The 72,089-nt window shown below is 45.9% G+C and overlaps 1 long non-coding RNA gene across 2 annotated transcripts; it reads right to left on the reverse strand.

The window, feature by feature from the left end:
- Positions 1 to 25,210: 25,210 nt before the first annotated feature.
- LOC125946852 (uncharacterized) lies at positions 25,211 to 44,754 on the reverse strand. 2 transcript variants are annotated; one of them, XR_007467926.1, is made up of 4 exons: positions 44,511 to 44,754; positions 42,325 to 42,507; positions 36,329 to 36,517; positions 25,211 to 25,309 (listed from the first exon to the last, which is right to left on the reverse strand). It is a non-coding gene; the product is annotated as an uncharacterized LOC125946852 (long non-coding RNA). The 2 variants fall into 2 exon arrangements; XR_007467927.1 differs by lacking the exon at positions 36,329 to 36,517 and having other exon boundaries at positions 25,216 to 25,309.
- Positions 44,755 to 72,089: the final 27,335 nt, after the last annotated feature.

Below are 72,089 nucleotides of genomic sequence, written 5' to 3' on the forward strand. Positions count from 1 at the left end.
TGCTCTAGGTACCACTCCAGTCGCGTTAGAACCATCCGTTTCATTACTTTGCCTACACAACTTGCAAGCGCGATCGGACGGTATGACGAAATGTCCAAAGGCGACTTGCCAGCTTTGAGGAGCGGAATCAGGCGACTTGATTTCCATTCCTGGGGAACGGTGCCGGTCTGCCACGAGTCGTTGTACAGGATCAAGAGTGCCATTCGAGCTCGTTCACCAAGGAGCAATGATCACATTAGCGTAATGGAAAAATAAGAGCATAAAATGTAAAGGCTGTACCAATGACATCTCTCAGCAATGGACATTTATCCAAAAGCATGGATGTGACCACAATATAAAACTCAGAATATAAAATCTGCAATGTAGTTGTGCATTACACTTCAGAAGCATCGCAGCAGAAGGCTTCATGGGAGAAGACACAATAAGACTGTAAGGTTCAAGGCATGAGAAAATAATTTTTAATGCAACATTTATACACTACGAGACGAAGAGCACTATTGTAGAGAGAGAGTGCACAAGAGACGAAAATGAAGAAACCCCCAACTGCATTCTCACCTGCCCTGCATTACACTAGCAAAGCAGTACATGCATCCAGCCCAACAATGTCCAACTCTCCACTGCAGTCTATAAGGCCTTCTCTGTATACTTAATTATTTTTATTTATTGTGGTGTATTTCTTTACAGACTGAGTAAGAATCAGTGTTTCAAACGTCCTGTCAAATATTTTTTGCCCTTGTTCCAATGTTTTAGCTCGGCAATACGCTGACAAGTACTATTACCTTATTTATACTTACAATCCTTCTTGATGCTCCAAATTTCTACTTCATGCTCTGAACAGTGACGCACGTCGTTCTACTCAGTTTATGTTGGCTTCCTACAATTTACGTGGTCCTCAACTAGAGCCTAAAATTTCTGCTGTCTCCTAAAGCACCATCTTTATTGGATAGCATATCCTACGTTTCCCCCTCATTGTGGGGGAGTTTATTTAGGTGCTGACCTATTTACTAGAATGCAGTGCCACAACAATTTCTCATCCTGTGTTGCCACTACATGCATGAGTCACAACGGCTGCAAATTGGCTCCCCGCCCCACCCTCTCTGGTTCAAGGTCACTCTCGCTCCTAATTGTACATTTTGCCACCTGGAGAATACCCAAAAGCATTGCATCCACGTGAAAAGTGCTCCTGTTAATAATTTTTTTTTTCTCTTCTCCTGTAACGGCTGTGTTAAATCAAACATTCTCACAAATTTCATGAGCAGCTTAGTAAGCGAATTAGGCCATGGTTTGCTGAAAAAAGTTTTTAACTACCATAAGAAACCATGGTTTCTTGCAATTTCTTGAATTCCCTTGCAGTCTAGAGAGCAATCAAGCACATTTTGATTTTGATACTGTTTTCAAAACAATAAGAACAGCCGAAATTTTGAGGCTGTGATAGTTATGTGACAATTAAAGGTAGCCTATAGGAATTTGATGCAATGAGCAAATAAGAAGCGCGTTGCAGAGGGTAAACAATACTCTTTTCCCGCAAATATATTGGTAGGAGGAGGGTAACTTGAAATGAGCACTGAATGCACAATACAGAATATGTTGCTGAAATGCCCCAATCGCTGAATATCCTTGCACAAAAGAAAAACTTCGTTATGAAAGGCAATGATGAAATTGCAAGTATATACTTCGGAGTCATCATATCTGCAATGTGCACTGTACCATCGGCAATATGTAAAAACTGCACACACACAACAGCACAAAACATCAACCTAACGCTACCAAAGGAGCCTCACAGTATTAAATGGAAACTTCGTTTAGAATATTAGACTATACACCTACATCTATACTTACCATGTTGTCTGAAGGCAAACATAAGTGGCTTACCCCTGATAGGTTTCTGATGGAGAGCACAAAGGCTGGGAATTGTGAGGTTGTCATCTGGATGACCTGCAAGAAATGACATTTTAAGTTCCACATAAACAAATGCTACCAGAACAAGAGACAAGATCACTGGCATTAAAGCTGATTTTGGTTGGCAAGAGAAAAATAAAAGTATGGACTCGGTACAGCTTACTGAGAAAAAAAAGCAAGCCTCATACCACAAATGTTGCAGTGAAAGTTCATTGCACTGAAATTTCCACAAATATATACGCTTGCCTGCTCATACACTGTTGCCGGTGCTGTGCCAGCGGTATTTACATTGTTTAATATTTCTTTTATTGCTCTCTAAGTTTATTAGCAGCTATGAAAGTGGCTAAGTTGAATGTAATGACTAATATTAGTGCCACATTGCAAATCTATACTCGATCGCACTAGTGACTTGCGCTATACTATGCTGGCTATAAATAGTTTGAATGAAACAAATTTGACTAATTATTGTGTTTCCTTGCCAATTCTGGCCAAACAGCACCAGTGAGTCATACAATTCAGTGGGAACTCCGTGGTAAATGCAAGAGGAATGCGTTAGAATGTCGCAACTCCTTGCAGGTCTCAAGTACATTATTTAAACCATGTTCACCACATTGCAAAGTGTTGGTCAACAAGTAACTTTACTCAAGTCCTGCCCTTTCGAGGAGCGAAGTCTTACACACACACGCACACCTGCACCACATGACTTGCTTTCAACAATTTACACACACATGCACTTTTTTTTCACACTTTGACACTCCTACTGATAAAGAACTTTTAAAGAATCCCATAAAAACTTTTATGGGACTCACTGCAACCTTCTCAATCTAAACCTTCAGCTCAATGAAACACATTCTCGAGTGGGAGAGCATGCCTTAAAAATTCCATGTTTACGAATTATAATTGGGCTATTGGGGACAATTTTCGAAGGGCATGCGAACCACCCAGAGCGACCTAAAGCATAGCACTTCATATCTTCAAATAATTAAAAGCTGCTGAAACCAATTGCTATATACGCGGAACATCGTAAATAACCAGCTATTTACAATTTAAGCAGCTGTCTCCTTGAATTCGGGAGTGTTACGTGTCAAAACAACAATTTGATTAAGGGGCACGCGATAGCGGGTGACTGGATTGATTCTGACCCCCAGGGGCTTTTCAACGTTCCCCCAATGCACGGGGCACGGGCGTTTTTGCATTTGTGGGCAAAACATTTTTTGTGCGGGCGAAAAGCGGCGTCAACATTTCGCCCGCCGCCGCCTCCATAAGCAGTTGCCTATTTCAAGGAAATGTGGGCTAACCCAAGGTACACGTTTCACAATCAAAATTAGTGTAATCGTGAAACACACATTCCAGATTTCTGATTCATGTATTTATGCTGTTGATGAAACGCTTATTTCACAATACCAATCAAGGAAGTGTATTCATCAGGGTAGAGGAGGGAAAAAGGAGGAAACTTACACCTTCCACTGGTCCTCCGGCGCCTCCATATATCCCAGGGCGGCTCGACACCAAACTTGGTTTTCAGGGCGGGGACAGCCGCTGCACCAATTTTGAAGAGGTTTATTGCGTGTAAAACTACCGACCTTAGGCAATACACTCTCAGACACAAGCACGCGCGCCCACGCAAAAAGCTCACAAAACACGTACGCGCGCGCGCACGCACGCACACAGACAAAACGCTCACAAATTACGCACGCACGTACGCACGCGCGCGCACAGAGACCCGCATACAACACGCGCGCACTCGCAAAGCGCTCGCAAAATACGTACGCGCGCGCGCTCGCACACACCCAAAGTACTCACAAAACACGCACGCACGCAAATACATAGCACTCACAAAACACGCACGAACGCACGCACGCGCAAGCACATAGAGACTCGCATACAATCACGCGCGCACACGCAAAATGCTCGCAAAACAGCAACGCGCGCGCGCCCGCACACATACAAAACACTCAAAAAACATGCACGCACGCACATACAAAGCGCTCAGCAAAAACGCACCGGACGCACGCACGCACACGTAAAGCGCTTACAAAACACGTACGCGCACGCTCACACACACACAAACGGATAGAGAAAGATAGCCCAAAACACGCTGAAGTAAGGCGTCCGGCAAGCAGCAGCAGAAGTACGCGAGCGCGCCAGGGAGAGCCAATATTTCGCCGGTACTTTCGAAAGGCGAAGCCAGTCGTCACTTCTTTTTCTACGCGATACAAAACGGACTACCGTGCTATAAGCCGCGCTGAACTCGAAAGAACACCACATTTCCGATAGTTCAAGCGCTCAGAAACAAAGCGGGATTATGCAGGCGCACCACGCCCGACGTGGTCATAGAAACGTTAGTCACACGGGGGCAATAGAGGTAGCCATCTTGCGGTAGTACTGCGTGCAACTGCTTTTGCGCTTACATTAGTGAATTATGCTGTGCGATCACAATGAGATACTTCTACAGCCAACAATAACACGTAATCAAATAAAGAAACACCAAATGAACGGACACTTGCCTGAAACTTTCCATACTGACAGTAGTATATCTACCGTCGACATCGGGCACGTTGCAACTGCTCGTATCTGCCTTCCGTGGATACATCTTCCAGAGCGTGCCAATGCTTTGGGTTGAGGTGGGGCACGATTAATACAGAACGCACGGACCACGTCTCTGATTAGACCGCACATAAAACCAATCACACGTTTAAAATTATTTCCCAGAGCGCGAGACGCGGACAAAGAGAAAAAAGAGACAATGCATCTTTTGAAGCAAGAGCCAACTGAGGTGACGACGCAGCTTCCGCCTTCCCACCTTACCGCGCGCCGGGTTGTCTGGGCAACGGTACAGCGTCGTAGCGTCAGTTCCGGTCGCTGTTCACTCGGGAGGGCGCAGCCACGTAAATCGCGCGGCGCCGAAGTCAGTCGAACTGCGTATAAATATTATCTGCCACTGCCCGTTTATTCTCACACATTTGCTTGTTGGCGTGGCCGCCTGCTTGCTGCCACTTCGTTGTGGTCTCTAGCTGTACAGGTGTGCTGGGAGCTGCGAATACGTTTCGTGTCAAGCGTTACGTTGTTTTTTTTTTTGTGACGGTGTCTGGGCTGCATGACTGAGTGCAGCGCACAAATCGTGACCGTGAGCTAGCCGGCTCGATCAGCACGCTTCTACAGGTATGATCAAAATACCGGCTGCGTCCGATCAAGGAGATCTTGCCCAGTCACAGCATAAAGTTTCAGCGAGATCGTGGCTCGATAAGAGCGCTACATTATTGGTCGTGGCACGTGTGAAGCGCAAGCATTCACATCACTCGTGGGCATCTGCCAAAGGAGTGACAGTTGTGCTCTTCCGCAGTACATGTTTCGGTTTCCCATATTTCCATAGTCCGGAATTCATTACACTGAAGCAATAATCGGCATCACTTCTTGGCATTCAAAGAACCATTTATGAACTATATCGATGATGGGCTTCAATTAAGTAAGCAGAATCGTCCGAGTTCGTTGGTTGACAAGTGAATTAGCCTAATATTTATGCCTGCGTGTCTAATTACTACCTGGAATCGTTTAAAAGACATCTCACCGGGGTTCACTACTTTTTATTCGGCTGTTAAGGGCACCGCTAAATTCCTGCAAAATTTGGCAAGTTGCTTGTGTGTTTTCATTCAACTACTGCAGTTTGTATTAAAAGTGTCAAATTGCACTGTAGTATCACAGTGAGCACTAAATCTAATTATATTTAATGAAATTGCAAGTGAATGTGTGTACTTTTCTAGGTAATACGTTTTGGAGTGCCCGTCATACTAGTAGGATCAGTATCTTAGAAAAAGATGCTATACGTAGACACATGGCTCATTGCGCGGACGTATACGCGTTCTAATGGCCAGATTTTTGCATGCATCCTTTTGTTTAACACCCTTCACACGTCGATTTAACACCCTTCTTTGAGCATATTCACACCTTATGGGTGGTATACACCCTTATGATAGGGTGTTTTAAACAAAATGGGTGCTAAAAGGATGTGAATGGGGGTGTAAATTCGGAAAACACCCATTTTACTACCCTTAAGGGTGTGAAAATGTTTAGTGTGTAGCGCCGTTTCATTAAGAACTTTACACGGCTGGCTCATCCGCTCACGTCACTCCTTCACAAGGACTCACTGTTTCACAAGGACTACTGAATGTTAGTGCATTCTGCAAACTAAAATTTCTAATCACCTCAGCTCCAATTTTGCGTCTCTTCGACCCAGAGGCCCCAACTGAGCTTCACACCGATGCTAGTGGTCTGGGTGTTGGAGCTGTACTCGTACAGATACATAGCGGACGCCAATAAGTTATCGCCTACGCAAGCCGTACTCTTACCAAGGCTGAGCGGAATTACACCGCAACAGAAATGGAATGCCTCGCGGTAGTCTTCGCCACCTACAAGTTTCGACCATATTTGTACTGGCGCCACTTCACGATAGTAACAGACCGCTATTCTCTTTGCTGGTCGGTTTTTCTATCACAGTGGTCGCTGTCACACCGATGCTGACTGTTTATCTCGCCTTCCGTCAGCAAGCACGCGAGATACGGACGATGACTTAGATGAATACCTCCTTGCCATCTCCACCGAGTTCCCTGATGCCACCGCCTTCAAGCGTGAGCAACAGCATGACCCTTCTATTCGAGCTATTCTTGACGCCGCTCGGTCACCTGCACGCGGATCACCTTTCATTATTTTTGAAGATATATTGTATCAGAAGAATTATTCTGCTGAAGGCGCTCCACTTCTGCTCGTGGTTCCCCATACGTTGAGGCCTATGATACTTCACGCCATGCACGATGACAACACGTCAGGCCACCTTGGCTTTGCTTGGACACTTCACCGACTGCGCCAGGGTTTCTATTGACCCAAGCTCTGGACGGCGGTGAAGCAGTACGTTTCCAACTGTGCCATTTGCCAACGCCATAAGCAGCCAACGACGCCTCCTGCGGGTGCCTTGCACACCAGTTAAACCGTGGACCGTGCCATTTGAAAAAGTTGGTGTCGACTTGCTGGGTCCCTTCCCCCAGTCTACTTCCGGTCGTCGCTGGATTATTGTGTGTGTGGACTATTTGACCAGGTACACTGAGACAGCGGCACTCGCTTCGGCTACAGCAGCAGGCATTTCATCGTTCCTGCTGTACTCCGTCATTCTCTGCCATGATGCTCCACGCGTTGTGATTAGTGATCGTGGACGGCAGTTTACTAAGGACGTTGTTGAAGAACTACTAGGTCTCTGTGGATCTGGTTACCGGCATTCGACTCCTTAACATCCGCAAACAAATGGACTCACTGAGCGCACGAATCGTACGCTACCAACATGCTTGCCATGTATGTCTCCACCAATCACAAAAACGGGGATTCAATCTTACCATTTCTTACGTGCGCTTACGATCCTGCCAAGCACGAAGTCACCAGCTATGCGCCTTTCTTTCTTCTCTATGCTCGCAAGCCCCAAAGCTTTATCGACACCATAATTCCCTGGTCCCCACATGATGACTACTCATTAGGCCAGACTTTATGCCGTGCCGAAGAAGCGCGTCGATTGGCCCGCCTCGGGACTCTCTCCTCTCAAGATCGTGCCGAGACTCGTTATGACGCTCGACATGTGCTCGTCGCATATGCTCCTGGGGACTTTGTTTGACCTTGGACACCTGTGCGGAAAAAGGGGCTGTGCACGATACACTGTCTCTCTCGATACACTGGCCCATACGTCATACTGAAACAACTGAGTGACGTGACCTACGTCATCGCAAGAGTGACTTCGCACAACCGGCGGTCACGTAACACGCAAGTCGTGCACGTCGTCCGACTCAAGCTGTACCACCATCGGGCTAACTCGCTCGGAGAACTTCATCTGCCCCCGGAGAAATTGTCACGCTGCACTGCGCTGCTGAAGGAAGAGGAAGTAGAAGGGTGCGCGAGGAGCTGGCCGCTGCCTGACGGGCTTGGGTGACCGTCCTGTCCCTTCTGCTACGCTAACCATCCATCATTCTTGTAAATAAATCCATCCCATTCGTTACAATATATATATATATATATATATATATATATATATATATATATTCTACACGTATTCAACACAGCTACACGTAACAAAATATATACAGGGCGATCAATGTTGACAGTTTGTTTTATTTAGGCGCTGAGACGTACCTGTGGACCACCTCTACAGTAGGTTTATGTGGCGAGTGGGAACACAAAATGAGCTGATAATTAGCCGTGCAATTAACAACAATTGAATAATTAACTTTTCACTGACTGTAGTAAGCAGGCACGTTTGTATTGGAAAGTTAGATGCAGTCGTGTTTCTACAGAGTTCCACTTGGCAGAATTCTTCTATCGTATCCGTGCTTTGAAATATCGAATTGCGAAGTTTAATTGCTGTTTGTATAATTTCGCATGCAAGACAATGAGAACCGGCGCAAATCTCCTCCGCGTGACGCTGAAGTACGGCGTTTAGTCTGACAAATGGGAAGGAGGCATAGGCAAAAGTGATAACGGCCCCTCTTTCACTCGCAAAGCGCAAAAGTCGGAACCGCTATCAAAACACGCAAGCGCGCAGCCTGTAACGATGGTAGCTTCTGTTATACCGAGATAAGAGAGGAGCTTTGCGCCGGTCGTCACTGTCTTGCATGCGTAATCATGCGAACGGCAATTAAACTTCGCAGTTTTATTTCTCAAAACACGGATACGCTAGCAGAATTCTGCCAAATGGAACTCTGTAGAAACACAACAGGCTCTAGCTTTTGAATACAAACTTGCCTGCTTACTGCAGCCCGTCAAAAGTTTAGTTCTGAAGATTGCGTCTATTTCTTTCCTAAAAGCTTTTACGTTCCGCTACGTACTCAAGACTTCCCAATCTCAACATTCTTGTTTAAAAAATCTCAACATTTTTGTTTAAAAATGCGAGCTAAAGTAACACTTTTTTAGGGTAATCAATTTTGTAATTATTCTCATGAGGACGTAGATAACCTACTCTCAAATCCGTGACTTTAAAAAGTCAGTTTCTCCCGAAAGGCGAAGCATTGATTGCGATAGCAAATGTTGAACAGCTGTACGAAGTAAGGTTAGCCCTTTTATAAGCTGCATAAACTACTGCAAGCATTTGCTTACTAACTGAAATAAGAAGCTCCTTATCCCGCGCTCACAGACAAACACCAACACACCTCACTCGATGACCGCGCACCGCTTGCGTGATGGAGAGAGGCACTTGCGGCGAGCGTATTCCCCTTCGCGTGACCTGTCGCTTGAACTCGTACTTGGCGCACGAGAACATAGTGCATACGAAGCATTCAGGTAAGTTAATATTGCAACCTAGTGCAGATTGCCTCTAAAACAGGACCGCGGGGTCGCGCTTAGCCGCCGCAGCTGGAATAAAAGAGGAGATGCGCATTAACATTCCTCCTCCGCCACCACCCCCTCAGCCCCCCCCCCCCCCCCCGCCCCCGCTTGCGCGCGCACATCTCCCCGCTCCCTCTCTTGCATGCCTGAGAAGACGGCATGCACCCCAATCACCCGCCTTCCTCTCTTGTGAGCGCGAGTAGACACCACTGCTGCTTCAAGCCACCAACCTTCTCGACTTATCCTCACAAGCGTTCGCTCACACCTCCCGCGTACGGCGGGAGGTGTGAGCGACTATCGCACGTGGACTTTATATGCAAAATCACGGCGAAAGGGTGAACGCACTTGGACTGACCATATAATTTATTTCTTTATTATACAAACAATTGCCCATCAAAACAAGTGCAACTCAAAGCACAGCGATCACGGAGACCACAGTAGGCTATCGCCGAAATCTGGTCTGTAGATCTAGCGCGTCTGCTTTTATATATGACTCGGCGCAGGTGCTAGCGTAATCGCTGGGGCCCGTGAACCTTCCAAAAAGAACTACAATATTCAGATGGCGCATAGAATGAGATTACATAAGGTCCGCCGACGGCAGACAACGAATAGAACCAGCTATAACATTCGAGAAATTTAAGATACAGAAAGGCGCGTTTTAAGCTGAGCGATAACTTTTCATATTTGTTAGCTGGTTACACGTGGTCGCTAGTAAATAAGAACTAGGCGTGTCAATGCCCCCCCTCTTAAGAAACCTCGATCCCGATGCTAAAACATTACACAAGAGCGAAAAACAACAGCACACGCAGTAAAGAAACATAACAAGTTTGTTAGCACTGGTATACAATGGCGTAAGGCGTACAACATGGAATACTTTAGGTTGTGAGCGGCGCCGCTGTTGCGTAATGCTCTCTGGCATCACCTCATATAACAGTGCGCCATTGCGTAGGATCTCGGATCTTGTGGGGTCCGAAATAGCGTCTCAAAAGCTTTTCACTGAGCCCTCGTCAGCGTATCGTCGTCGAAATCAAAACACGGTCGACGGGTTGGTATCGTTGTTGGTACCTTGCGTCGCTAACAGTTCTGGCATGTCTTGACATAATAGGCGACGTCAGTGGTGAGGCACGGCCAGTCGTACCTTTCTTGTATGGTCGCAGGCGTACGATAGCATAGGAGTGATTAGGGTATAACCAGAAGGTAGTTGGGGCGGGCTGGGGAGAACTACTTTACGAGTCACTCGTTTTGCAGTGAAAACAAAGAAAATCCACGCCTAAATACCCTACGGCTGAATTTGGTCTTTTAATCTATGTACTCCACCAGACTATCTATATCCGGGTGCCTTCGTTGCTGTTCAGTGGAGTCGTCTGAGCTTATTTTTCCTTTGAAGGTGTCTTCGTCTTGGTCACGGTGCGGCGGCGGTTAAACTTTGGCATCAGACAAGGAGTCCGCATCAGGCTGTTTTCTCCCTGATTATTAAGTCACGGTGTTGTCGAAACTCTTGCAGACTGAGGCCGCACCTTACGAGGCGGTGATATGCGTGCTTAAAATTTCCCAGCCACCACAAGGCGTGGCCCACTGTCGCTGACTTTGAATGGCCGACCGTACACGTAGGGTAGAATTTTGCTGTAGCACAAATGGCAGCAAGGCACTCTTTTTGCCTCATAGAATAGGCTGCTGATTTCGAAAGCAACCGGCTAGCGTAAGCTACGACACTTCGAGGCCGTGTTCTCTCTGGTCAAGCACGGTGCGGAGTCCTAGGGTACTTGCGTCGGAGAGGATTTCAGTAATGGCATCCTCGTCGAAGTGGGCGAGTGCTAGTGATGATTGCAAGCGTATTTTCATGCCTTGGAACGCTTTATAATGCGACATTTACCACTTAAACTCGACGTCTGATTTTGTAACATGGGTAAGTGGCTCTGCAGTGCGCGGAATATCCCTCACAAAGTACTGGCATAGGCACACACGCCACGGAATCTGCGCACTGCTTTCTTGTCCGCGGGCTGTGGGAGCTTTGCGTTGACAGCTGTCCTTCGTGGATTGGGATGGCCTCCACACTTTCTTGCCACGTGGCCGAGGAGAAAAAGTTCTTCGTACACGAAGTGGCACTTTTCAGGTTTTAGGGTGATTCCTGATGACCTGACTGCCTCTTGTATTTTCATAGCCGCCTCAAGTGATCGGCAAAATTCGCGGCGAAGACAACAACGTCATCCATGTTTAATGAGACAAGTTTGCACCTTCAGGCCTATCAAGACTGTGTTCACCACACGCTGGACCGTGGCAGGACCATGCAGGTCCGAACGGCACCACAATAAACTCGAACAGGCCAACCTGCATGAAAAAGGCGGGCTTTGCCCGATTTCTGTCGTCGACTGGGATTTGCCACTAGCCTGTCTTCAGATCCATGGATGAAAATTAATTTACATTACAGAGACGGTCCAAGGCGTCGTCTATCAGTGGAAGAAGCTATACGTACTTATTCAAGATTTTGTTCAGGCGACAGTAATCGACGCAGAGACGCTGAGTTCCAACCTTTTTCATCACCAGGACTACAGGAAACAGCCACAGGCTTTTCGTCGGCTGGATGATGTCGTCGCGCAGCATTTGATTGTATTCTCGCCTTGTAGCTTCACATTCTCAGGTCAAAACTTTGTAAAGGCTCTGGCGGAGTGGTAGAGCACATTATTTGCTTATTATGCGGTGCTTATCAACTGGCGTTTATTGAATCCTTGATGACGACGAGAAGCAGACCTTGTATTGCTGGACCAGACTCGTGCCTTCTGAATGGGAGCGTACCTTAACTACGTTGTCAAGATGGTTCCGGCAGCGTCGGCAGAGGAGGATATTCTGCCTTTCGACTAACAGCAGCCGCACCTCCATCGGTTGCTACATTTAGTTTTCCGCGTATGAGTCAACGGATGAGCCACTTGTTGTGCCAGTGTACTGCCGGTGCTGTGGTGAGCGGTAGGGTCCTGGTGACGGGGAACTTGGTGGTCGTCAGGGGCTCCACTCAGGTGCTGCCTTGCAGTCGGCGATGCCTAGTGTCGTTCTCATTTGTCCCGGGCCAAAGGGCACGGCAGTAGATGTGGCCAGCTTCTCGGAAAAAGATAGCAGAGCTGGCCGTGGTTGAGGGCACTCGAAACGTCTGTCTTCCGTGGAAAGCTCCGTGGGACGACGGGCGCGCATGCTGGCTGCCGAGGCGGCTGGCGGCGGAATTGCAGCGCTTTGTTTCCTTTTTGTCGGCTCGGCAGATAGTTGTGACAACGGGTGACGGCGGCGAAACTCTGCACTTACGGCTGGCTCTGTGGTGGTTCGGGAACCAACGAGACTGCTGTAACTCTTGCCATATGTCGTCTGCGATTGAATCCACTCGTGGCTGCGACGAAAGGAGCAACTCCCGTAACTCCTCTGTCACGATCTTTTTGATTCTCTCGCACAGATCGTTGGTATCTAGAATGTCAAGGTCGGGGTACTTTGTCGACAGCGGTCGGCAATTCTAATCCCCATTCTGCATCTCTAATGTCTAATGCGTAGGGTACATAACCGTGGCATAATTACAGTTTCACAGTGGATGTCATTGGAAGGAAAGCGCAGTCGAGGATAGAAGAAAGTTAGGTAGGCTGATGGAATGAGGAAATTTTAAGGCGCAAGTTGAGATCAGGTAGCCCAAAGCAAGGGTAACTGCAAATCGCTGCGAGAGGCCATCGTCCAGCAGTGGCACTAAACATAGGCTAATGATTATGATGATGACGATGAATGATTTCCCTTTGCTTGCGCCTGCAAGCTGCCTTATACCTGCGTGTATGTTGTCCGTTGAGGTTTTAGGACCAGCGATGGAATAGTAGATAAGATTTGTCTAATACGCAGGCTTAGGTGACAGCTTTGGCGCTTGCAAAACGTACTCGGTTCTGTATAGCCTTCAGCTAGTATCTTAGGACGTAACCCTGTAACTGAAACGGTATGACATGTGTTTGAGTTAACCTGCCTCTCAAGTTGCGGGCTTTTGCATCATTTTGTAGTTGCCTGTGTAAGTACAGCTTACGAGCATCAATTGTTTTGGCTAAGTGGTCCTGAGCCGAAAAAACAGCTATCGAGGTTCTGTTTGTCCCAGTTTAATTGCCTTAGTTCGCCAAGTTGCATCAACCTGCACTGATGGCCTGATATAACCCCAGTCGCCTGTACCAAGTAGTGCAAACATACACCACACAGCCAATTCCTTGAAGTTCCAAATACTTTTTTTCCTTCACAGTTGCTTGTAGGACCGATTTGAAAAAATAAAGGGTTTGTTATAAGTTCCTTTTGCCACTGACCGGCATTCTTCGGTAATTACATATTCAGCATTAGGTCTGGATGGAAATTTCTTTTAAGAACAACGATAAGGTAAGAGCTTTTTTTCAAATACGGCCCTAGTTTGTAGATTCAAGATAGGTATTGTGTCTCTCAATATTTCCCCTTCATTGCACATTAAGCAATTAAACGTCCCACGAGATCCCAAGAGGAACCGTAAAAAATATGCGTTTCAATACCTTTGATTCATTGCGCGTACTTGTAGTGTGCCGGTAGCTCTGAAGACTACGTACACAAGTGAGATAAATAAAGGTCCACAGACTTTTCCGATACCTTCGCTGCAGCAACTTCGTGGCTTAAAAGGCAGCCTTGGCTGTACAAAAAAAATTTAAAAAGCTCTGTCATTGTCAGAACCTCGTTGACGTTAATTGAGGGTATATGAGTCTGTCCGTTGGCATGAGAATCCATTTCTGACCACGGGAAGCTTAGAGTATTTTCCAAGGCCACTTTAACGTGCTTTAACCGCTTTAACGTGCGCTGGCAGAGTCGGCTACGATATGGTCTTCTGCTTCTTGGGGTCTTCTGAACCATTTGCCAAACCACTTCGGAATGCTTCGCTCTGTGGGTCATCGTTCAGGTAGGGTTCCGAACTGGCGGAAATATAAAGGTTCACTTCCAGTTGAGCTGAAAATCACGACTCAGCTTTCGTGTTGTGTTTTGTCTCGGTTCGTTTCCATATCCTGGTGTGCAGAACAGCGTTTTCAAGCACTTTTGTAGGTAGCTGCCTATTCAGAATCATTGGCAATTTTGCACGGTTTTGCTTGTTAGACTCCACAGGTTCACGTAAGATATGTCATGGTGCATGAGGCGGAAAGTTGTGTGTGTGTGTCTCCAGCAGTAAGGTGAAGTTGACGGCGAAGAAACTGGTTCTGACAATCATACGTTGTTAATTTTTTTACAGCCAAGGCTGTCTTTTATGCCAACAAAAATGTGGGGGCTTCGCGCTTGCTCACAGCATTTGCTATTAAGTAAACGCATATTCACATTTGCGGAGAAATAAATGCTTATAACTCCATCCTAATATTAAACTACTAGGTAAAGTAATGTTTTTATGACACACAATTAGTGTATGGTTCTCGAAGTAGCGATTATTTGAGCTTTATTGTACAATAAAAATAATATAAAACAATTGGGAGATAACGACTCCTATTGTAGCTGGAATGCTATTAAAAAAAAACGTTCAACTACGATGTTAGGCAAGCTTCTTGCGACATTACCTGTGACGAAGGAGAAGGAGAAGCACCACTTTTAACCTACAAGACGCCTAAGTGGTCGAGAACGAAATATCGACCCTATTGATCCCCAGAGAAGCATTAATCGATGTGAAAACAAGAGCAAACTTCGACAACTTGTCTGTTTTTCCTAGATGTAACGGCCCCAACCCATTACTTGCTCTGTTGTAATTTACAAGGTAGTTTCTACTAACCACTATGGCACGTGTGCTGCTTTATATTACGTTCATTATATATTCCCCGATGAACTGTGCAAGGTTGAGTAACGCAAACTGTAAAAACACCAACGACAAAAACAAAAAATGAAAAAAAAAAGCATGAAACACGCATTCTGTGTTTGTATGGTGTTCCTATGGCAACGTAAGTGATTGTGATGTGAGAACGGCTGCACCAAAGTGCCAAGAGTCTTATATAGAAGATTTGGTGTTTTCTAAGCGCTTTCTAACGTAGTGGAATGTAAAAAATTCGAATTTTGCTGACGTTAAACCACATTAATAATCTTCGCTCTTGAGCCACACTGATGGATCTTCTGAAATCGCGAAAGGCATCTTTCTGAATTGATGTTCACAACTCAAATTGGCTACATGAAATGTATCCTAAATATTTGCTTAAATAGCCTAGCGAGGCCACAGTACCCACCATTTATATATGTCCCAGGAGATGAAAATCTGTTTACAATCTTCTTGAAATAATTTTATGATGCACAAATCTCCTAAATACGATTGTAATAAATATATTTACAACTCCTTGACCAGAATTCGTAATAACGCACGACATCATACAAGAGTTTTTAATAACTCTCGATAGATTGTTGTCAAACTCAACATTATTGTTCGCGTAAGTAGCCTCGCGTGGGAACAAGGCGGCCATAACTGCGAGAGTGTACCAATTTTTTCCCTTTCTTGCCTCATGTCAGCTGGCGCTCTCAGAGTCAGTGTTCGACTGCACCACCTCCAGCATTGCTCCACATATCGTAGGCCGTTCCTCGTAGCCAATATGTGCTACACAGACGGCGTGCGAATTATACCACCTTTAGGATGGTCGAAAGTCTAAATACAACAAATTGTTATGCTTCTATGTCAGAGTACGAAGCGTTAGTATCCCCGTCGCAATCATGCTAGCGTTTAGGCCGTCAAAGTCACCTTCCTGCTGTGGACCCACATGTTTGCGTCTCACAAGCCCTTACATGCCTTACACGAGCCTGTGGTTATTTCTAGTGGCACTGTGCAAGATCGCCAATGATTATGGATAGGCAGCTACCTACTAAAATGCTTGAGAACGCTGTTGTGCTCACCAAGGCACTGAAATGAACGAGACTGAACACAACACCAAAGCTGAGCCGTTGTTTTCAGTTGAACAGTGAGCAAACCGAAACTTTATATTTCAACCAGTTCAGAACTCTACCTGAACAAGAACCTATAGAAGGAAGCGCTGCGAACCGGTTTGACAAATTAGTCAGAAGACACAGTTTGGTAGCAAATCATCCAGTAGAACGCTCCGCTGGAGCACTTTTAAGCGGAAACGTCTGACAAAGGCTCAAAGACTCGAGTATTCAGCAATAAATTCTCCCGGTAAAGGGCAGACTCAAATAACCTCATGTAACGTCAACTAAGTTCTGACATCACTACGTTGTTATTTCTTGTACATTCAAAGCTGCCTTTTGCGCCATGAAAATTGCGGGTGCCTTGCGATTGCTCGCCTTTTCTTGTACGTAAATACATATTAGCATGTAAGTATAAATAAAAGTGTATAACGTCATCCTAATATTAAACTTCTAGGCAAAGTGATGCCTTTTCAATGAACCACAACCACCCTAAGCTTCTCGAACACACAAATTCCGAATGCGAGTCACCTAACAGTTCCATATAAGCAAAAATTTGAACTTTATAGTGAGAATTAAAAAATAAAATTATTGCGAGATAATGATTCATTTTGTAGGATGAATTATTATGTTAAAAATACTCCAATAAAGCGCCGATTTCAGGAACACTTCTTGCTTCAGTAGCTGTCGCGAAGAAGTAAGGGAAGCTACGCATTTAACGTATAAGGCGCCTAAATGCTCGAGACAGAGATATCGACCCGATTATGACCCAGGAAAGCAAATTTGATGAGGAAACAAGGGGTAACTTCGAAATTTTTTCTGTTTGGCCTCGAAAGAACGCCCTCATTATATTACCTATTTATCGTATTTTTAGGGTTAGTTTCTACTAGCTGGTATGGAATATGCACTGCTTTATATTAGGTTCATTATATAAACCCGCATGAACTGTGAAAGTCGAGGAACACGAACTGTAAAAGCTCCATAGACAAAGAAGCAAACATTGAAATAAACTATTCGATAAAAAAAGGCACGAGTGACGCATTCTGTGTTTTATGTGGTTTCTATAGCAACGTTAGTGGTTGTGATGAGACAACGGTTGCACCCTAGTGACGAGACTTTTACATAGAATATTTGTTGTGTCTTATCCATAGTCGCAACAAACGAAATGCTTTTAATGCAGTGCAATATAAAATTTTTCTATTTCGGTTACATTAAACCACATGGCTGATCTTCACTCCAGAGCCGCACTAACTGAAGTTCATAAATACCCTAATACATTTTTTTGTAAATTCATATTCAGATCTCAAATTACTGCATCAAGTGAATCCTAAATATTCTTTAATAAAGCTAATGAGTTCACAGTATCCACCCAAACAATACCTTACACGAGCATAACATGTTATTATTCACCACACAATCTCCTTGAAATAATTGAGAAAATGAACAAATCTTCTAAATAAGAGTATGATAAATGTATTTCTTTTGCAATCTCTTGGCAGTAATTCGTAATGATACACGAAACATTAGAAAAGTTCGCAATAACACTATTTCGTTTACATTATTTTTACAAGAAAGTTGACCAACACATCTCTGGGAAAAAGTAAGGAAAACGAGGGCCTAACATGGATGCGATAAGCAAAAATACTAGTTTTACGCTAATAAATAACATTGAGTACTCAGTCCCTGCCGGGCAGATCGAAAGCCAAATAAATGAGAAAAAGAAGTTTTGTAATGCGGTATCAAAGTCTGCCCGGGGACGATAGTGTGGTTGGCCAGCACGCATATCAGTGGGAGTGAAAGAATGAGTTTTATGCACGACTGCCGAATCCCTGAAATCTTGGAGCCGTTGAAGTATACTCTGGCTTCGTTATTACTTCTTGCTTTATGTGTCTCTAATAGGCTGCATCGCTTCCATGGCTTCACACGTACAGTTTTCTGCACAGTGATTCTCTGCTCAGATGTTCCTGCCGGAAAATAGTTGGGGATCCAGAACTGCGTACAAAGATCAGCTGATATCTGCCTTGCCTTTGAGCTCTAATTTATTTACTGGCACAGCAGGAGGCATTCGCACGAAGCCGCAAATTGCGCTCCAGAGACTTCTATCCGATGAAATATAAAAATTTAGGAATAAATACTTGCCTCCTAATCTGCGCCCAACCATTCTTAAGTGTGCACATTTATATTTTCGGCATATCGCAGTGAAAACATTGCAAAAGGTTCTTATGTACGAGAATTTCCCCTAGAGATGGCAGCACTGTATCCAGTTGTAATTACCTTGAGTCCCAAGTTGGCACCAAAGCATGTTTCAATGAAGAGCGGTGAGAAACCAGTGACATAGTATACCAGATTTTCTAAGCTTGCCTGAAAGAGGACCGTTGAAGGGCATTACATCCCCAGTAGCCCGCTCTGCTCCGTTCAGGCGCGCTTGTGATGTGGCGTCGCAGCCAGCGGAACTTTAGGTGCTGTTTCGCTACTACAGTTTAGACGCCGGCTTTTTGGCTCAAGGGGCCATTTGGTGCATAAAAATATTAATATCTGAGTCTGTTACCCCTAAATTGCGTGCTAATTCCCGCTCCAAATTGAGGTAATCGCTTTAGGTGCCTGCGAGTGCTATACGTTTTTTTTTATTGGAACAGTTATTCTGCCAACCTGCTCTATTATAGTTACTTTTTGTTTGGAGCAGTTATTGCATTTTAAAATGTGCAATGCCAAGTAACAACGTAATTTCTATTCAGGGACATTACTTTAATCATTTGAGTGAAAATGTGTTTGGAAAGGCCGGTCACCTTGTCATGTTGAATTGTTCACATTTCTTACACTTTGAAATTTGATGGTGATTGATGGTGTTCAGTGGCGCAATGTTCATATAGTGTTAAAGAGCGCCAAAAATGTTATAGAGGGATCAATGGATTGATGAATAGCAGTAAGTAGATGTAACGTAGCTATATAGAGGCCTATATTGATCGCTCTATAAGTGCGCAAAATATATGCTTGGAACAAAAACATGGCAATGACAACAGTGAGGCGTGCTATGTATATAGACCACGTGTATACCGAAACAAAAATACAGAGCCATTCAAATATGTGGAGGTGTATGGCCAGCGGAGCTGTACGTGAGGCCTTCACGCGACCGATGAAGCGTCGTGAGAACACTGATGTTTTTGTGTACCATTCTATGCCTAACTTTTCCGAGAGAAACGCCTCGAACCACTTTCCGTCTGGCCGAGACACGTCGATGTTGAAATCACCCATAATTACGATGGGAGTGGAGTCGGTAAGTGTGATCCAACCAAAAAGTGTATACGCTTGGCGTTTGCCGCACGGTCCGTAATGCCTGCTTCTGCTCACGACAGTGTTCTTCGTAGGCGCGCTGTTCTTCGGCAGTCCTTACCTCAGGCGGCCTACCCATTGCACGGGGGAAGGGAACTGACATAAGGTTACGTGGTTCAGGTGTTTCCCCAGGAATGGGGTGTGTCAGGGGTTGGTCTACATTTTTATGCGGGGGGGGGGGGGCATTGTGAATAGAGGGGCTAGGGGCGGTAGCAATCTTCATTTTGCATTTTGTCCTTGGCTCCAACACTCGTGACAAAGATTGCGAATAGTTACTTGACTTTACACGAGGACAAAAGTTAGATTTTTGAACAGACAAAGCTGAAGAAAAAGGACTACAATAAACGTGTCGAGAAACTAGGCGGCAATTCAGACTAGTTGCAATAAAACTTACAAAATCTAGGTGCTCAAACCCACTCGCCGGACGCAGACGTTGACAATTCTTTAAAACACGCGCGCTTGTGCACTAGGCATAACATATCAACTCTTAATTAGGCACCCACACCAGGAAGTTGAATCTGTGCTGAACACTGTAGGCACACGCGAAAAGTGTAAATGGGGGCTTCGATATCGGCCACGACAATATGCATGACATTGACATATCAAGATATGAATTTACGACTGCTACACATAATCGGTTGAATATATGCTAGCACAGGCACTTCGCACATCCGGTCTATTCACTGCATAACTAAATTCATAATATAAGTATGAAACAAGAAGTAAACATCAACGTTCTTCGTACTAATAAAACTAAATCGCCACAAATACATGTAGGCATTCTCAACCACATACCGAACAGTTACATCTGCCTAGGTTTCTTCCTGTAACACCGCTTCACTTTCGCGATAATACCTTGAAAAGCGTGTCGGTCATTCCTAGTGGCATATCAGACGTCTGGCCGCTCAGCAGCTCATTGACGTGGTTAGGGAGAAGGTAGGTTCTTTCTGGCGACAAAACCCGGTTCAGAGACAAAAAGGAGCGCTCGACGGTGGCTGGAGTGATCGGTAGCAACAAAAGATGACCGAAAACATCTTGTACCTTGGGAAATATAGTGACGAAATGGGGAACTAGAAAGGAAGATGGAAATGCTGTGGATGTCAAATCCTCCATCAGGCGTCGAAAGATATTCCACTCCACATCAAAATTTCGCGCGTGTTCTTCTTCGTACGGCAAGCCGATTGCTGGGAGAACTTCCCTTTAGTTTTCTGTGCCTTGCGGTTATGATAGGCCCACATAGAACGATCTCAGGGTTGGGGTGGGGTCGACGAGTCGCTGCCGAAGGTTGACCTGAATTATGGCTTTGTACTTGTTTAACTCACGCGTGAGGTTGCACTTGTTCTCCTCTGTAATCTGCTGACGTTCTTACTTCTTTAAGCACTGCTTTCACAGAAATCTCCGCAATTGCCTCCGTGGTTGCTTCAATCACAGGGCAAAAATATACCGCTGTTGTTGTAGTTGACTGGATGGCAATGTTTAGAGACGCCAATAGCCCAGGAAACGATCGACAAGTGTAATAATAGCGATCGTTTTTTCTGAACGTAGCTGTAATAATAGTCCACCAGCTTCAGTGCTCATGACAGCACCATCTTGGCAAATGCTTTCCAAATAGAGTATCAGCCGTTCGAGTTCTTTCATTATGACAGCCAGCGATCGCTCATGAGAGAGCCACCGAGTTTTGCCGGGCTGCACGAGTTTCAGCTTCAACTCGACAGCATCTTCGGTGTTTTCAAGAACATTCAAGCGTTTAGGATTCTTACTGAAGAAAGAGTAGGGTGACGAGACGAGATTAAGAGTCCTTTCGATTTGCGTCGACGACTATGCAGCACGGACTAGGGCAAGCTGGAGTAAATTACCTCGGCAGGGAGTGTAACAGAGATGACGTTTGCATTTCTGCTTAAGTAAAGCCTACAGCACTCCGTGCCTTCTGGAGTAGTTCGCAGCCCCATCAAATGAACAAGCCACCTTGGTTGCATCGAGTCCAGACTTGCTCAATTCGTGCAGGATATGCGTGGTCACCGAAGAAGACTATACGTTCGAAATAACTTCGTGTCGAGTAACGCGTCCGTCGGTTGGCCATTGACATCAATATATCGTATGCGGTGACTCAGGATTTGGCACCCATTAGGGTCAGTGCACTCGTCAGCCATGTAGGAAAACTTCTCGAACGTGGAAAGTGAGGTTTGGACCATTTCAAGAGTTAATTTCTTCACCGTCATCCCACATACTTCCAACCAATCAGTTGAATTCCTTGCAGAAAGGCAGTTCGCATTTGCGCGTATTCTTGAACCACTGCTCGATTTCAGGATTAATAATGGAAAACGTGCTCAGAAATGATCTCCAGTTCGTAGTGTGGGCTACTTCCTACTTGAAAAGAAAGTAGGATGCTACAACTTCGTTTTCTCATTACCTTAGTTTGATCGTCGGCATTTTGTGCAACCTCATTTATGACCTCTGAAATTGTCTGCGACTGGCTCAAAATGTTTACAGCATGTTTGTGATGTCCTGAGGTTTGGTGCTTCACGGCCTTTTCACCAAGCTTGGATGCATTGCACTTGCTGACTTGCTTGATATGATCCATGCAGCGCCCGTTTTTTCGTCAAAAAGAAGCTTCCCTTCATTACAAGCCAATTTGCAAATTTGGCACCAGTAGCCGTCACTGGTAACCTCAGTGATGAAGAATCTCGTGACCGATGAACACCGGGTATATCTTTTCGGCTGAGTGCACTCTTCGGTGGTCGGTTGCGGGCCTTCTGGCGGGAAACTACACTCAGATGATCTAGTGAAAGCATCCCACGATTTTTCATTTTGATCTTGCTTCGACGTTTTCAAAGGAGAGAAGAAGCTCCGGAGAGGTTGTTGCCGCTTCCTTGCCGGTGTAACCTATATTAAAAAAACAGAGCTCTTCCACTACTGTGATGACGGAAGCCAGAGAAGTTGTGACTATGGTGGGTCTGCTGTAGTGAATATTGCCCCCAGAATGAGAATGGGCGTATCGTTGTTGGGCATCACCCAACCGAACACGTCTATCACGGACGTTCCGGTTGAGAAACTAGCGTTTAAACCTGGCCGTCCCACCGGGGATGTTGGCGCTAGCGTTGCCGAGGCAACGCTAGCGCCAACTTCCGTAACGCTAGCGCCAACGCTATCATTTCGAGAGTATTAATGTAGTTTTTGTTATTATTGTAAAGTCAAAAATCGAAATAAAGCAAGAACTGTTGCGTACAAAGGCTAGTCAAAAAAAGGATTACTTACCGTAATGCGAAAATCTGTGGTCATAAGTGGGTGGGAACAGCAAGTTCATCGAGTGGTGGACGTTTTGACTGCCTCAGTCTGCCTGTGTCTGACCTAAAACCGAATTACATATGCGGCACCCTCCTTCATAAGCGCCCTCGAAAAATCTAGAAACGGAAAGGGGCGCCGAGAAAGTGGGCGGGTGCCACAGTACGTGGAAAGCTACGTTCCTTTCCCTCTGTCTTCTTGACAGTTCCGGAACTTTCTCGAGCCTCCCGTCGGCACGCTGAAGGTCGCGCGGAAAAGGAGGGCCGGGGCCCTCGTGCAAGGACATATTCGCTGGCGCGCGTGCCTAGGAGGTGGTTGAAGAAGCAACTATTCTCTTTCTCCGACGCGCGGGCCGTAAACGCTCGGCGGTGGTATAGCAGCTTTACGGACGGCGTGTCACCGCCGTTGACGGGGGGGATGCGGCGTTCGGTTGCGCCATTAAGACGCGGCGTTCTGTTCGGTGTCACCACGCGGCAACGCTTCCCGTGATTGCGCCCTGGCTCTGACGCTTTGAAGGCCGGGCGGTCGTCGTATTTGACTTATTTTCTTTCGTGTTGGAGTCTCCCATCACAAGAATGGCAATGCCTCCTTTACTAGACGCCCCACTTACTGTCGACGAGAGACCGCGGGCCCTGCCTCCGGGATCACAACAGATGCCCCTAAAAGCTCCACGTGATTTAGGTTTCGGGCAGCCGCCGCGGCTAGCGTTCGCAGCCTATCCTGGTGGAGAAGAGGAAAGAGGAGAGGGGAAGGAACCAGCTTCTCCGCTCACGCGCCAGGCATCTTCTTAAGGAGTCATTGAGAAAGCTATGGACAATGTGTTCTTTCGTGCGCTTATATGCCTTTCTTCCGGCGCTATAACACAAAATGTTCCGTCGCGCGTAAATACCAAAGGAAGAAAAGTCCTTGCGAGTTAAGGGGGTGCCTTCAGAAAAACAAGGGGGGGGGGGGGTTACACCCCCTAGGGGGTGCGTAGGGAAATGACTGGCTGTCATTTCCAGGGTCCTTGAACGCGAGTGCCTGGTGGCATGTATTATAGATACTACTGTCCCAACATGAGCCTGTATTCAGAGACCATGCTGCGGATCATTTGGGTGTATAACACCTAGTACACAAACAACGGTTTAAAAAATCTAAAACCGAGTTCACGTCAGAGAGCGGGTCTTTGCCGAGAAAGAATGCCGGATGTAATGGCATACGCTGTCTGTATGCTAGAGTTCTTTTTTCTTTGATCTTTTACTTTGACACATTGAAGCAAGACGAGTAGGACAGTCTGCGTCTCGCCACATGTCCCTCATATAGGAGGATAACTGCTGGTCAAGAGATAGCAGTGTGTGTCATAGGTGTGGCCTATTAGAAGTCAGCAGAATGGGACCTCAGTTCGTCGTGTGTCGTTATTGATGGATAACTTCCTAAATGTGGCTTTAATCAATGGAGCTTGTCACAGAATTTTGCGCTATACAATCGTTGCCAATAGCACCTCCTTTTTTTGCGTAGAAAGAGCTTCAAACCTATGGTAGGGATGGTGATGGAAGTTAGTGTTTGATCGTGTAGATGCAGCCAGTTGGTCCGCAAGCATGTTTACTGCAATGCCTCTATGCCCAGGAACCCAGCATATAATGACAGCAATCCTTGAAAGGTACCGGTTTAAGAGCCTGCTTATAGTGACCATGCGCATCATCCCTTATACCGGACTAACTATTAATGAAGGCGACCAATCACTGGGAAACATCATTTGCGAAGGAGAAGCTTTGTGAATTCGGCCCAGATTCGCAGACTTTAGATTGAAGATGTTACTTTATCACAACACTGCCCTTGTGAAAGCTGAAAGAAATACATTGCTTCTATTCCATGGTCGCTTCGTCAGCTACGCTAAGATAGCCTGACACTTGCTTTACCTTCCCTCTCTGCTGGATGGCACAAGGCGTCAGCACCTGGTCGTACACTTATCGCCGGTTATTATAATGAGGCGGAAAGTGCCACTACATTGAAGTTCAATTATGCGCATTGGTCACTCTTCACAAAATATTTTTTCTTTTGTTTTGTCATTGTAATCTAACTATTCTTCATAACCACTGCTCGATTTACTACACTATAGCTTCATAGGCATAGTTCAAAACGTACTATGGTAAATAATCATCCCAACGACAAGGTTCACAAATCTATGTGCCTGGCCACCCAGAGCATATTGCTCAACATAACTGTTCATTTATTATTATTTATTTATTTTCAAATATAAGGGCCTATTCAGGGCTACTACTGGTGTTGGATACAAGTACAAGCATAAAACAAGTAGTAGGGAATGAACAAGTGGTACCGTAAAGTATAAAAAAATGGCTAGAAGAATCCTTCTTAACAGAATGGTCGCTGAAGGTATATTTTGTTGATCATCTTTCTTTGATACTAGACCAGTCCCGGTAATGCCACTAATACCAGAATGACAGCCAACTCTGTTCTTGGTTTTATTTTTGTGCTCATCCATGCGCCTCTGTGAAGACGCCAAAAGTAGTGAACTATTCTGGGCACACTTGCAGCTTGGCCATGTGGTCTGCAAATAACAGAATGTAATTGTAGAACAAGTTTCAATAGGCTCTTTAGAATAGGGGCCCCCCAAAAAAGAGTATCCTTACCAATTCACGTCTCGCCACAGCGCGTGCGCCGAACTTAACCGGTATCTTTGGGATTGGGCTTTTGAACGCCCCTAACACAAAATTTCGAAAGTAGCGTGGGTGCCCCAAGCGCCCCAAACCTATTTTGCATCGGCTCATGGTCGCCGCGTATATCTATAGAAAATGCGCGAGCGCCTCGTCATTGAAGAAAATAAGGTTTCTGGTATACTCGTCATCCTGCAAAGTGTAACGGAGTGCATTATTTCTTGTTTTTTTTTTCTGGTATGGCGTTTTACTATGCTTCCTCTTGTACGTAATCGCGTGTCGGTAACGCATGCCGGGAGCCCTATTCTAAAGTACCTTCCCGGCGGGGCAGACTGCGAACGCAAATCAGTCACTTGTTAGTGCACCGTAAGCTGCAGACCACTATACTGAGCCTACCTAATGTATCAGCAAATGAAACCACAGTATGCAGAATATATTTGAGGTAGCAACCGTATATTTCGCCGATCCCGCTGAGAGGTGCACGGAATTCTCTGCGGAAAAAAATCTATAAAAAATCACGGCAGAATTCATCTGCCTATGACTGCCCATGGATTTGCGAATAGCATTCAAGCTATGCAGCGACACATAATATTTCTGAAGCCACGTTTCATTGACATCTGCAGCGGCGATTCTGTGACTTTCGTAGCTTAAGCTATATGCGACACGCTCCGCCATCGTCTGACTTAGCTATGACATTCGCTTGCCAAGGTCACCCATGATCACGCCGTCGCAGTGATGACGATGGAAGGATAAAGAAACGATGCAAAGATTTAGATGGAACGACAAAGCCAGTAGGACCACGACGGCACGAAGAGTATGAGATCGCAGTTATAAAGTCATCATGGTGGTACAACGACGACAGCGTGAAGACGATGACGTGGCGACAATGGGATGACGACAATGTCATGATGACGACAGTATGCCGGAAACAGATGAAACTGGAATGACGACGAAAGGATGTCGACAATGGGATAACATTACTGAAGTAATGAAGATGTTAAAACGACAGCGTGACGGCATCTTATGACGACGACTCTGTGACGACAATGGCGTGAAAGTAACGGCACGCGACAGTCGGATGTCGAAACTAGAATGAAGATGATGGAATGACCGCAAGGGCATCAGTACGATGCCGGCATGTGAGACTCGGATGCTGATGTTAGAATCACGACGATGGTACGGATGCTACGGCATCACGATGACAGTATGACCGCAGACACACAACGGCAATGTTGACGACAACGCAATCACGACGATAACGTGGCCGCATTGGTATGACCATCAATGTGCGACACCACTGGCGTGATGACGATGCCGATATAATGAGAGTGGGATGTCGAATTTAAAATGACTATGAAATGAGGACGATGACATGACAACGGCGGCATAATCACGATTAAATGACGGCAGCTTGCTAACGACAGAATGAAAGAGAATTGACGTCGACGAAGTTGTGTTCAGTCCACGGAAGATTGTAATGTTCACACTATCACAGCCGAGCACGCAACCTCCACAGCCTAGCACGTACATTATTGTTACACAGAAAAGCAAGCACAGCACCTCGGCTTGCGGAACCATACGCACAAACTGTGAAGCGCTGCTCCGGCGGCGCCGGCCACAATGCTCGGAGCGATATCTGGGTGTTCCCAAGAAACCCAGAGGCGCGCGCGAGGAAGACCACAACAGCAGCAGTGCCCGTAAAGTTGGAGGGACGCGCGAGGAACGCGGAGCGATTGAACGCGAGGCGTATCGGCTCCATGCATAGATTTTCGGCTGGAACCGCGGAAGTCTAGATGTGAACCCTACGAAACCTGTACGATGGCAGCCGGGAAGCCAGCAGGATCCTGCAGACACCGATCTTACCCAGGTATACCCAATTGTCGGCTATTTCGAGCAACTTTTTGCATCATCATGCAACGGCGGAGCTACACCTAACGGCTCCGGCTCCCCCGCCGCTGGCTGCGGAGACGCCCGGCAGCCAACCTCTCAACATGGCGCTGCTTGAATAACGCGGCTACGACCCCACAACTCTGCCGTGGTCGTCTATCCCAGCAAACCAACCAGAGAACGGCCCATCCACCATTTCGGTGGAGCAAGCCACCGTTTTTCAAGTCGTCTAGAGCCGGTGTCGCCGTCGGCAATTCAGCCACGGGAGACGCTCGCGCTCCGTCGTCGTCTTTAAAGCTCCACAGAAGGCTTCTTCAACAGTCTCCAAGTGGACACCAAAACCAACGGTCAGGATGAATCCTGACGACTACGTGAAAGGGCTCAAGGTGCACTACGGCCGCCCTCAAGACAACCTTTCAACAAGGTGAACTCGGCGCTGCCATTTTCCAACTCATCGGTAGGCAGCGCATGAACGCCATCACCATTTCTCCCAATTCGGAACAAAACATCGTCGTCTTTGGCACGTCGAACCCAGAAGTAGTTCAGAACCTGCTAGCAGACTTTCAACTTAACACCAGCAACGGACCGCTCCCGTACACGGACACTTCAAGCTCGCCGGTGACGCCACGGAGTGATTTCTGTGCATAACCTCGAAATCAGTGATTCACTAAAACATAGTGTGAAGTGGCATGGTGGTGAACTAGTTCATGTGCGCAAGCTGCGGAACTCCAACGTGGCTGTGCTGACTTTGGCGGGACGAAACATTCAGCGTTAGGTACACTACAACGTAGAACTGACACCCGTCACGGAGTACAAGAAGACAGTGCCAGCGTGCAACCGTTGCGGCACGCTGGGACACCGGGTGGACAACTTACCCAACCGGGTGAAAGAAAGATGCGGCCTCTGTGGCCAAAACGTGGGGGCTGGTACTGAGGGGATGGCCCCACAGGAATGCAATCCAATGTGCATAGTTTGTTGGGGCCCGCACCTTACCGGCTCCCGCGAATGCACTGGGAAATTCATCTGGCTTCAGCAGCCAGGGTCCAGGACATCGGCGCGCATTACAACACCGAGGCGCCAGCCGGCTGGCAAGACGCCAATCACGCCACCCAAGGTAGCCGATCCCGGCGTGACACGGGAGAGTCACGCCACCGCATGGCAGCAAATCAACCAGGAGAAGCCGTGCCGCGCGTGACGCCAACCCCCTGACAAGACAACACCAGCAACACCACTACACGGAAAAGCGGAGTTCCCAGCTTTCAGCACGCCACAAGGCGGCGCAGCCCGCAACCAATCCAATGTAGCCAGCTGCGTGAGGGTTGCCTCCTTACCTCCCCCTCAACCCTCCTCCCCCACCCGCAGCGCCGAGACGCTGGAACTCAGGCGCGAGCTCACCTTCTTGTGAGCTCAAAGCGAAAAAACAGCCAGCGAGCTTGTCTCGCTCAGAACCCAATCCACTACTCGGCCTTCCTCATGCGACGAGGAGGAGAACGTAACAGAGAGGGAGCTTCCTACTCCTATAAAGAGTCGTTTCGCGGCCCTGGAGACCCAGGTGGCCGCAATTGACGCACAATTGGCTGACCTCCCCAAATGTATCCACGAGACCATCGCGTGTCAGGTGGACAGTGTCATCACACAGGTGACACAAGCCCTAACTCACTTTATCCAAAAATGGATACAAGACAATCAGCGCATCCTTAAGAGCGTAGGGCCCATCAGGGACGATAACCGGCCCTCAAAATTTACCCGTCATTCCCTAGGAGTCTGACTTTTGGAAGACTCCTGCACGTCTGCGCCGGGCACCAGCGGACTGGGCGTGTTAACAACGTAACCACACACTCCGTCTCCGACCTTCGCCCCCAACCATAAGTCACGAGCCAGAGCAACGCAGCCGCTTACACTAAAACAGTGGAACTGCAGAGGTCTCAAGGACGGTAAGGAGCGGGCTCATCTCCGGTTCTACCTTGAGACCCTTGAGTTCCTCATCTCCATGGTTTCCCTTCGAGAACCAGGCGCCGGCGTCAAACTCACCAACTACCCTACATTTCAACACAACCAGCAGACATGTATACTTGTTCACAAGCAATATACTGCGCAGGAGGTCACACTCCGGACAACACCGCCTTCCCCATGCACGATGGTATCAGTGGTGCCTCTAAAGCAGTGTGACCCACCTGCACACATTCTAAACATTTACTGCCCCTAAAACTTAAGAACGTTACGTTCAGCGAAATTTTCACACAAGCTATGCATGTGGCAGGAAGGGACACCCTCCTGATGGTCGGCTACTTCAACGCCCCGAGCAGGCTCTGGCGGTAACCCCGGGAGGAAACGCGCGGGAGGATGCATGCGGAACTTCTTTCCACACTTGTACTCACCCTCCACACTGACCCCACCAACCCAACACGTGCAGGCAATTCGATTCAACGAGACACTTGCCCGGACCTCACATTAACACGCAACATATGCCATACCGACTGGTTGAATACATAGCACACTCTAGGTAGTGATAACTGTATAATCAACACAACCATCCCCTGAAACGCCCACTAACACAAACTCGAGTCGAGGACCTCGCAACCTATTGCGGACTCCAGTGCGCCCCAGCTAAATCTGAATTACACGGCCGCAGTCGTACACAGCACTAACACAGTTAACGGGCTCACTGTCAAAGCCTACAGCGCAGCACACGCGGTGGAGATTGCCACCGCTCTGGCTATCACTAATCCCGCGTCGAAACACATCATCACCGACTCGCGAGGGGCTTGTCGGAACTATGAGCTCGGGTGGGCTCCCCCGCTTGCCCGGCGAATACTGCAATCTCGCTGCCGATACGTATATCAAACTCCGCTTAAGCTGATTTTGGGCCCCCAGTCACCCGGGGCTCCAGGGAAACGAACAGGCCGATCAGATCGTCTATTCAGGTCTCCTTGTCCGATCAGGTGTCCCTGTCTTTGGAAGCCTACTCCCAATCAGTCTATCTGGCCCTTTCATTAAAAGACATCGCCGATTAATATAAGTAGCAGCACCGGCTATACCCAGCCCCTTGTAAGGGACTGGATTGCCCTGATGAGCACCTCCTCATCAAAATTTTCACCAACACTGTCCTGTGCCCGGCGGTGCTCAAGCATTTCAACCCATGCTTTGATGGCGCGTGCCAGTTTTGTGGGGAGGTCGCTGACACCTTCCACGTAGTCTGGGTGTGCCAATCAAACCCATGCATCCTCCCAACCCCGCCATGGGAGGACTGAGAGGCGGCCCTGCTCGGCTGTCAAGACCTCAAGACCCAAAAGGCCTTGATTCAACGGACGCGGGTGGCGTTGATTGCCAATGGGGCCCCGGAAAAAGGGCTCCACCTATTACTGTGAGGGGAGGAGGCCAATAGGGCCCTAACCCAATCACCTCTCTGCAACCATTTAATGGTTAATAAATGGTTTTCACCACCACCCGGAAAGTTGACAGAAGAGACAAGGAAAGCTTCGCTTTAAAATATGTTTTGGACAGTTTAAGACAACGCGGAAAAGTAAACCAAATGCGCAAAGGCACGCTCAAAAAACAAAGTCAAAACTGCTTCTTTTTCAGATACGACTGAACACAGTACTTCCGACTGTGCCAATGCACCGAAGGATATTTCAAAGTGTAAGTTACGCAGGGAACACATGAAATAGAGCCTCTTAAGCAGTTTCCAAAATCCCACTTGTTCAGTCTTCAGCTCCGCGTGCGTTAACCGAAAAACCAAACAAGCGTGAAGAAAATTGCGTCCAAAAGCGGAAACAAACAAGTGTTTGGCGGAAAGTGGGCCAGTTGTTCGAGGATGACAATTACAGAAAGTCATAAGCGTCTTATGGGACACTTGCAGCAACACTTCTTTTGTACGACGTTCCAGAGCGGCGACAGAGACCTTCGACTACTTGTGTCCAGCTTTCTGTGCGGACCTGCTGTACAACATATCAGCAGCCGACTGTCATATCGGCTTGGCACAGCTCTTCGCTCTGTGGAACCGGTGGGCAGCTGCTCTAGCGGCCAGGTGTTCAGATCCTTGCCCTGCGGACCTGGTGGCCATCTGTGAAAGCATTGTCCTGCAGCCTGCCTGCAGACCTTGTGGTCAGATGTGCTATCAGCCTGCTGGTGCTGCAGCCCGTTTGGTTGGCAATGCACTTGTCATTTGACAGCTACGGCCTCGACTTCTGCCGGTCTACTGTTCGTCTATTCTGCTGCCTCACCTCGGTCAGGCACGGGTGATGTGATATCGGGCATAGCAGAGGACAGCAACATTCTCCGGACTTAAAGCAGGGGCCTGATCACCTATACAGACGGTGCGTCTGCATAGGTGATCGCGATGACGAACCTCTGGGCGAGTTCGGTGGTCGCATGTGCTTGGGCATTGCTGATGGTTCTGTACTCAGTACTGCACTTCCGCGTGCTTGGTTTTTTATGTTTATTGTATTAACGTTTAGCAAAATACAGTTAGTGCTGTATGTATAAGGCCTTACGTGCTGTTTTGTTTAGCAAAGCAAATATTAGCTAGGTGTATGACAGACTTTCAGGACACAGAATATTTATTTTAGGCTACATCAAACTATTTTCTCTGTCCCAACTTATTGCCTAACAGCGCTCGTGTAGTGAACCTTATTTCATCGTTCTAGTATGTGTTAGCGCCTGGTGTTTGTGGAATACGAACTTCTAATAGCTAGTTCAAAGTTTGCCTACTATTACAAACACTCTGAAGGTGCTGCGGGGATCAGAATTTTCACCTAGAGTGAATACCTTCAACTGCAATAGCATAATGGTAACATGAACACTAGAGTAGGTTATTCAAGGTAATTAGGATGATTCACTAGTTATCAGACACGCGTTGTCGCAAAAAAAAGGAATGCACGCTATCTACTGCAAAAACACGATTTTAGAACGAATGCCTTTTTTTACTTTCCTCCATTTTTACAGCAGGTGGTCAGCGGCCGGACTTTAACCGCCCGTGCAATAACACACGTACTCGCACAACCGAGTTGTCAGGCCCATTCGTCACCGAACTCCATTGGCCTATTTAAAAGTCATGTGCTCTCACGTGAGTGCTTTGATGGCTTAATGCCTGGGTGCTGCAGTCCGTCGGGGCACTGTACTGCATTTATACGCTCGAGTACCTACACTTTACCTCCATTGATGCTACGCGATTTTTCCGTGGTGCTACAGTCGAGGCTTCGTCTTTCAGCACAGCTTGGGCTGACAGTTGCGGGGAGCGAACGTCACCGAATGTATCAAGGGCGGTCTAATTAGCTTTCTGAATAATTAAACTTCACTAATAACTTCTAATTAGCGAAGTTTGGTGGTTATTGTTAATCGTGAATTTGTAGCCCCGGAGAAGACGATGTCATATCAGTTTTTAAAACAAAGAAACAGTCGTTGTCTAAAGCCCTGCAGCGCGAGAAAACCTGACGTTTTTTTTTTTTTCCGCTCAAGCACGAAACTCGGCACTTGAGGAGCGCCGGAAGTCTTGAGCAAACGCAACGTCCACTGGTGACGTGTTGCAATGACTGTGGCGGCCAATTCGTTATGTACGTGCTATTTTCCCTAGCTAGGAAGCTTCGACGGTCAGCATAGGGAACAGCCAGCGTTATGTTTTGCTTACTCACTCGGCGGAAAGGAGAGGTTAGTCATCGCCAACTACGCAGCTGTCGATTTTAAGATGCTGTTGGGCTCTCGCCTGGCGCTCTGCCAGTGCAGTTGCCTACGGAAGCAGTCCTTCAATTTCCATTCACGTTACGCTAGCTTCATTGAAAGGATAAAGCCACGCTTTTGTGACAATGCAGAGTTTTTTTAGCAGTGCCGGTATCGTGACATGCAACTCTCAGGAGTTACTGTTACGTGGTATGGGCTTGACAGCTAAAATAAACGAGAGATCCGTAGTGGACAACTTCTTGGCATTGTAGCGCGACGTTGTTTCGTACCAGCTGCCATGCCAATTGTTGTAACTGCTGGCTTACGGGTATGACATCTTCACTTCCTACTATGGTTATTAGTTTTGAGTAATGTAACAAACATCAATGAACAAAAATGGTTTATTTGAATCTCTCATTTGGTTGTAGGCCTATTCGGGCACTCCACGAGAGTAATATTTCGGACGACAACACAAAATATTTACAGGATGTGCTCAGATTGCTTTCCGTCCATTGCGATGCACATATCAAGGCGCTCTTTGAAAGAGCGCTACGTGTAGTGCGCACTCCCGGCAACAATTGCATTCTCGTCTCTGTTCCTGCCGTCGCTATTCGTAACCGCGTTTCTCCTCGGGAGATGCTTTCATGGAAATGTTGTCGAGGGAGTTTTTCACACGTTTCTTCATATCCTCGAGGTTGGCTGGTTGCGTCTTGAAAACCTCATTTTTAACATATAGCCAGAGAAAGAAGCCCAAGGGTGACAAATTCGGCGACCTGGGCGGCCAGGGTGTGTTTCCACCACGCCCAGTGCACTGGTTGGGAAAGGACTCGTCAATAAATTTGCGAGCCGGTGAAGAAAAATGCGGCGGAGCACCGTCGTGCTGGAACCACATTTTTTCCAGCGCAGCCACTGGTAACTCTAGGCAAACTCGGAGGCGACGCTTTTTAAAATGCACTCTATGTACTTCTTTCCAGTAATATTTCCGTCGATGAAGTAAGGACCAACAATACGGCCGTTATAAATGCCACACCATACGTTCGCTGACCATCTTACCTGGTGCTTATGCTCACGAAGCCAGTGGGGATTCTGATCGCACCAATAATGTGCGTTGTGGAAATTGACATTCGATTCCTACAAAGTTGGGCCTCGTGGGTCCAAAGCACTCTGTTGAGTAATTCGGGATCTTTGTCGCATTGAATAAGGCACTAGTCGCAAGAATCGAGCCGTTTTTCAAAGTCTCTTTGTCTCAGCTCTTGGTGAAGACACGCATGATATGGGTGGTAGCTGTGTCTTGAAAGTGACTTTCAAACTGAAGCTTGGCTTGCTCCATATGCGCTGGCAATTTCCCTGACGTTTGCTTCCGTGGGGCGAGCTCAAACACGACAGCCAGGATGCTGAGCAGCATACAGCATTGATGCCAGCTCCGCGTACTTTTGCGCGCTCACACAAGCCAGCACAATGTCCACTTTGTCGGCAACGGAGTACTGGAATTGCGTTGTCGCGGCGATTTGCACAATATTAATGCTACGGCGTGGAAACCTTGATCCTCAAATGGACGAGGTTACATCAGTGGTAATGCAATGTGCATGTCGCACCCCGAAAACATGCACTTTAAAGGGAAACGTCAACGCGTTTGTTAAACTGGTCCTACAAGTCACAAGAACAGCATATAGCCACTGAGGCGAAAGTCCTCCTTGCTCCGCAAACTAACCTTTCCTTTGTCTCATGCGCTTCCTAACACGCAGCGATTATAAATGAACAGCAGATGAACCTAACGAATAATTGAACGGATAGTGAGGCCTCTCTAGTAGCTCCTCAGATAGCCACGTCAGAAGTAGTCGAGACAAAGAAGAAATAGCAAACCTGCTGGCAACGCCTACCAGGACTCCCAAAACGGGTGACCGTGTAGTAGGCGATGGCTAGCCTCTTTCTTTCGCCTACCAACGAAAGAAAAGATAACGCCAGCCGTGGTCAAAGCTGGGCGTTGAGGCTCCCTAGCCTGGGGAATCACCACAGACATTTCGAATTATGCGCCGCAGTCAGCGCAACACGTCATCAGCGGACGTAGCATTTGCACTAATTTTCGGCGCACTATGTTCGCCGCGTTTCGGTTTCATGCGGGGGAAAATACCTGATTTTCGCGGGCTGCAGGGCTTTGCAGAGTGACTTTTTCTTTGCTTTTAAAACTGATATGGCATCGTCGTCTCCGTGAATACAAACTCGCCATTGGCAATTACCGCCAAACGTCGCTAATTAAAAAGTTCCTTAGACAATTTTAGCTAATAACTATGTTATTCGCATGTTTTTCATAATTTCTGACGTCTGCCGAACCTGAAAGCTTGCTCCTTAAGAGAATTCCTATTTTACTCGAAAAACCTACCTTTAGTATTTTTTTAAGTGTTCGCTGAAACACCCTGTATATAGTGCAATAAAAGACCCAGACGAAAAATAAATATTTTTCGCCTATATTGTTTCGTGGCTAAAGACAACTTAAAACACAAAATTTCTGTCCAATTCCGTTCCTATATACCATCCAGCGGGTGTGGACTACCTAAGGAAATATTTTTTATGTTAAGCCTAAATTCGAGCCTCCGGAGTATACACTGGGTGCGAAAAATTGCCCGCAACATAGGGTAAGCTTACCTTATTGTAAGACGCAGCCATTCGCTATCACAAATTATGTTCATCGTTCAGATCACCCTTTCTCATGACGCTGAACAAGCAATCTCTCACTCATTCACGCATATCAATGACAATTATTGCACATAATTCACAAGTAAAAAAATAAGAAACTTCAGTACACTTAGTAGGATATACTCACACGTGGACCCTGGTTGTCCCGACTGTACTGAAACCTTTTGCTCTATGGCTCACATGCTCTGGCGATGTCCCGCGTTACCTAACGACCTACTCTCCAGCGAAGCCGAATGGGAGGAGGCCATCAGAAGCACGGTACTCCGAAAGCAAGTCCAGGCTATCCAGAGGGCCCAGGAAAGGGCGGAGCGTCACGGCGTTCTGTCCTCTACGTGGGCGCGGCCAGCGGTTACAACGGCCTCCCGTTAGGGGGTCCTGAGAGTAGCTCCTCAGGATCAAATAAAGTTCGTTGCCTGCCTGTCTGTCTGTCAGTACCCAAAGATGCTATTCAAAAATTATGTTTAGTGTCAGCAACTTATCGAGGTGTTTGATGTTTACTGCATAATGTTGTTTATCCTACTCCTCTCAGACATCGAAATAGACACCACGATAGCGTGAAATTTTACAGATAGCAATAATCAGATAGAATCAGATACACCATGTGCGGCCAAATCGTATTCCTTAGTATGAAAGGTATGTTCATATCATTGTGTGCTTCAAACAATGAATGTACTTACGCTGGCACCTCTCTTTGCATTGTTCACATGTAGGGAAAACATTGAGGCGAGCAGCGCAAGACCCGTATTGAAAACGCTGACAAGTAGATGTATGGGTGTTGTAGAACCACATCCAATAATAGTCATTCCCAACTGGACAAATAGTGTTCCACGGCGGCCGTACGCACAAGTCCTTTTCAGGATTGTATTCTAAAACGAAATGGTATGAATAGGCGTAATAAAAAATATAGATCTTGTAAATGTAAGTCGTTTTGAAATAAGTACAGTAGTACAGGTACCTTCCTACACTGTCACAGGATCCTGCCACGCGCTAAAAGAACTGCACTCTACTATTTATTTATCGCCATTTTAATGTATTCTACGGCGACACACCCAATTTTCAGAGTTCTGAGCTGTTATCTGTTCGGTATTGTTAGAATATCGACAAACAGCTGACAGCTTCGCTCTACCAAGTATCCTAAATAGCGGCGTCGTGACACCTCACTCCTAATCCACTGGTGTGCGCATGCAGGCCCGGTGGGACACACGTTCGAGAGGAACGCAGAGCAGGCGCAGGTATGCATGGTGAATTCTATGCGAACATTCTCGGTGTTTCCTGATCATTGATTTTGTTGCTGCCTTGCCCAAACACTCACACACAGGGCAGCAGTCATATCATAAATTGGTGAACTTGTAGGCCCATGAGCAATACCCTTCATGTTGCGCCAATTTCGGGCTCTGTTCTTCACGGAATTCCGCAATAAACGAAGAAGCGCCACATAATTTCCACATTGCAAGGAATTTAAGCCTTCAAGCGCATAACTCTTTTCTGTTGTGCAGCTTTCAAAAACATCTTTTAACACGAAAGTGTTTTATGCCGGGGTCCACCAAGACTTCACTGACGTATTTCCGTCACGGAAATACGTCATAGAACATAATACAAAGAAAGAAACCAGAAGAAAAAGTTCCACAAACATGCAAAATTTGGAAATCGAACCCACGACCTCTCGGTCCGCGACGATAGATCGCCGAGCGTTTAACCCATTGCGCCACAAACGCATTTGCAGAGAGCTACACAGACGCGCTTTATATATCTAACACTCCTCCGTGTACCCGCGCTCTTGCTCGGGGCGGTGCCGCCGCCTACGAGCAGAAAAGAGAAGTACTGCATTAGACAGTTTTAGCAGAGCGTTCACGCCCCGCTCCGCTCAGACCGTCGTGTCCTAACGATTCGCGCAGAGCCGCTCAGCGGAACGCAAGCGGGAACGCTAATGCGCGTGCGCACAACGCTTATATCGGCAGCGGAACGAAGAACGCTGCCCACGGTCCGCTACGAAGCTATTTGAGCGGAGCGTTAGGCTGCGTCTACTGGTTGATTTGTCGTTTTACAGCCACGCTGAGCGCGCGTGGCTGGCGTCTCTGGCAGACGCGCTTGTCAAACAAGCCAAATCAACGCAGTTCCTGCAGCCAACGGTGTGCGTGAAATGTTAGCGGAGCGGAGCGTAAGCAACGCTCTGCTAAAACTGTCTATTATGACACTAACGCGCACCGACAGTGAACGCTTCGGTGGTCTCAGCACTACGACGCCTCGATGCCAGCATTCGAAGGGACGCTGGCATCAAGAAGCACTACCAACACCACCTAGGTGGCGTTCACCGTACTCAGCACAGCGGAGCGTGGCCTCCGCAATTAGCTCTGAAAATGTTTCTGAAGTTGATCGCGGAGGCTGCAATTACGACGCGCTGTACGCGCTGATTTGACTCGGTGACGATTCAGTTACGTGCTTTGTCTTGCGCGTTGTATTAGTGTGTCAGTTACGTGCTTCGTCTTTCGCGTTGTGCTAGCGTGTGCAGCGTAGTGCAGCTTCCATATGCACGACGGTTGCTCATGGTCATCGACGTTGGTAGTCGTGATGGAGGAGACGTGCCACCAGGCGTCAGCGTGGGTGCATCAACGCCTAAGGGCGCTTTAGCCACGATGTCAAAAACATCTTTTTCTGGGGTTTGCGCATCTGCTTAGTTAGCTGCTGGCCTGGTAAGAAGCTGGTGTAGAAGAGGGTCTTGAAGATATCCTTGGATTGCAATTGTAGACACCAGAAGATGAATAGTTTAGTGCCATTCGAATACAAGCTTCATGGGAGCTTCATAAATAGCATCATTTAGCTCGTTTAGCCGTTCTCGTGGTAAGAGATGGGACTTTCTATGCCGATGGAAAGGCGCCGAAGCAAAGCACACTTGCCGGCACGCGAGAGATTTGAGATGTCACAACGTTTAGTGGTTGTCACTAGCAACGCTCTGTCTCATTTCATCACCGCTTAACTGACGGATGCAAGACAAATTTGTCGTCAAAGTCTGCGTCAAAGCCCGCGCAGCACACTTTGGTGACAAATGGTGCGTTGTTTTGTCTCGCCGGATCACCACAACTTTACCTATACTGACTTTCACAGCGCGTAGGGTCTGCAGGATAATCAGCGAACGATTGGAAAAAGAAAGCTGTTCTTTTGTTCTGAGAAAAAGTGACTTTTCTCAGAAAACATTTTTTGCCTCATGCCGGGCACTTGGCAGGAGATATATAGGTGGTTGGTCGATCGGTTGGTAGGTCTTTTCTGTCTCACCACACTTAGGGATTCCGTAATAGAAAATGCATGAACGACAAGGGAATCGAACATCTGCCTTTGACTAAGGCAGCCCCATGGTCTTAACTAATCCGCGAACGCTTTTTAATAGCGTGTACAACACAATAATCATAAAATAAGCAAGCGTTCACACTTACTGCATGCCAAATGTACTATTTTATTTTTATTCGCTTGATTATTTACTTCGCTTGAATATTTATATTCGCTTGATTCTCGCTTCATTATTTAAAAGCAGTCCGACAGAAAAAGCTATACCGAGATTTGATTGACGCATCTACAGAGATCTGCACCGCGACTTTCCAGGTCAAGATAATTTCAAAGTGCTTAAAAGGCTGCATGTGTAAGCTAGTATCAAATCATTTGTTTTAAGATTCACAGTAACACTTTGCCGGTTAAAAGTGTTTGAGTGAAAGAGGCATTTCTGTACTATGGACAATTCGCTGTTTACTGCGGAAATAAATATGCAGACAATGTGGAAGACTGCTGGGATGCCACCTTTGATTGTAATATTCACCAAAGAAAGATCAAAAACAAGCTACCAGTTGGTAGAAAGCGGGTACCCCATGGTACCCGCTTTCTACCAAATGACAACGAAGGAGGTTTGCAATATAATATGAGAATGCTTCTAAGCCTGCGCAGCCTGTGCAAAACAAGAATGGGTGCTCGAAACGCAGATTCATATAAAGGGTCGACGAAGAAAAATTAGATTTACAATGCGCAATAGATGGGAGAAGTCACCAAGATTAAGGCCCGACTCGGTGGCCTTGGTGGAATACTCGGTAAACTTCAAGCAATTTAATCTAATCCACAATCTTACAGATACTCATCTCGGGCCAAAATCCCATAGCTATTTGCGATGTTTGGCTCGAGCGGTGGCGCGTGCGTCAAGAGCGAGTTTCTCGTGCTATTTGCTAGTGACAGCTCACGCACTGAGACGCGGTGTAAGACTGCACAGTCTCCGGGATAGGTCCACAATACCCAGCACTTTCCTCATACCAGCTAGTGATACGGGGAAACAGTGAGACGCTGTACCACCTTAATGATCGCAGGTCGAACAGGTTGTACCATTTCATTGATGCAGTGCAAATGCCATCGTTGTTTTACCGCACGCCATATGACATACCCTTAAGTAAATACGATTTTATGACAGGAAGTTCCATGTTTGTCTCGGTTTCTATCCCAAGACAGGGACGAATGTTTCTCGAGCTGTGAAGCTTTCTTTCTGCAAAAGTCGTGACTTTTTTCGATCATAGCTTCATGTTGCAACCGAGTGAACGACAGTTTTCCCTTTGATAGTGGCCTTTACACGTTCATTCTGACAATGCAGTGCAGCTCATAAATCGCAAAAGTTCTGAAATATCTGTCTTACTGAAGGCGATCAAAGGCATGGTCAAGTCAAGGGAAAAAATGTACATAAATACCGGTAAGATTATCCACGCCCTGATACCTAGTTCTAACCTTGATGTGACCGTCCGTCTTCACCATATCATCACTCAACCACGGTTTCTCTGAATAGCTTATATAGTGCTTATATACCTTAGGTACCATGTTGTTAGCTAATTTTTTCAACTCCTGAAGGCTAGAAAACATTGGAGACTTCTGACTGACAGGAAGAGGGGGGGGGGGGGGCGTCCATTATTTTTACAGATCTAAAGCGGATTGTAGCACAGCTCCGGTATTTGAAAGGCTTTTAGGAGTGGTGGTTCGCCAGATGCTTCAGGAAAGTAGTTTTATTTGTTATGGTGCGCTTTGTATGACTTTGATGCTGCATCACATAATTAATATGTGCAAAGCTGCAGAATGCGAGTACGCCTTGATTTTAGGACAATTATGGCCACTAGGAACCGTGGATACCTGAGCAGTCGGTCCACTATGCTTATTTATAAAGCATACTGTGTATGGATGTTTGTTTAATTTAAACACCAAGATTTAAGCCCCGTCACGACGCAGAAAATGTTGCTGCAAGTTACATGTCCTCCATCCAGCTTTGAACTTCATCTGTGGAAACCCCCGGTTATAGGGCCCAAGGTAAACTCATAAGAACCAAAGCCGGCCTACATTTGTCACTCCTGGGACAACAAGGGTAACAAAAATACCACGATCTGATCATAGCCCTAAAGGTCGACCCGAGTCGGCCATGTCTACGTTCGCACCGCCCTCTCCTTGGCGGCGTTCCAACCGCTTGCATGCCTAGTTTCCTGCCGCCCTCCTGGGGCGGCTACACCGTCGCGTGTGTATATGAGATAAGGTGCCCTTCTCCAATTTGAATTTTACTTCTCCCGATGTAATGGGGAGGCCGCGTGTAGTGCGCACTCCCGGCGACGATTGCATTCTCGTCTCTCTTCCTGCCGTCGTTCTTCGTAACCGCGTCTCTCCTCGGGAGTCCGGACTATACGCGGCCTCCCCACTTTGTGTCACATCTGCGTCGCATGCTAAACTGCTTCGCTGGTCATCCACCTTCACAGAGTAAAATGGTTCATGGTTTCCATTCCTCCACAAGTATCCAACATCACCTTCAGTCTTGTGACATTGCTTCGTCTACGTAATGCAGGTAGCATCCAGTTGAACTGAAGTCTGAACTTCAGCACAGATTGTGAAGGATGCAGAGCATAAACTTGTATGAAACATTCTGAAATGACTTAGCGCTACTTCATTTGTTATATTTTGTAGGAACGGCCTTTTTGTTAGGTATACTGCCGTCTGGGTTATGGCTGAGTCACCGTCTGTAATGCCGTCTGTGTAGGAATAGAGGTGTGCGTAGCAAAAGGATAATTTTACACACATATGAATGCACGATAGGTATATATATATATATATATATATATATATATATATATATATATATATATATAAATGGCGGAACGCACAATGATTGTGCGGTGTAATAGTGGGGAAAGAGGTAGACGAAGAATAAAGGCAGTGTTCGGGCAACCATGTTTGTTTCCGTCCGCAACCTCATGCTCGCGTCACACACACACACACACACACACACACACACACACACACATATATATATATATATATATATATATATATATATATTCGCGTGAATGCATGTGCGTAAAATGACCTTAAATATGACATTGGTTGAACTCTCACAGTTCGAAATTATATAAAGATAGGCGTAAATTCGCTCTCGCGTCAGCTTTAATGCAGAATTTCGGCCTTTGCTTCATATGTCAGCATTATTAGGGATTAGAAAGAAGTTATGAATGCATTCCACATATCAAACAACACGACCCACAAGTAAGAATAGCGGACCGAATTGAATACACAAATTGTCGCTTTTTCTAGGAAGATAGGGAGCCAATGGGTCTTGACATAATTGTAGAGCGACTTCAAAATGCAGGTTTGCGCTTGTAAATAAATAAATAGCACTTACTTGCGCATCGAATCATGCAGAGTTGCAATGACGCGAAATTGTTTCCATTTCCTCTACACCCGCTATAGATAAAACGTTTGCAGGCACCAGCTCTGAGGCTGTAGTAAAATCGTGTAATATTCATTTTGCAGGTGCCATAATCTGCTGGCAAGTAGCATGCCTCTGGTTTTCTGAATATTTGACCTTAAAAAGACAGCAAGTTATGTCCATCAGCATCTGCAACCAAGTGGGCAGCAATAAATTCTGCACTCGAAAAAAAAATGTTATTTTTCGGAGATTAAACAGTATGCCTAAACGAAGTGCAGGATATAAGTTTACAAGCAACTAATGAGTAAATGAGAAACACAACCGTTGGTAGCAATCGTACATTATGTTTCGCGATCCCCCGCCTGTACAATATTACGCAAAATCAGTCAGAGATTGCGCCTTATACTTGTAAATCACGCCTAGAAAGCGGAAAAGGCTAGTTACGAGTGTATTCAACACAGTGCTGAACAAGCAACACTGAGCCTGCCAGAATAGGGGCAGAAATTAGGCTTTCGACAGCGGTCCCAGAAACACCGTCTTCGACCTCAACTGCTGCGCGAACGTTCAGAGAGTGAAGCTATGCCTCCATGGTTAGCTGATAGGCTTCATTGAATAAAAGCGGCTGAAACTACTATAGACATAATAAATAATTATATGGGTTCAGATATAAAATGCCAACTTCCAAAGTGTAAACTTTGGCCGCTAACTAAGACTAAACACGCTAACTCAGTGCTAACGATGGTTCGTCGTTTAGCATCACCGGTGACGACAAGACTAAGGGCATTGAGTGCTTTTGCTGTGAAAGGTATGTGGAGGTGTTGACGCACTGCTGACAAAGAAGACGGCCTGCACGCTGCGAGCCATGAATCATTTTGTTTTTATAGGCGCACCTGCAACGTTGTTTCCTTTACATGTTTTACCTGGAACACAACAGGTTGTTCCTTGCGTAAATATCAGGCCTACCGCACACCCGCACTTCTCAACGTTTACGCCGTCCACATGTCTTATTTGTACATGCAAAATCCCAACCTCTAGAAATCTAGAGCCCCGATAAGTCAACTGACTGTTCTTATCTGAACCCACCCAACTAAGAAATATGCTGTGGCAGACAGTCAAAAGTAATCTCAAGTTGTTGAGGTATATTTGTAGTAGGGTACTTATCACTACTGTTCTCGTGCAATGGATAGAAATATTATGTCATCAGTTCATCATTTTAGTCAAATATCGCTTATCAATATTGCGCGCTAATTATGCCTTCGTGAAATGCTGGAATCACTGCCTTACGATGCGCCCCGTCCTTGTTCCCGTCCTTGTCATTAAGTAGAAAGCAGAAGAAACTATGAACAGCCAACAACTAGCCCATGAACTAGTTGTTGGCTGTTCATAGTTTCTTCTAGCATTTTGTACTTAATCCGTCGTTCTTTTGACAAGACTAACGTAAGCATTTTTCGCATAATGAAACAACTATTCTCGGCCATGCGAACATACGCTGGTCATTAAATACTAGTGCCAAACAACAGCACTGGCAGGGAAATTCGCTGTGGGAAATCGTTCTTTGCTACCAAGAACTTCCTGACACATATTTTGCGACATGTAGCTGGCTTCAAGTAGCACGACTCCAGGCCATAAAACGGTCAAGGTGCCTTCGATAGTTCATTGTGCAAAAGCTTGTTAGAATTAGTTGGTGTTTGCTAAGGAGTACCTTCGGCGGTAAGGGAGGTATTTAATACAGATTCCAATATTGTGAACTGTACCTGGAAGAAAGATATAAAATAGCTTTCCCATGACGTTTATTCAACTGCGGCAAGTATCGCATTAAGCGCAGAAATTTTTTTTGAAAGTAAACGCACCCATCCTTGACCTGCCCTTCTGTAATGCCATCAGTAGATAGTCTATATAGATTTGTAATTGCTTCGGGTAAGTTATAGACCTCTGACCAAACTTTTACGCTGCAATCGCGATCGATGGTCAAAACCTGCGTTAAGTTCTCTATAAGCACTAGAAAAGGATGTCACTGGATGCACTTGCTGGCCACATGTCGCCGTAAACACATGTATAGGATTGTCCTCTTTGAGCGAACAATCCGTATGTAATGACTCTAAATGGTGTCTTTAAGGCATTAAAGTGAAGTGAAGGCAAGGTATAAATATCAAGCATACCTTGTATTCTCTGCAGTTCAAACAAAGCAGAGATCACAGCAGCTACGTGGCCGATCCTCATTCTCGATCCTGACGCGTGTATATTGTGAAACGTTTTGCCCTTGGCACTGAAAAGCATACTACTGATGATAATGCACATGTTTCTATGAAATATTCTATTCTGTTAAATAGATCTCCTTAGTGTTAACGTTTTCCTCTTTTTCTCAGAAATATTTAAAATGGTGTCATATACTCGAACCTACCGGTATTGTGTAGAACATCGTATATTTCACCATAAGCTGGGTATTTGTGGTAGCCTGCTTACTCTCAGCTGAAATCGAATGCATTATTGCGCGTTAGATGGTTTTATTGTGCAGATACACTATTGTGAATCGCTAAAACTTCTCAAGTGTACACGATTGTTTCAAGCAGGTGTTCTAGACGCTATTCTTGCTTGCGAAAAAACAGCAGGAGCATGTCTTAACAAAAATGGCTGCTATTACGAATGACGCAGGGTTCATTGTTCACCAAAGTAAAAAAATTAAAAGAGCCCAATTTGACGTTTTCCACCGTACAGTGAAAAATAAAAAAAAATGTTCGCGAGGTAGATGTTTTTATGAACAAAAAAACTCCTTCATTTTTTTTTCTTCGTGGTAATTTTCTGTACTTGCAGTGAAACGAATGTCTCTTGCTTGAAGCACTGTTTTTGACCACATTCCATAATTCTTTAAGCAGCGCTGCCTTTTGCACTCGTTGCAGAGATGATCAATCAGAAGTCATTCTTTACGCCAAATATTGACAGCTGTAATGAAGGATCCGGAAGACGTAATTACGTTACTTCACGTTCCCAGCAGCACGGTCTGTGTTGCATACTTGTCGATTGAACGCATGGTCGACTTTTTTCTTCATTTCCGAGCGTCTTACCCCTGTAATAAAAAATCTGACACCCCTCAGTCAGTATAGTCCAACTCGACTGAATGTAGTTGATGCTGACTGCCAACGACGACAATGATTATTATTATTCGCATCTCCTTTAAAACTGGGCGTTGACAAGCCTGCTTGTACTAATGAGGTATGGCTGCCCATGTTTATCGCTCAAGTATTTTACCTTCATCTCTGTAGTTTTCTCTCGTCGCCAAAAATGCAAGAACGATGATGGCAACATTCTCCTTTTTAATTAAAAGAAGTCACGGCGCTTAGTTGACACTCGATGGTAGTTCATGAGATGTGCGGCGTCTTCTGCGGCGTGTGTGTGTTTGTGTGTGTGTGTGGGGGGGGGGGGGGCATTGTTCCCAATTCGGTGGAGTGAAGGAAGATCTTTGAATTGATTCGTTTAACTTACGGAGGTTAGTATTTCGGCATCTGAATCGCCCCTTGAACAAGCGCCGTACTCTCTTTATATCGCTGTGTTTCTTCGAAATGGTTCCCTTCCTAGCCATTATCAGTGTGGAGCTCACGCTTTTTAAGCGTCTGTTAACATATTTGGTTATTTATTTGTCAATGACTGGAACATCATCAGTCACACGAGAAAATATTCCCATCTTGTGCGGAGTCCGGCACAGCTTGCGTAAGCATGTATTGAAGAACGCAGGATTAAGAAACAAGTAGGGAGGACGGCCAACAAGTGTGCAGATTTGTTACAACTACACTAAAAGAACAATATATTGTCTAGTATTGTGTCCATGGAAAAGCTTCTTATAAACATTTGGAGCCATATTTCTCAGAGAACGCCGAAAAATCAAATTTTTTGTGTAAATACAATAGTACAAATACATTTATTCGTGTAAATTCACTAGTACACATTAATTTATTAGGGCTGAAGTTAGGAAGTCCCATTAAATTTCCGAGTTCTCAAACTTTAGAAAGTCATGCAGAGCCCCGGCTGGTTGGTCTCCACAACGCTGATGTCACTGTGAGCTCACAGTCGCACACTCCGAAAGTTGCCCTGCCCATGTGCTCGTAGATAGAATTTGGTAGTTGGTACTCTGGAGCATGGCACACTGTTTGATGAATATTTGGCCTTAAAGGCCTCACGCCAGGTTTGGGCATTAGAAAACGGACACGCACGTTGTTTAGACCATGCCTGGAATGTGTAACAAATATGTATGCCGTTGATGCAGCTGAAAAAATAAACGAGAAGACAGACTTTTTTATCTGAGTGGTGCCCCTCAATCTGCCAGCAAGATGATATGAAGCGAAGGGATCGTCCACATCACACACACTAAGCACCTACTGCGCATAGATAGCCAGCAGTGTACAACTTGTGGATTCCTGTAAAACGCGAAACGTGAAGAATATAATCTGGAAGACCACAGTGTAGCGAGACAACGATACAAGATAACAAAGAAGGCAGCTAGTGACATAGGAACAGCTGGCTCACAACTATGATATGGGAAATAACAGAAGAGGAACGTCGCTTGAGGCTCTGGTTCAGGTGAAAGCAAATAGCCTTCGCTTTTTGCCACCAGGGCTTACTCCAGGGCTGGTAGTGTGTAAGCTGTCAGGCGAAAAGAGAAGTACTGAGGTACAAGGAAATGAGCTTCATGTGCAGTAATGTACATGAGTACAGTAATGTACAGCATTGATCTTCTCGCCTAAATACTAGCTCAGTTCTTGTTGTCTTCTATGCTTTTCTAACTGTTCTGAAACCGCATTTCCTGCCAGGAGCAATGCACGGGTTTTTTTGGATGACCCATTCATTATTGTTTAGGCGGGGCACTTGACTTTGAGGATGTACAGTGTCGGAAATGTGGCTAGCCGCCACAGTGCAATGAGCTTAGCATTGGGGACCCTTGCTTCTGGAGACGCATTTCGTATTGCTATCGACAGTGCTTCAAAATTCCCAAAAATTCAAAAACGCATTTGGTTTAATTTTATAGTTCATAAATCAGTGCAAGAAAAGAAAAATCCCTTCCTCACATAACATAAATCAGCCTCGCTGAGAATGTACTGTACTATGCCACATCTTCGTAGCCAGAAACACGGCTATTTTGGTGACTCGAAGCAGTCGGGGTGCCAATGTCTGTCTGGAACATCTATCGTCGCTGGCACCGTGCTGTGACACGTGTGAGCTGTCCCGCACCGCCTGCATAGGCGCAGCTACTCGAGGCTGCGTGAGTACATGTGGTTCCCATTTAGATATAAGTACAAGAAATCACAACCTTGCCGGCGTGCTGGTATTTGCAGAGCATACTTATCGCAATGTAAGTATAGCTTGCACTTACGTTGGATTTACTTATAGAAAACTGCATGATACACACAAATGTTCAAAGTATATAATGTATTTAAACATACTTAAACACCTACATATCTTTGCGCAGTGCAAATTGTCTAGTGTATACAATTTATTCTAAAGCAAAATTAAGAGAAATTATCCACTAACTGCGAAACACAGCTTTCAATGCACTATATACAATTTAAAATTTATTTTTAGAGTAAATTTCTCTTGGAGTACTGCAAAAAGGCCCCATAGTATTAAAATGAAGGTATAGCTCGGGAGCTCCTATCTAAATACCTGGGAAAGAAGAAATTGTTTTCATCAGCAACTAGTGCACCAAACTTGGACAGGGTTGTTGCATTTGAAACCAAAAGTAAATATCTAGTGACTGTAGCTTGAGAATTTTCAATTTATGTCGTAAATGTTTTAATAAAAATTGGCAAACATGCAAGTTTTCCGACAAGGAAACTATAAAGTTTATAACTCCCTAAATCAGCAGTTAAAAATGATATCACATTTCCGTGAGCCACACCTAATAGTACATCTAAACTGGACAAAGTTGGTATAATATACATGGATCTCAAATAAACCACTAATAAGTGATTATAACTGTTGCAAAGCCCTTGGAAACAATGTAACAACTTCCCGTAATATACTCGTATATATTGACATCAAATTTGACCGTTTTAGATGCTCTAACAAACACAATTCCTTTTAAAACATTCAGGCTCTAAATTGAAATTAAGCTTCCAACTGTTACTAAACTCTACTTGCTCTCTCAAATGCAATCAACTTTTGATTAAAATAGGCCCAGTGGTTATATCGGAAAAGCGCTTCTCAGTTTTAAATGTATTCGAATAGCCTGCATCGGAGTTGGGCCGGAGCTAAAATTCTTCTTAAACTTGAAAGGAAGTGCAACATGCCGATGCAACTGACGAGACTTCATTAGATCACTCTATGCATGTAGAATAATAAAAAGGAATGCTGTTGAATACGCAACCTACTAGCGAAGTTAGTCATACATGTAAAGAGTGTGCGAAGAAGAAGAGCGCGCCTCCGTCCAGTAGCCCCGCCAATCCTAAGTTTTGAGGCAACAACAACAATGCTAGGCTCGCTCTGCTCGCCCTGCTGGGCAGCGGTGTTTTTCGAGAAGGTGCCTCACGCTGCCTCGCCGTTCGTATTCGCAGAGTCCTTGGACCGAAGGAACGCACCGCTAATAAACCTCTTATCAATTGTTGGAGGCTGCTGAACTTCCCCCATAGTTTGCACCATTCAGCTTCGAACCCGAACGCTTACGCGCATCATGACCGACAACACAGACCCACCAGGGCCATCAGTCCGTCATCTGCACCGGGGTTCCACGACAACGTGATTCGAAGGTCTTCAGCGGTGCAGATGACAAAGACGTGAATGACTGGTTATATCCTACGAGCGGGGTGAGCGCACATAACAAGTGGGATGACGCCTCGAAGTTGACCAACGTCACATTTTATCTTGCTGGCGTTACCCAAGTCTGCTACCTTAATCACGAAAGGGACATCCCGACATGGCCAACTTTCAAGACGTCATTCAATGAACTGCTTGGTCAACCTGCTGTTCGCAAACTGCGCGCTAAACAGAACTTGCGCGCCCGAGCACAGCAGACTGAAGAAACGTTCACGAGCTACGTTGAAGACATAGTTTACCTTTGCAAACGTGTTAACGCCGCCATGCCCGAACCTGACAAAGTTCAGGACATTCTCAAAGGCATCGTTGACGGCGCATTCCAGGTTCTCCTGGCCAGGATTCGCGCACCGCTTCTGAAGTAGTCACCTTATGTCAAGGCTACGATGAGCTGAAGAAGCAAGGCACCTTGACTCGGCTGCCTCAGTCGCACGGCTACTCGCTGTCGAGTCTTGTTGCCGTTCTCGAGCTCACTCCACTATTTGAGCAGCTCAAAGACTTCGTGCGCGAGGAAGTTGCCGGCCAACGTTTTTTGATACCCTTCACCCAGGAGCCGTCCTCTCGTCCGCCACCAACGCTCCACACTGTCACTGCCGAAGAGGTCGCTCAAGCTGTTCCCGTCGCTCACCACCAGTCACCTGTGACCGCGTCTCTGACAGCAGCCTGTCACCGCGCCAGGAAGTGGAGCCTGTAGCCGCACCTCATACGTGTGCATAGGTAGTGCGTAGGCCTCTTCCACCCGCCTTTCTCGATCCTGCAACAATCAGCACCACCCGCCGCTCCTACTGCATCTTGGGCCGGGCCCTGAGTTACACTCTAAAAAAAAGGAGTGACCCTTGCTCCTTTGAAGGAGGAACGGCGATGTCCCCTATGTTCGTGTTAAATGGAGGAACTTTCCTCCCTGATGGCTGGGAGCAACTGTTACTCCCTCTCCAAAACCAACATGGCCGACTCCAGGAAAGCGAAGCCAGCAACACGATTAAGGCTTAACAACTAGGATTGAAGCTACTAGGGGCGCCATTACAAGGCTTCGTGATTCGCACGCACTGAGCAATGGTCTCGGAGGCTACAGTCAATAAAGGATTAAAAAAAATTATGTACAAATAGATTTTTCCCACACGCGAAACATGTGTGAACGTGTAATTATAATATTATAACACACATTTATATAACATTCAATAAATCTTAGAGACTATGCATAATATAACATATTAATAGAGCTCACACAATGGTCACATACACTTTGAGCAGTATTCAACTGTACACATACGCATTCAATTCATAGAGTACTTGGGAAATCAACAACACACGCACACAGTCACACCATTCGGTTTATATGATACACATGGTCACATAAACAAGCATACATAGACATTTTACACAAAGACGTAATCAAGAACAGATTCATTGCACAGAACAATTCATGGAGCACTGACAGAATCATAGAATCAACACGCAGACGTTCGCATATAACGACACTGTTCAGTGGACAAGACCCAGGCTGACCTCAATGAGGTTGCTCATGACTTGGCACGAGGACTTGCTAGCCGTGACAGTCACAACCGGGCCGTCCACCACCAGGCCGGGGAATTTAGAGATAATTTATTAACATATAACGAGATTACTAAACACTAGTATCTAGGACGCAGACAATTTCCATTGCCACATTCAAAGCTGAACCGGGCTCAGGCAGTTTCAATGAGAATATTACAAACAGGAACTTATTCCACGCCGTACCACCTTGATAAAATGTATCCAGAAAGAGAGGTCAAGAAAGATTGTCATGCGTGTAATGGCATCATTGGGATCAGACACATGCTCGCGCGATGCCCTGCGACTCTCACCAACCCTGAAGAAGAATGGCTCCATTGGAAGAAGATGCTAGAGAGTTCAAGAGTTCATCTTTTCAAGATCAGCTACGGGCTGTCCAGAGGGCCCACGATGTCGCTTAAGGGCTGGGCCTAACGGTGCCATCGTGGGAGCGGCCCGCCTCGACTTGAGATAGTCGAGCCTCGGGACTTTTGTAAATAAAAGGTTTTTACACACACACACTATGTGAACTTGCGTACGATCTTATATAGGCATGAAATGCGACCCTCAATTGTGCCGAAGTGCAAATCAGTTTTCTGCCAAGTTAAACATTTGCTGGTAACGACAAACCTAAACATATTAGGTGGTATGACAGGTACAGGTAATGCCCACAGACCTTTTATTATAAAGATGCGTAATTTTGAACGATTTATTTAGAGTGTTTTAACGTAGTCCCGTGGCTACGGCGTTGCGCCTCTGGGCTCGAGGACGTGACGGCCGCGTTTAGGCAGAAAGTAAACACGCTCGTATAGTGCATTGGATGCACGTTTAAGAAACTCGAAAATACATTACAAAATTTATTTCTACGCTAAGCCTTTTGGCTCGCACCATAGTTGGGCGCAACGCGGCTAGTTAATATTTCATGTATCATGGAGGCCACCACAGCCTCACAAGTGTGCCGGTGGCGCCGTTCTCATTCCTCCGTCTACAACGTGCTTGTTGGATGTGCGAGCTGCTTCGCTGCTGCTACGATGCGTTTGATCGTGTGTTTTTGTGTTTGCGGTAATGAAATGTGACGTACTTAGCTTCAATAATAGTGCGAGAAGATAGCTTGTGCCTTGCTGCAAACTCACCTTATGCGTGGCGCGCCAGGCAACTGTGGACCAATGATTTTCGTGCCGGATAGTGCGTTGCCTTGGTGTCTGGTTGTGGAAAGTTGGGTGCACGTCGCAAAGAAAGCATGCGAATTATTAGCGTGCCTGAGCTCGTCCACTACGCAGCGGCATGTATGCTGCGACAGCGCCTCCTTTATTTTTAGAAAAATAGAGGAGGCGCTGGCTGGGAGTAACATCGTCGATGCAGTACCGGCAACTTGCAGAGCGCTTTTCGACCGCGTCGTACGTACCGTTCAAAAGGTAAGTAATCGTGCTTGCTAACTACACGCGTATTGTGCGTGCTCCTCATGTTTGCACAGAATGCGTGAACGTAGTAAATGGTACTCCCACGACAACAGTAATACATGTGCTGATGCTTGCTGAGCGCCGGTTGGCAGAATTTAGTTATGCAAGTTATTGTCTCAATGCGAAATTGAAAATCTTGATAAGCGTCTTCTTCCGATCAGAAATATTACGTTCGGAAATAATCGTGATCATCATGTGCGCCATTGCGTGAGCTCACCCTTATGTGCTGAAGTTGCATAATAGCGACCCATGTGCTTCTTCACCGATTCTTACTGCAATCCCGTTTCCTAGCTTATAAATGCTTCGACGTCGTAAATAATCTCTGCTTATGAGGTTTGCGGTTTACAAGCAGTTTATGGGAAAAAAATCAGAGCTTGCTACTAGTACAGCTTACTTTTTAAGACAAGGTGTATTGACATAACTTATACGCAACTAAACATGACGGGAAAGTAGCTTATGAAAGAAAAAAGAAATGAATTGTTATGTAAAGAAACATTTGTGATGTGCTGCTCCTGCGTGTCTTGAAAATTTTACTGAGATGAAGGGGCCCTATTATCACGTGCACTGTTGCCACCCTGCACTAGTGCAAACATTGTTTTCGTGACTATTTTTATGTGCTCCTCGCATGTGTTCACCATGTGACAGCTTTAATGGGCTACTGCTATAAGTTAACACATAACTTATTTTGTAGTGGCGAGGCTGTGACCACATAATGGAGGGAACTCCTTGGCTATGGCTGCCGTGGTGCAACGTGTAATCTGGATGGTCGAGTCAGGTATGTATGAAGTGTACGTGTTCCAAATAGTAGGATCTCAGTATCATTCGTCGATAAGTTAGTCGACGTATTACTCAACACAGCTTACTAAATTGACTAAATATTTATGCAACTTGCTGCTTATTTGTGTTCATAGCTGTTTTGCACACATTATCATGTTCTATAAGAAAACTAGACCCAACATGTTGTGATGAGTATTTTTTCTTTCAACAATCGCTTGGCTGCGATTAACATTTCATTTTTCAAAGTACACAGTGTATTCAATACTTTTTATTTTGGTTTCATTGTTTTGAAACTGTTTTTCATGCTGTAGCTTTCATGCTGTAGCACTCGAAAGGCCAGTTCGCTCGCTCGACAAGGCCGCGCATTGTCATGATAGGGCTTCAGGCCGGATTAAGATTGTTTATCTGTTTTCACAAACGGGGAAAGAGTGCCAAGAGTAATCAATGAGGCATACCACATAAACGAGACGTGTGAGCCAGCCCCGTTATCAATGCATGAAAAAGCACCCTTTCATGATGGCAAGGGAACGAAATTAGTCTGTGCTTATCCACCTTTTTTTAATGCAAATACTGCTTATCGTGATTTTATGCCTGGCCTAAGTACGACATGGCCTGGCCTAAGTGCTACTGCCACTCGTGCAGGACCTAAATTTAATACAAAAGAATGGAGGGGGCACTGGCAGTCTGCACTTTATTGTTGTGACTGTGGCATTCTCGGGAGATAACCTCTTCATGCACCGCTTGGCAGGTCTCCATTGCTGCTTTAGCAGCGGCACAGTCTGCCGTTACTGCTTAGCTCAGCACAGACAACTGCGGATGCTGCATAATTTGGATGACTGTATCGAGAGGACAAGTGCAGCACACAAGAGCCACCTTAAAGCATTCACACTTGACCCAGCTATAAATGGGCCCTTGTACGGCATTACAAATGTATCGCCATTGCAAGGCCTTGAAGAGTTTGATGTCACTGAACAAGTACCTCCTGACGCTATGTATGAAATACTTGAAGGGGGTATTGACTCTGTTCTTCGCCATGTTTAGAAAGGTTTAGTTGCTGACGGAGTGATCCGCAAGCAGGACCTTGGAAAAACATTGTCCTTCAAGTATGGCTTTCATGACAAAAAGGCCACACCTCCTGCCATTAGCGACGCATTTCGTAGTGAAAAGCCAGCCTGAGGGGATCAGCAAGCCAAAAATGGTGCCTCTTTCGGCTGCTTCCCCAAATATATGCGGAGTACATTCTTGAAGGCAACCCTCATTGGATGGTGTACTTGGCATACGGGCATCCCTAAGCCACTGAGAAACCAGCACTCTTCGAAGTTCACTTCCATATAGGCACAAAAAGGCACTTAAAAGCGGATCTTAACAGCATATACTTCTGCGGGCATTTATATGTCACAGGCACCTTCCCTTCAGAATGCTCAATGGCTGGCTTTCGCATCGTTTCTGCACATTGAAAAAATGCCTATTTCGCCCCTGTTTTGCTTATTTGTCAAGATATAACTTCTGAACAATGCTTTGATGCACACATGCCGAAATACAGCTTTTCTTATGGCTGCTGGTGACATTGAACCCGGGTTGACGAGGTGGAACGCACAGAAATGCATGTGGTGTGCTGTTGTAGGCTGTGGTTTGTCATTACTCCTTTAGGTGCCGCATGCTTTCTATTTATGTGCCATATTGCCTGCATCTTCGAGTGTTACAGATGGATAATGATCACCACGGTCGATTTTATTTGTAAGGCAAGTTACAATAAAGAATTACTATGTATTGATTAGAAGGCATCAACTGTGCCACTGTACATATTACTAGTTGGCTGTGCATACAATGTTGTAGAAATTTACTTTTTTTGCTTCTGGAAGAACCCTAATGTATTTGATCAGACTATTGTGATCCCTTATTGAAACTGTGGCAGATACCTGTTTATTTCTTCCACAGAGTCTTAAAACAGTTTCTTTCTGAGGTAGTGTGCTTTTGTTCATAGTATATTTGTTTTTACTTTTGTTATGTGTTAATTACATTACTTTTGCTTTTAAGCATTGTAGCGCGATTCTTTAAAAATCATATTGGATGGCAGTACTTTTGAATTGTGCAGATTTATTATGTTATTAGCTAGGAAAAGGTGACAGACTCTTAAATGTCAATTTGGGCTCGTTGATAATTTATTACAAGCAGTATATGTATAGCACAACTATGTATAGGCTTTTAAGGACTGGAACGGCAAAGTAAGGCTGATAATTATGTGGACTGGTCGGAACGAGGGATTTCATGGAGTAGCTAAAAACTAATTCAGGACAACAACGATTCGAAAACATTTTTGATGCATAACACCTACTGCTCGTGACATCTGAACATGCGAAATCTCACCTGTGGAGCTTGCCAGTTTGGCGGACAACACGTTAAGTTTGCTTTCGTTTGAAAGCAATTTAACTTAAGATACTGAAGGAACAAGAGTAAATAAATGCACACTTTATTACAGCTTGGCAAGATTGCTTTATTAACACATACCTTTGCGTGCAATCTCGGTAATTTTTAAGCAATCAAGATTGGTGGCATTCAACAATTTTGATGGAAATTCATGAAACAAGTAATTATTGCAAGACATCACAACAAAGCAGCAAACACAACAAAATCGGCAATTGTGTCAGTTATGGTAGGCTCTGGCATCTGTATTTCTTTTCAGAAGCCATGCAGGTTATAGAAGCAATTAAGTCGCGCCTTTTGATGTACTGAACTTCCACTTCGGTGATGTACATATAAAGGTACAGTGCTTGTTCCAGTTAGCCATGTATTCTAAAAGGACTAAAAATTCATTTGTGAAAATGTCATTCTCAAATGCAGTAACGCATGACACTGAAAAAAGAGGACAAAGTTTTTTTCAAACCGAATATGATGTAGCATGGTGCATAAAAACAAATCAGATCACTTGGCCTTATTTGTTTTGAACCACGTAAACAACATAGTTAAAATAGCTGTAGAATAACTAGTTACGATTTGCATAAAAACTTGAGAAGAGACTACAGTTGATTTCAAATTCCGCCCCCACCGCAATCGGCCACAGGAACCGGAGTCGAAGCCGCGACCATAAGGAAATAAAGCACCATAGCCACTGCGGCCATAAATTTCAGTGGCGATCGATTTCGGGATACTATCGGTGACTTTCTGCACCGCCTTCATTACACATACGCGTTTATACATATTTGTTTTTTGTTAACGCAACCTAATAGGCACTTTCACACTAATAATAATCGCACGACAGCCGCATGTACCGCGAGAATAAAGAAAAGAAATATCCTTAAGCATTATCCCCTACATGAGTAAGAAGACCTAGATTACCAATACATTTTAAGGTCTTGCTTGCATCTCAGTGCAGTAAATACTGTCTAAAAGGACTGCGTCTAAAACGTATAGCCTATTGCTGAGAGCAATTCGTATGCGTATACCAATGATCGAGAATAAAATAACTTGCCTGTTTTGCGATCAACCTTCCTCCACCGACGTTCATGATATCGCATGCGCACCGTTGCGCGATGAAGTATCCATGTAGTACATTGAAGGCGCTCAAACACAGTCAGTGGCTGAAGTAATCCCCTATCGTGCTCGTAGAGATGGAACCGATCGGTCGCAGGCGATGAAATCGTAATGCGCTACACGGGATCACGGCGCAACTCATTTTCAGGTCCCGGGGTGCTCGCGCTAAGGGAGGAAAGTTCCTCCATTTACGTTTGCCACAAGAGGGCGCAGCGCGTGAACCTTGCTCGAAGGAGGAACTCGCTGGCCTGAAGGAGGAACAGAGCCCTTTGCTCCATTCTCACTCCCTTTTTTTACATTGTAGAATTCCTTGGTGGACGCCTGATAATCGTCCCATTTTTTACGCCGTCCCATTTTTACGCCAGGACACGTCACTCGCTATTGCCGCTGTCACCTTCCCTCTCCCACTCTCTCCACACCAGATCGCTTCAAGCTTTCGAGATCGCTTTCAGCCGCCCGAAACGCTGCCGCCGCCTGAGTAGGACACCCACCCCTTACGTCCTCTGCTCGTAACTTTTGAGTGATAGAAGACGGCGCGCCTCCTCCCCGCCTTCCTCCCTTGCGCGCGCGAGACCGAGCCACCATCCTCGGCTCAACCTCGCCTGCTTTCACTTGAACACGCAGCATTCGGAGTGCAGCCACGATGTTATCCCGCTTACATTATACATGGAACATCACGTCTACACCGATGGTGATGACGACGGGGGAAATGCGCCGGGAGTGTCCATATAATGGCTACCGTAATGCAAAGCTGCGCCAGAACCCATCTAACCTTTACTGGGGACGGTAAACATTTAGCATTCAAGCAAAGTACCGAAACAACGTATTGTCACCGTCGAAACGAGTTATGTATGAAACGGGCATTAGAGGACACTCCCGTGCGTGCGAGCCCTGAGAAACGCGTCACGCGTTAGCCAGGCTCCTCTCTCACGCTTCGTTGTACACGCTGCGGCATCTAGTGACACTGCCAATAAATCCGTTCATGGCCTGTCAGACGAGCAGTGTGGCGCGCGGGTACCTGCGAACGCTCACAATTGTACCTTCACTTGCCGCACACCGAGTGGCCCATGCTCAGTGATTCAAGTTGACGAGAGCTTCATCGAACAGCGCCACATATATTCGGTGCCTTGATGGCGCAGCTCGTGAAACCTTTGGTGTGAAAGTCGCTCAATGAAAACGGCACATACCCAGTGCATTTTAGGGGCAGCATGCTACTGCGTTGGGTTGCTCTTCTTGACGAACCCTTCTGACGTGGGTTGGATAATGCGCAACGCCATTGAAACTTAAATGACATTTTTTCGGTCATTGTAGAGCGGCAGTTCATAGTGGCATCGACCTAGTCACCCAAGTTGGCGTTAAAAACGTTCATTGAAGAACCGGAGACACCCAGTGACAGATGTTGGCACCAAAGAGATTCATTGGAGAAAAGCGCAAGCCACGTGGCCCACACCCAGTACTTTAAGTTTGTGTCCAAGACGATTACTGAAGAGTGACAGACGTATTGACGCATGATGATGAAGATTATGATGGAGGTCAGCATCATCATCAAGTGCTAGGCAAATACCCGCTCACGGAGATTCGCCAGGAGTCGGGCCGATTTTACATACACCTACCCAAGTTGGCACCACAGATATACATTCGAGACCAGCACAGACCAAGGGGCACCCACCCAGCACTCCAAGTTGGCGTAAATGTGTTTATCCAAACAGCGGTACCTATTCCGTCCCACGTCTACAATGACCCATGTTCTCATGAAAGAGGTTCGTTGAAGACTGCAAGCACGTCTCTACACACCTTGCCACATACTAAGTGTCCCAAGTTGTTCCGATGGTTGGTTTCGAACCCTGTTACTTCAGCACAGCAGCCCGATGAGCTACTCATTCGACGTCTACACAGTGACGCTTGTCAGCGGGAAAATGGTTAGATACATGGTGTGGCGGCTCACACACAGAGATAGATACACAGTCCCCGGAAAGTGCATGAAGTACCGTAAGAATGGTAACTTAAAATTTTATAAGGACTAATAAAAATGTCCATTTTTAGACATGCTTAGGAGGAACTGAAGCCTACAGAGCCCCGCACCAGGCCAATTTAGAATGTTTTGTAATGCATTGTAAGTTGTGGCACGTCACCTAGGGAAATTCTTACTGCGATTTCTTTTCAAATTCGTAATTTTTTTAGAAGGACTAGCATAAACGAAAATCTCGCATTGCCATGCTGCCAGGTGCGATCGTCACTATCAATGTGAGCACTCTCGCCTTTTACCTCGTCTAGCGTTCGCAAGGAACTTTTGCTCTATGCCTTATACCTTACCATAGCCAAGAGGACCTTCGCCCGAAGACATCGCAAGCCCTGCTTCCGTCTTTCCCGTCCTTTCTTTATGCGGGGCAAAATCCCAGTGGCGGTTTTGCATGTTCTGCACTGTGGGATTCTTCGAAGTCAAAAGCCATAATCCCAGTTGTTGCAGGCAGTGCGTCATACGCAGAAGCACTTGTGTACGTGGCCTTGACCGTGGCTGGAAGCAGAGCTCCCTTGAAACGAAAAACACACCGGCTTTCCTTTGAAATCTGAGCCGCCACACCATGTAGACAGTAGCCGTATGATATGTTGTTGACACAATTTCTGCGCCATGCTTTATGCGCCATGCATGTCCGCTACCAATCCCCCAACCTGGTAAGTGGTCCTTTGAAGAACGCTTGTTCTGGAACAGAAAAAAACAAGTGAGAGCGAGCTGAGAGCAAATCTTGAAATACTTCTGGTACCAGCAGAAAGCCGATGAGCTGTTTTTGCTTTCTACCTGATTGAGGTGGTTGACGAAATTTTTGTTTGAGAAGGAAATTATTTCTTGCATGAAACACCTGTTGAGAAAATAACGTAAAGAGCAAGGAAAAGCCTGAGATCCTTTCACAAAACGCTGGATATCACGTGCAACACAGTGTATCAAACATCTTAGACCGTTGCGCCCGTGAACATAGCTGCAGCTAAGCTGCATAGTTTGACTGCGGTACAATTCCTGCTGCCTAACACATTGGCGGACTTAGCTCCCACCTTTTAAAGCGATACGCTTCTAACACCGATTACGATGCCAGGTGTGCTGCTGCTCAGTCAGTTGTGGTTTTGCATTCAGTGGACATATAACACATATGATGAGCACTGCATACCCTGAAATGTTGATTTAGCTGGTTTTCCTCAATAGTTTAGGAACTGTGGTAATATTTGACCAGAAACTGTATAGTATTCTTGACAGCACGCTAACCGCACATGTATTGTCACGAACAGCATAGAATATGGTGCAAGCACAGCTTAATAAAATACGGATACAATACCTTTGAATGTGTATTTGTGTGCTTTATTAGATAGCTGCAAGAGCCGTAAACATATTATGGTACCTGAATTTCTTTATTGCACAAAACATCTATAATAATATCATCTTCCAATGTGCTCACATGATTTCGCCTCAGGTTTGTTTACAAGGGTTCCTGTACATGTCACAAATATTTTAGCTAAAAATTTAATTATGTGGTTTTACGTGCCAAAACCAGTTCTGATTATGAGGCACGCCGTAGTGGGGGACTCCGGAAATTTGGACCACCTGGGTTTCTTTAACGTGCACCCAAATCTAAGTACACGGGTGTTTTCACATTTCGCCCCCATCGAAATGCGGCCGCCGTGGCCGGGATTCGATCCCGCGACCTCGTGCTCAGCAGCCCAACATCATAGCCACTGAGCAACCGTGGCGGGTAATATTTTAGCTTATCGTTACATGTTACACGCGCATATGCAGAGATAATGGTCACATTGTATGACAAACTACTAAAGTGCACGTGAGCCTGATTCGGTGTTCGCTAGTCGCACAATAACCATGTTGCAGAAAGCTGAAGGAACACCACATGGACCATTCTTTCCACCTTCACTCGGAGCTTGTCCACATTTCACCTGGCATAATGAATGATTGGCCCTCTACTGTCTCTTCTCGAAGAACGTGCAGCGCACTTAGCCCTGCTACCTATCTTCCCCTATTATATCATCGCCTAAATCTTTCAGCAAGACAGTCACAATCTGATTTTACTCATCCGCCGTGTTTCCTCAGTAGATTTATCGCTGCGCTGCTAAGCACGAGGTGGCGGGATGAAATTCCGGTCGCGGCGACAGAATTTCGAGGGGGCTAAATGCAAAAACGGCCATGTACCTTGCGCTGGGTGCCCGTTGCAGAACTCCACGTGGTAAAAATTGGTCCGTAATGCCCCACTACGGCACGCCTCATAATCAAATTGTGCTTTGGCACGTCAAACCCCAAAATTCAAGTTATTGCGTTTTTACCACAGCAAGAACCGGCTCATTAGTGATAACACAGGACCACGCCACCTAATGTTTATGTGCAAAGGAGCATGGCTGAATGAAAGAATCGGAAGAAAGCATCAAATGATAAAATTAAAGAAAACAAATTTGGCTAAACACGTGATCGTGTCACGGTGGGTCATATTGTATTCAATAACCGCACCAGCCGCACTCTTCTATAACTACAATGGGTGTGAAAGTAACTGCACTGTCGCATAATGGTTATATGGCTACCCACTTAAATAAACGATCCAAGTTGCATAAGCATAATTAAAAAAATAACACGGAGAAGCAAGCAATGCACCCGAGCACGTGCACGTCGATTAAAATAGACCAGGAAACAAGCACACAGAGCCAAGTGTACCGAGTGCAGGGTCATGCGTTAGGCCTAATAATACACAAAGTGATGGGGGTGGCTTGAAGAAGAATTGACTTACCAAGGCTGACTGCCTGATGTGATGCTCCTTCTAGTTGATTTCCTTCCTTCATGAAGAGGAGCACTTGAAAACAAATGTTACACCAATAAGCCGGTGCTCTGTATGGCATGCATTTTGAAATCATCGCAATAAAAGATGGTGTATTTCATGATTTGTTGCATGCGTGGGAAATTCAGGCCTTATTATGGAGTTCGCACTAGTCTAAAAATATAACCAACAATTGTATCGGTGCTCTTCCGATCTATCGGTGCTTTCTTACGGGTTTGAGATAGATCAAACCTGAATTTACGGCTTTACAGTTCTCTTTCTGTGCCTTTAACATAAAGTGTAAACAGCAATGGAGACAGAGGACATACTTGCTTCAGTCCCTTGTGATTTTCCCTCACTTCATTACATTTTCAGCCTTCCCACACCATTTGTATTTGGTTAGCTGACATATCTCCCTCAGCAGCTCCACAAATCGTCATCTATACCTAAATGCATCAAAATATGCCATAACTGTTTCCTGTTTACATTGTCATAGGCGCCCTCAATAACCACAAATGCTACTTGTAAAGGTATATTCGAAGCTGCTGCATCTCTATGCACTTAGTTACTACAAACATATTCTCTAAGCGTCTGCCTGGTCTGAACCTGTTCTGTAGTTCCCCCAGTACACCATCCATTTGTTGCCACCCATTTCGACAATTCTACGATAACTTTAAAGCTCGCATTGTCATTTTATGCACCACCGATGCTACTGCAAGTGACCTGTACGAGCTCTTCTCATCCTTATCACATTTGCCTTTGTATATTAGACTCACCCTGCTTTTGAGAATTTCATATTTTCCTTGGTTTATTCTACTGTTCTATGTAATTTCTCCGCAGTGCCTTGCTCGGCGGACCCATATGTTTGATTACCTTTATTGACATTTCATCGAGTACTTCGGCCATGTAATTAAGTATGGTTTCGACAGCTTTTTTTTTTCTAGTAAACGTTTCCTGCGCTAAATAATGATCTCTTCGTATTTTATGCTGCTGTTGGATCTGTTTGAGTCGGAACTACGCTTTGTTTCGTGCCGGGCTTATCACTAATAGCGTAATTCTGGGCTGACAGTGCCTCTAGCAGGTGCCATGGGTGAAATATGAGCAGGCCAGTCAAGGAGGTTTTTCGGCGCCACCGAAGGGATTACGTGGACAGAGAAAGTATATGGGGGCTATGTGCCGGCCATTTTATAACTGTACTTATGTTCCGTAATATATTGGGTGATGTATAACCATTACCATTCTATAAGGCTGATGTATTCAGTAGTTTCCTTCAGATCTGCAACCACTGTACAAATACTACAGTTGAATGAATACATCTCGTCTTTCCAACTCAAGTGATGTACAACTCTTGAGTTGGACATCTCTTGAGTTCCAACTCAAGAGTCCAACTCAAGAGATCAGATAGAATTCGCTGAACTTTCAAAACTAATCAACAAGAAACAAGTAAGGGATATTCGAAATTATAACGTGGGAAAGATTGAGGAAGTCGTAAAATATGGACGCAGCATTAAATCAGTAAGAAGAAAGCTTGGCATAGGACAAGGCACGATGTATGCACTGAAAGATAAGCATGGTAATATCATCAGCAATTTCGATGACATTGTAAAAGCAGCGGAAGAATTCTATACTGACCTGTACAGTGCCCAAAACAGCCAAGCTACTTTCATTCAAAATAGTGATGAACCGGATACAGAGGCTCCTTCTATAACTAGCACTGAAGTTAGAAGGGCCTTGAAAGACATGACCAGGGGAAAAGCTGCTGGAGAAGAAGGAATAACAGTAGATTTAATCAAAGAGGGAGGAGAAATCATGCTTGAAAAGCTTGCGGCACTTTATACGCAATGCCTCACAACTTCACGTGTACCAGAGAGCTGGAAGAACGACAACATTATACTCATCCATAATAGGGGTAACGTTAAAGTATTGAAGAATTATAGACCCATTAGCTTGCTTTCAGTATTGTATAAAATATTCACCAAGATAATTTCCAATAGAAGCAGGGCAACACTTGACTTCAGCCAACCAAGAGAACAGGCTGGCTTCAGGAAGGGATATTCTACGATGGATCATATCCATGTCATAAATCAGGTAATCGAGAAATCTGCGGAGTACAATCAACCTCTCTACATGGCTTTCATAGATTATGAAAATGCATTTGATTCAGTAGAGATCCCAGCAGTCATAGATGCATTGCGTAATCAAGGAGTACAGGAGGCATACGTGAATATCTTAGCAAACATCTACAAGGATTCCACAGCTACATTGGTTCTCCACAAGAAAAGTAGAAAGTTACCTATCAAGAAAGGGGTCAGGCAAGGAGACACAATCTCTCCAATGCTATTCACTGCATGCTTAGAAGAAGTATTCAAGCTCTTAGACTGGGAAGGCTTAGGAGTGAGGATCAACGGCGAATATCTCAGCAACCTTCGATTTGCAGATGACATTGTCCTATTCAGCAACAATGGAGACGAATTACAACAAATGATTGAGGACCTTAATCGAGAAAGTGTAAGAATTGTGTTGAAGATGAATATGCAGAAGACAAAGATAATGTTCAATAGCCTGGCAAGGGAACAAGAATTCAGGATCGCCAGTCAGCCTCTAGAGTCTGTAAAGGAGTATGTTTATCTAGGTCAATTACTCACAGGGGACCCTGATCACGAGAAAGAAATTTACAGAAGAATAAAATTGGGTTGGAGTGCATACGGTAGGCATTACCAAATCCTGACTGGGAGCTTACCACTGTCGTTGAAAAGAAAAGTGTACAATCATTGCATTCTACCGGTGCTAACATATGGGACAGAAACTTGGAGGTTAACGAAGAAGCTCGAGAACAAGTTAAGGACCGCACAAAGAGCGATGGAACGAAAAATCTTAGGACTAACGTTAAGAGACAGGAAGAGAGCGGTGTGGATCAGAGAACAAACGGGGATAGCCGATATTCTAGTTGACATTAAGCGGAAGAAATGGAGCTGGGCAGGCCATGTAATGCGTAGGATGGATAACCGGTGGACCATTAGGGTTAGAGAATGGGTACGAAGAGAAGGGAAGCGCAGTCGAGGTCGGCAAAAAACCAGATGGGATGATGAAGTTAGGAAATTTGCAGGCGCAAGTTGGAATACGCTAGCGCAAGACAGGGGTAATTGGAGATCGCAGGGAGAGGCCTTCGTCCTGCAGTGGACATAGAATATAGGCTGATGATGATGATGATGATCTCGTCTTTGTAAAAATTTACATCCCACTGTTTTTACCCCAGGAAGATGGCCCTATTGCCAAACCTGGTACCCAGATTCAAGTGCCATGCCGGAATCGGGCCCAGTGTCGTGCACTCGGTGTTGGAGCGCTGGTCGGGTGCGGCATAGTCGAAGTCGCTGGGTACTGGTGCGAGAAGCAGCTCTAGAGCGAGAAAGACGCATGTGCCTGGCTACTGTTTGGGTATTTTTTACATAAAGAAAACGACAGAGAGAATTTCAATGCAATAAAAGAGATGAAAACTGTGTAAAAACATTACCGCCATCAAGATTAAATCCTCTGCCCTAGATATCAAAAGTGCAGTACTTTACCTTTACGCCGCACTGTATTTCTTTGCGTTTCTTTCATGGTATTTATTCCTTAACCAACAACCCACTAAAGCATTCACCAGTTCAGCATAGTCATAGAATGGTGGGCACAATGACAGTCAAGCACAGAAGAGGCAGGGTTCATACCTGAGGTGAAAACGTTGGTTACGCTTTAGAAGGGTGGTCAAAATAGGCACCTCACCAAAATGGGGTGCCAGTCCATTTTAATATCAAGTTCAACATAAACATGTTTTCGGTGCACAGTCATCTGGATGAAATGCACCGTCGTAGGTACAACTGGCTCGGAGTTGCACTCCATCATTCGCACTTTCCACAAACTTTGCATTCCCATGAGAAAAAAAAACATGTCAAAAGGTGCATTATCATCAGAGGTCAGCAGCAGGCATCGCACAGTTTGACCTTCACATTGAAACCTTTCCGATAATAACATGGCTACAGAAAAAGGGTATATTTGTCTCTTCTGTTATCTGTCATGTTTGTGATTGATACACAGAGTTGAACGTTGTTTGATTAGGTGTAAACACGATATCCTATTTTGGGATATCCTCCAATGGACTCTCAAGAAAAACATAGAAATCTACGCAAGGCCGGGTGATAGTGATTGGCCAGTAATTTACTGTGTCAACACTTAGGCGTAATTTGGGTTGGTGCTTACGTGTTCAGCACAGACATGGTAGATGCCCTTTCGCTCGCAACTAAAACGTGCAGTGCTCTATCAGAAAGAAAATGGGTGTCTGCATTAAATAAATAGTATGCCTCGAAGTACCCCAACCCTTACTTTCATTTCCGATTGGCAAATTACTTTCGAAAAAAGTCTTAAGTGAACCGCCGACCCAGGACGCTGTCAAGGCTGTTACTGCTGATTTTGATAGCCGTTTCTTTTTCTTTGCGCAAGGTAAAAGCAACATTTTCTTAGTTCATCGATGCGTTTCATCGACACGTTTGTATAGTTAAATATCTTCATGAGAGAAGCGTCGGTTAGTGCAGCTGGCAGCCTTCGGCGACAACACACATACGTATTCTTAAACATGTCCTATCGGCGTTCACCGCTTCTTTTGAGGATGTTGTAGACACGAAAAAGCGCTTTATTTAGAGACGCTGGCACCAAAACTGATCTCTCGAGTGATTTTCCTACCTCGGGCTTGTTTATTCCCGAGCACAGGCGGGCCCATCGCGTGAGACGGGCTCAGCGACTGCACTAGGCTTAACCTTGGGCGGAAGGAAACGATCTCGGCGCGGGCGCCTCTCGAGGGCTATAACAAGTGTATTTGAGCTCCAGACTAAAGCAAGTTGGAAGCGTAGCAATTGCTTCGGCTTTGTTATCGGTGCGATAAAATAAATCAGCGGTAACCATATTGGGGTCCGTTCGAACGTGTTCGAACGATTGCTTGGTTTATTTATTTCGTGTGGACTGCACAACACTGTGACAACTCGCAGTCATCTGTCGCGTCATTGCTTCTAAACAAATGCAAAACCTTTCCAGGAACACGTCACGGGCACTGCCATAAGAAGTGCGGTGAACGTGCACGAGATGTAAACATACGCAATGCCGCTGAGCCTCGTTGTCGGCTCACGAATAAAAAGAAAATACAAAGAACGAGGAGTTATTTGCATTTGCGCATTTTCGTTCGAAAATCTCCGCAATCAAAAGGTAAATGCAAAAAAACAAAAAATTACACCATCTTCCCGCAGGGAAACCCTGAGTAGTATGCGAAGCAGCCATGGGGTCGACTCAAGGTAGTTTTATCAGCTGTATAAACTTGTACATGCAGCAGCACCAGCAACGAGCAGAACTGCTGTCGACGCCGTCGGCGTTTTGCCCGCGTTCGCACCGAACGAGCGTGGCGTTGGTGACTGTTGCTGGTGCCTCTGGGGCGCCTACCGTCGCGTCTCTAACCTAAGCTGCTTCGCATTATCGCTCGCGGAGCCGCAGGTGTTGCCATTCGTTGCGCAATCGGGAGAGGAGAGGAGCGTCGGAGAGGAGGGGGAGGAGGATGCGCATGCGCAGTAGGGGTGTAGACGCCGCACTGCGGAGGGAGGGACGGAGGGTGTGACATAGCCCCGACCATAAGCTGCTTCGCATCTAAAAATGGTCTTCAATGTCACACATGCATTCAAATAAACGGAGCAGCTCCGCACCTTGTTTTCAAGCTACGACACAAATCACCCACTTATGACACATATCCTTAGACCGGAGACAAGTGCCTCCCGATAAAATTGTATCAAGTATTTGCTATTGAACCGCGTCTACTCCTTACGTAGTCGAACCTGCGTGGCAATAACGAAGCCAGCGCAGTTTCCAGTACGAGCCAGCGAACTCCAGCGAGAACTAGCCCGTGTACAACACACACCAGTGCGCCCCTGCCTCACATCAGTGAAACGCGTCTCGTCGAGTGTGACCAGGGGAGGGGGTATTCTTTAAGAGTCCGCCTAGTGGACTGTCCATTTCGGCCGCTACTGACTGGCTGCAGCTGCACGAGTGAGAAGGAGACAGTTGCCCAAGTCAGTCTCTTCCCCCCTCGTGCAGCTGCAGCAAATCAGTAGCGGCCGAAATAGACTTTGCATTTCGGCTGTCGCTTATGAGGGGTGAGGAGAGAGGTGCCCCAGTCAGTCAGCTGCAGCCAATAATCGACAGCTGAAATGGAAAGTCCACTAGGTAGACTCTTGCAGAATACCCCCTCCCCCAGCTCTTTTACAGTGAGCTCACTCGTGTTCCAGTGACTCCCAGCGAGTGGTAGCGTCTCCAGTGCGATCCAGTCTCGAAAAACGCGCTGGTTGCAAACTGTAAGGCAGTGGAAGACGCTGGCTTTTGTAATAAGGGAGCATATGTCGATCGTGGTTCCTGCAACATATTTGGATATGTTTTATATGGACATTCCATACGTATTTCTGCCATTGTCGTTACCGTCATAGTCGCCGTGAGGTTCCGTATGAAATGGAAGGGTGATAAATTCGTCACCGTGCACCGTATGCAGTATGTGCGAGTGAAAGAATGTGAGTGTGAGCCTGCGATCAAGGCTCACTCTCGCGCACGCAAGGGCTGGAAGCGTGGAGGAAGCGCACCGTCTTCTAATCACGCATGTAGGGAGCGATGAGGGCGTTCTACTCCGCGCGCCCGCCGGGCGGGAAGACTCCGGGGGAGGGTAGGACGGGGCGAGGGGGCGTCCTGCGTGGCGCCCGGACGGCCGGCCGGCTCTATCTTGAAAGCCATCTGCGGCGGGGGCAGAGTCCTCCCTGCGCTGAGCTTTGGCGGCTTAGTTCGCGTTACATCCATCCTACCCATTACATGGCCTGCCCAGCTCCATTTTTTCCTGTTAATGTCAAATAGAATATCGGCTATCGCCGTTTGTTCTCTGATCCACACCGCTCTCTTCCTGTCTCTTAACGTTAGGCCTAACAATTTTCGTTCTATCGCTCTTTGTGCGGTCCCTAACTTGTTCTCGAGCTTCTTTGTTAACCTCCAAGTTTCTGCCCCATGTGTTAGCACCGGTAGAATGCAATGATTGTGCACTTTTTTTTCTACGATAGTGGTAAGCTCTCAGTCATGATTTGGCAATGCCTGCCGTATGTACTCCAACCCCATTTTATTCTTCTGTAAATTTCTTTGTCATGATCAAGGTCCCCTGTGAGTAATTGCCCTAGATAAACGTACTCCTTTACAGACTCTAGAGGCTCATTGGCGATCCTGAATTTTTGTTTGCTTGCCTAGGTATCCAACATTGTTTGTCTTCTGCATATTAATGTTCAACCCCACTCTTACACTTTCTCGGTGAAGGTCCTCCGCCTGTGGTTGCTTAGTGGATATGGTGTTGGGCTGCTAAACACGAGGTCGCGGGATCGAATCCCGGCCACAGCGGCCGCAATTTCGGTGGGTGCGAAATGCGAAAACACCAGTGTGCACGGGCTCGGGCTTACCCGAAAGCCCGAGTCCGGCCAGGCCCACGGGCCTGGTCGGGCCGTGTAGAACAGTTTTTTCATGGGCTCGGGCACGGCGTGTGCTTTTTGACCCGGGCCCGGGCCGGACTCGGGTTCTTTGACGCGGGCCCGGGCCGGGCTCTAGCTTTCTGGTGGTGTGCATGTAACGTGCAGCGAGTTATTCTCGGGCGTCTCAACTCTGAAAAACATTATTTTTCGATCTCGGGCCGGGTTCGGACCGGTTTCGAGTCGGGCTCGGGCCGGGCTCGGGCCTAAGGTAAAGGGGTGGCGGGCCGGGCCGGGCGGGTAACGTAGATTGTTTCCGGGCCCAGGCCGGGCCCGGGTCTCGCCATAAAAGTTTTGATCGGGCTCGGGCAGGCCGCCCAACGTTAAAAACGGGCCCGGGCCGGGCCCGGGCTGAAAAAATCGGTCCGTGCAGTGCTCTACACCAGTGTACTTAGATTTATGTGCACGTTAAAGAACGCCAGGTGGTCGAACTTTTCCGGAGTCCCCCACTACAGCGTGCCTCATAATCAGATCGTGGTTTTGGCAGGTAAAACCCCATAATCTAATATTTCACTTTTGAGATTAGGGTCCACAATAATTTGCTGTAATTAGTCTCCTTTGTTGCTGAATAAGACGACGTCAGATGCAAACTGAAGGTTGCTGAGATATTCGCCGTTGATCCTCACTCCTAAGCCTTCCCAGTCTAAAAGCTTGAATATTTCTTGTAAGCTTGCCGTAAATAGCATTGGAGATATTGTGCCTCCTTGTCTTACCTCTTTCTTGATAGGTAACTTTCTACTTTTCTTGTGGAGAACCAAGGTTGCAGTGCAATCCTCGTAGATATTTGTCAAGATATTCACGTATGCCTCCTGTACTCGTTGTTTACGCAATGCCTCTATGACTGCAGATATCTCTACTGAATCAAGTGCTTTTTCATAATATATGAAAGCCAAATAGAGAGGTATTGCACTCCGCAAATTATTCTATTACCTAATTGATGACATGGATAGGATCCATCGTAGAATATTCCTTCCTGAAGCCAGCCTGTTCTCTTGGTTGGCTGAAGTCAAATGTTGCCTGATTCTAGTGGAAATTATCTTGGTGAATATTTTATACAATACTTAAAGCAAGCTAATGGGTCGATAATTCTTCAATACTTTAACGTTACCCCTGTTATGGATGAGTATAATGTTGTCGTTCTTCCAGCTTTCTGGTACACTTGAAGTCGTGAGGACTGGTGTACTATTGCCTTAACAATGTCTTAACATCCTGAGAAAGCAGAAAGAACTTGATATAGGCTAGTTGGTGTAACATACTTGAAGAAAAAAAACCGTCCGTGTGTCTGTCCGTCCGTAGCGCCCGTCCGTTGTACCCGTCTTCTTTTCGTCCTCGTATTTTTGTGCAGTTTGTCTTCTTCAAACTGAGAAAGAAATTATGGGTAGTTGAACCATGAAGGCAGCTGGGCGTGCAGTTTCAATTTCGTCTGCCGGAAATGTCATTTTTTTGCATTCACACAATTTGAGCCACCCGACTCTGAGCGTTTCAGTTGACCAGCCGATAGTTGAATATGCCCTGTATAAGGAAACATGCTGCAATTAGCAGTTGTCACATGTGTATTCTTTATGTTAAAGCAATCCAAACGCTGCGCGTATGTTATGGAATTACATATACCCTCATTTCTCGCGGGCAAAACACGACGTTAGAGGTAGGCAGACGATCCACGAAGATTTCTAAGATGATGTTTTTTTTTTTTTTTGCACGGGGCTACACCATACAGGGTGATCATTCTTATGTTTTACTGAATTCTTTAAAATCGCGTGTTGCAGATAGCATAATTCTAGCTCTTCATCTGTATTACTCAGACAGGCAGAAAATAGTTGCAGGAGAACAGGAAACACATACTCAACAATAGCTATAATTAATAAAAGTTCACTAATTAAGTTGATAACTATATATTTAATGGCACATATTGATTTTTGATGCATGATATTTATTTGGTACACATTCGATTGCTCGTGCAAGTAATGTCGGCCTCTCCGAGTAATCCAGCTCAAGGGCTACAATTATGTTGTCTGCAACAGGCTATTTTGAAAAATTACTTAAAACTTCAAAATTACCACTCTATAGTATCAAAAATGTATAGTTTCTGAGTACCTTACGAGGATGTTTGGGATGAGCGGACGCACGTTATGTCGAGTTGGCATGATGTCGCCAGCTCAATCACGGCAGTTCAACATCAGGAGAGTTATACCTAATCGACCGAGCAGCCGTTCACGTCTCCGGACCTCGCAGCTCCCAGTGCTCAAGTGCGTGCAGTGCACCAAGTTCCCAGCGCCATCACACTAAAATACTCCCAAGTACTCTTCATAATGGCCCCAGTGCATAGTGTGGCAGTGTACAAGCAACACCAGATCTGTCCAGTGCCTCCAGCGGATTTTGCAATGGCCCCTGTGCTCAGCGCTCCCGTGTGCCATCCTAAAACTTGTGTCTCCAGTTTGCTTCCCCCTGGCACCAATGAAACCCAGCAACGCCAGCGTTCCTTAGTACTGTCCCAATGCAAGCCAGCTAAAGCGCAGCATTCTCGGCGTGCATTCAACACCTTTACAGTGCTCCCAGTGCGAAAAGCGCACTGGAAAGACACTGAGAGACTGGTTTTTGCAAAGGGCCCGGTGGTAGTCGTTGAAGCCACACATATCGAGAGAAGAGGTGGGAATAAGCCTGTGGCTAGGGAGAGTGCGCATGTGGCGGAGGAAGTGCCATGGTTTGCGGTGTCCAAGCTCTTCGCACTGGAGCAGAGTACGCATTTTCTGGTCTTCCGAGATTGACAGCTGACGGATGAGTTGAAACTGCCAGTGCCAATAAGAGTTGGCCACTGGTGGGATTGCGAAGTAATCGATACCAACACAGAATACCAATTTGCTTTGTTTTATTTATCCAGAATATAACTAACACAAAATTAACACAGCGGTGTCTTCGGAAGCAGCGGCCGCAGCTTCGGTTCGGCGATCCGTGAGTCACGCCGCAAGTTTCGTCGAGTGTTCGGCATGGCAAGAAGTAGTTTTTCCATGGCACGTAGCCTGCTTTTAAATGTACGAAGTGATAATGTGGCATAGGCGTCGGCAGTACGTGCTACGCGTGCAGTTGAGGTGGTGTCGTATTGGCACAGCGTTATGGTAGCGTTCTGCGTCAATTCTTGTCATAATATTCCATTTATTGGCGGTAGCACTGTCTAAATGCAAAAGCGTGTATGTGCGCGCACACACACGCGCACACACACACACACACACACACACACATATATATATATATATTATGGAAGAGATGCTCACGCGTTTACC

This window comes from Dermacentor silvarum, chromosome 7 (genome assembly GCF_013339745.2).
Source record: "Dermacentor silvarum isolate Dsil-2018 chromosome 7, BIME_Dsil_1.4, whole genome shotgun sequence".
Taxonomy (NCBI): domain Eukaryota; kingdom Metazoa; phylum Arthropoda; class Arachnida; order Ixodida; family Ixodidae; genus Dermacentor; species Dermacentor silvarum.